Source organism: Ananas comosus, linkage group 1 (genome assembly GCF_001540865.1).
Source record: "Ananas comosus cultivar F153 linkage group 1, ASM154086v1, whole genome shotgun sequence".
NCBI lineage: Eukaryota > Viridiplantae > Streptophyta > Magnoliopsida > Poales > Bromeliaceae > Ananas > Ananas comosus.
The window spans coordinates 9,069,968-9,142,056 of record NC_033621.1 but is presented as its reverse complement, the minus strand read 5'-3'; the positions used below and the strand labels follow the sequence as shown (position 1 = coordinate 9,142,056).

Genomic DNA, 72,089 nt, shown 5'->3' with positions numbered 1-72,089 from the left:
AAATGGGGTTTTTGTAAATAGATGAGTTTGATCTCATTTGACCCTTCGTAAACCTAATTGGTAGGTAACGAAACACGTTGGCGAAGTCGGTTCGGCAATCCGACAAGCCGTTGCGAGGATATTGAAGAAACGGGCGCTCGTAGCTTCGTTTCCGCCTGGAGAGCCGAGGCGACGTCCATAAATCGTGAAGTCGGGTCCCGAGCACCGTAGCGGTAAGGTGAAGATCGCTAGCACTTGAAGCGACAGAGCGGCGCGTTCTTGGAGGGCAACTTTGAGATCGGGCCCAAACGGGTGCCGAGTGCCGCGGGAGGCCGATTGCAAGTGACGACAAGCAATCGAAAAGCTATCTAAGGTGGGTTGTGCTTACCGAAGCGACTAGGTCGCCCTTTATGTCTTGGCAATGTATCTCCATGTTGATGCATGTGCATGTAGACCAGAACAAGAAATGCATGATGAATGATAATGCATAGAGTATAAGGCTAAGTAGAAAGTATGATGAATGAGACTTTAAAATGCTAAGTAGTAAGCATGATAGACATGACGTGTGGATAATGTTAGCTAAAGTAAAGAATGCATAATCGGCATTAGGGAACGTGCTAGGAGTATATGCATATGAACTAGATAATAACTCTAGTGTAAGCTGAGATGATTGGACAATTAGGTTGTCAGATAGATCGAGTGGCATCTAACCTAATGTTAAAGAACATAGTGTTAGTAAACCTAGAGTCGAACAATCTAGGTGTGTGGCATCGAACCTAGTGTTAGTAATCTAGGTCGAACTAGTAAATCTAGAAGTGGACATCTAGGCAAAGATGACAGGAACCTAGCAAGTGTAACTAGGTTAAGTGACTTGGACATAGAACCTAGAGTGTTGGAACCTAGGTTGCTGAGTATAGTGGTATAGCCACTAGGATGAGCTTGGTCGAAAGTATAGGGTTGGCTATGGACCCTCGACCTGCGGTAAGTGGATTCCGGAATCCTATGACTTGTAATGACCTTAGTAGAAGCTAGGGCGTTTGTGCGACGATTTCGCCGCCGAGCTTGGTACCGAGGGAGGATTGGGGGCGATCACATGGAGATCACCGCCCGGGGCTTGAACCATTGCCGTGGCGTTTGTGCGACGATTTCGCCGCCAGGATAGTTAAGCCGATTGAGGATCAGACCGCCAGAGCAGACTGAATCCATGCTGGGTAAGTACGATGCGGGTGCCTCCAGGTGACTGAGTCTGACATGTACCGTTGTTGGGTGTGGTGCGATCCGTTCGCCGCCAGACGGGGTGTCATGTCTCGAGCTCACGCTGGGTAAGTGCAGCGCGATCGCCACCAGATGGTCAAGTCGTGCGACTTGAGCCGAGCTTAGCGTGTGCGACGACTTCACCGCTAGGGGGTTGAGACAGAGAGGGCGGTAGGCTGATGAGCAGCCGGTGCGCGGGCTATCCGCGAATGATTGACTCGAAGCCGAGTCGGGTGGTTAGCTTCGATAGGGTAGAGGAACCTCTATGAGCTAGAGATAGAGACTTGAGCTAAGGTAATAGAGACCTTAGGAGCCAGTGGACCGAGTTGAGATTCCAAGGTAATAGAAACCTTAGTGTAAAGATATGAGCTAAGAATAGCTAAGTAAAAGTAGAATGCAAATGATCTACTAGTTGTTGCATGATTTTCATATCGCATATTGTGAGGCATGGCATGTATTTCAATTGAATATATATATCTGTTGTATATTGTTGAACTAACATGTTGCAGTGCCTCCTCGGACCTATCGGTCGAGCTTTTCTCTTGGGTGGCCGTACCCACTGGGAACCATGGAGTTGGTTCTCACCCCACGTGGCTTTGGGGTGTTTTCAGGTTGTATGTGCAGCGCGGCAGCGCGAGGCGAGGGCGTAGCTCAGTAGATAGCGCCCCACCACAGAGACCGAGGTAGCAGTACCCTGAAGCAGTCTAGCTTGGGGGATCAGAAGGCAAGGAAACAAAATGTATCAAACTTGTAAGATAAATGATGTAAAAATGTAAACTGTAGTTGAGATGTGCTAAATGAATGCTTGTAATAGCAAGTAGTTTATGTATTTGATACTTCCCTTGCAATCTGGATTGATATCCGTTCCTAGTTGGAACCCTCGTTGATTGTTTGGATTGCGATGCCTAGAACGTACAGGGGAGACTCTGTCCGCGTACAGGGGAAACCCCGGTCCGTTCGGCGGTCTGTCGTCGGCGCCGCGACCCGGTCCAAATTGGCGGTTGGTCGCGGGGCTTGACATAGTGGGTAAGTCGGCGATGTCGGATGCCGACCCACTGGGGACTTTGTTGTAGTTCTCACACCACTAACCCTACAGGTCCTAGCACGAGTGGGGCGGCGGAGGACCGTGGCAAGGGTTTAGCGCCGTAGATAGCGGCCACCGGGATCTTATACATTTTGTAGTCATTCCTTTTTTGGTATGCATGTATCAACTTCTTTTGTTGATTTAGAGATGTAAAGTGGTAAACAATCATGTACTCGGTGGATGACTAAATGTAAAAAGATATGATGGATGAATGGAATGTAATCGTTTTAATCACTTGTATTTGGTTTAAATCTAATCAAATATCATGTATGTTGTATATTTAGCTTAGAGCTCTCGCTTCCGTTGTTGCTTGCCCTCGTGCAAGCCTTGTATTATATATGCAAATCTCTTGTTGATTGCTTATTTATACAGGTTGTTAGAGCCTTGGGCGGACAGGGGAGGCTCTGTCCGTTCGGCGTCTGTTGACGTGACCCGAACCCGACCAAATTGGCGGGGATTGGGGCGTGACACCTTGTCACGCCCGGGTACCAGCGGAAGCATATCCGGCACGTGCACAGACCCGCCATACACCTGCAGTATATAAGGCGTCTACGAGAAGCAAGTCGATAGGAAGTAAAACAAGAGAGTCCTATCCTGATATCAGAGCAAAGTACAAGTCGATATACAACGAGTATCCAATCCAAGTCAAAATACAAAGTGTATACAAACCATGATCTCAGCAAAAAGGAGAAGTAACACTACTATAATCTCAACCCCGAAAGTAAATATACATCACGGGTGTACAAAAAGAATAGATACAAAGGTGGTCTCTCTATATATATATATGGACATCACCCTCGGCCGTAGCCCGAGTAGCAAGGTGATCGACTAGCACGCTCCTAGTAGTCCCTAGCTAGGCGCGACTCCCTTGCCACGATCCCTAGCCTCTCCTGTAACAGGCTCTGTAAAAACAACCACCAAAAGGGCGTGAGAACTATTAACAATAGTTCCCAGTGGGTAAGCCGCCAGCCTCGGCGAATTACACCACTAGGCTCAAGATGTACNCGGTTTCATGTTGTACGCGTCCAACATGAACACCCTCGGTTGAGAATAAACCACACCTTGGATCTACCTCAAATCTCCTTTTTAGAAGTTTACAACATAACCCAATCAACTCGTCTTTCGCCAAGTCACATGTTCTCATCTCTCACGAGTCTTAATCTCCTATAGTTCACTATCCTAGGGTCTCCTAGGTTTATCTAAACCACTTTCCCATTCTCTACTTTATGCTCTGATACCATCTTATCTGTCACGCCCCGAGCCCGCATCTTTGGTCGGTTTCGGGCACACCAACAGACCGCCGAACGGACAGGGTTTTTCTTGTATAGCGGACAGAGTCTCCCCTGTACGTTCAAGGCGTCGCAATCAATACAATATACGAAGTTCCAACCAGGAACACATTTCAACCAAAGATTGCATAAGGAAGTATCAAAAACATAAATCTACTTGCTATTACAAGCATTCATCTCACATATTACATTTTACATTATATTATACATTCTTTGATTCATACATCCAAATACAATCAAGTTCTTACAATTATTACATTTTTGGTTCTTTTCATTTTTATAACCCTAAGTAGCCGACTCGGGATACTGCTATCTGGTCTCGGTGGTAGGGCGCTAACTAGGGAGCTACGCCCTTGCCTCGCGCCGCCGCGCCGCTCACATGCGAACCTGTAACACCCCAAAACAACGTGGGATGAGAACCAACTACATGGTTCCCAGTGGGTACGGCCACCTAAGGAAAAAGCTCGACCAATAGGTCCAAGGAGGCACTGCAATCATGTTAGTCCAAAAACATCTACAGACATATATATCATCATGTAATTATGCAACTAACAGATAACATGCCTCACGAATATGCAATATGTAAATCATACAACTCATGAAAGTAGATTTATCGATTCTACTCTTTATTCTTAACCATTCTTTACTCTTAGCCAATCTTTATTGCTAATCATTCGTCACTTATTAGCTATTCTTAGTTCTTAGCCATGCTTTATTGATTGCTATTCCCTAGCATAATCATTCTTTACTCATTAGCTGATCTTTACTCTTTACTAAGGGTACTCACACCTTACCCATATTAAGCTCATTTTTCATCCTTTCCTAAGGTTACTTTACCTTAGCCTACTTATACCACTCGACTCGGTCTTGAGTCAATCAATCGCGGATAGTCCGCGCTCAATCAGGCTCGAGGTGAAGGAACTATCACATGCACCTCAGCCTTAAATCCTCTCGACTGTAGGTCTGCCATGGGGTGAGGAATGCCATTGAACCCTGGACCACAAGTCTCTCGAGCTCTAGCTCATGGCATACCTCGCGAGGAGAACCAACATACCCATTGAATCACTGTCGGGCGAGGAGAACCAACATACCCACAGTTAAAATTCTCATTAGCCATCTCTTTTACCGGGCGAGGAGAACCAACATACCCGTTGAATCACTATCGGGTGAGGAGAGCCAACATACCCACAGTCTCGATTCACTTGCGCTCGGTCACAAGCCTTATCCGCTGCACTAGCAGCCTTCATTCTTAGAGATTCTGGAATCCATTTCTCATTACTCAAGGATTGGTCTTAACCCTATGGAATTGACCTATTTAGGTCCAAGCCTTTACTCAACCTAAGTTAATACTTTAGGTTTGTTGCTTTCATACTCATAGTCTAGGTTGTTAACACTAGGTCCATTATTCTTTTCTACCTAGGTTGACTTGACTCTAGGTTCTTTACTTTTATTTCACAACCTATGTTCTCTAACATTAGGTTTAATGCCTTTCTCGTTAACCTATGTTCATTAACACTAGGTTCATTATCACTCTTGTTCAACCTATGTCCTTGACGCTAGGTTCAATTCTTAACCTATGTTCAATGACACTAGGTTTCATTGCCACTCATCATCCTAGTTATTTATACTTAGGATTCTCAATTGGCATGCCACTCGATGTTCTTACTTTACAATGTCAAGTTCTTTACTCTACTTAGAGTTCATTAATCTTAATTCACATTCATATCTAAGCATATGTCTTATGCATTCATCATTAGCATCTCAATCATGCACTTAGTTCATGTGTTTACTTAACATACATCTTATACATGCATTTAACTCATGCTTCATTTAGCATTTGTATAACATGCCAACATGCATTTTCTTAACATTCTTACATTATGTCAATACGCATTTTTCTAGTATTTAACTTATGCATTCTTGACTAGCATATACTCTATGCATTCATTTGACATCTAGCTCATGTAAATTAACATCAACTCATGCATTTACTTAGCATTCTTTCATTAGGTCAACATGCATTCCATTTAGTATTTCTATATCAAATCATATGCGTTCACTTAGCATTTCTATAACATGTAACATGCATTCTCATTAGCATTTCTACTTTATGTCATTAGCATGCATCAATATGAAACCACACTATTCTTAGACATAGAGGCGACCTAGTCGTTTCGGTAAACACTACCCACCTCTTAACGCGTTCCGATTGCTTGTCGACACTTGCAAACGGCCTCCCGCGGCACTCGTTGTCTGGTTTGGCCCGAACTCTTGCGCGACCACCCGAACGGCCACCAATCTGAAATCTAGGAATTGCTCTATACTTATCTTGATGCCAAGATGCTCCGGACCCGTTTTCGTGATTTTTAGACGTTTATTCCGCGTGCTGCGGCTATCTGTACGAAAAATAACGTTTTCGTTAATAACTTCGCGTAGACTCTTCGTATCAACGAACCGAGTGCACCAACGCGTTCGTTATACCCCCAATTAGGTTTGTATAGGGTCAATTTAGATCAAACCTCATTACTAAGCAAAGTCCCAATTTGGAGCCCTAGGTGTTAACCGTAGCCAAACCCACCAAATCGATCTATGAAATGGGGGAAATCCACCTAGATAGCATGCTAGGGTTCCTCTAAATCCAATTCTAGGGATCAAAAACCCATCTATAAGGTTCTATCATTAGAGAGCATAAGTGTCACGACCCGCGACCACCCGCCTATTTGGCCGAGGTCGCGGCGCCGACAGCGCCGAACGGACCGGGTTTCCCCCGTACTGCGGACGGAGTCTCCCCTGTACGTTCAAGGCATCGCAATCAATACAATACAAAGGTTCCAACCAGGAACAGTACTTAACAAACAGATTGCATAAGGAAGGTATCAACAACATAACACATCCTATGTTATTACAAACATTCACATTCATACATTTTTACATCACAGTTCTCATTTGATTCCTTCAAATACAATCTAAGTTATTACATCATTTACTTATTACAGTTTGATACATAGTGTTCTTTTCATTTCCCTCTAGTCCCCTAAGCTATGTCGACGGGGTATTGCTAGCTCTGGTCTCTGGGTAGGGCGCTATCTATGGATCTACGCCCTTTCCTTGCGCCGCAGCGCCGCTCACGTGCGAACCTGTAAAACCCCAAAATAACGTGGGGTGAGAACCAACTCCATGGTTCCCAGTGGGTACGGCCACCCAAGGGAAAAGCTCGACCAAAAGGTCCAAGGAGGCACTGCAATCATGTTAGTCCAAAAACATCCATAGATATATATATCATCAGTTATTAAGCAACTAACAAATAACATGCCTCGCAACGTGCGATATGAATATTATGCAGTTCTATACAATATGCAACCATTCAGTAGATCAATTGATTCTACATTCAGCGCTACTAACTTTAGCTCATGTCATTTAGCCTCTAAGGTTCTACTACCTTAGTTCACAACTCAAGTTCACATTGCCTCTAAGGTCTCTATTACCTTAGCTCTTACCATTATCACTAGCTTATAAGGTTTCTATTAACCTAATCAAGCTAACCACCCGACTCGGCCTCGAGTCAATCATCCGCGGATAGTCCGCGCACTGGCCGCACTCTGTGACTTAACCAGCTGGCGGCGAAGTCGTCGCACACGCCGAACACTGGTTCAAGTCCCTTGACTTGGCCATCTGGCGGCGAACGAATCGCACCTCACCCAACAATGGCTCAAGTCGATCTGGCGGCATAATCCACAAACTGGCTTAACCATCCGGCGGCGAAATCGTCGCACACGCCACGTCAATGGTTCAAGCCCCGGGCGGTGATCTCTGCGCGCTCACCTCCCAATCCATCCTTGGTATCAACCTCGGCGGCGAAATCGTCGCACACGCCCTAGCCTTGATACCAAGGTTAGCATAGCACAAGTCCTGGGATTCCGGAATCCACTTCCACAGGTCGAGGGTCCATAGCCAACCCTATGCTGTCGACCTAAAACATCCTAGTGGTTGCTACCACTATACTCAACAACCTAGGTTCAATGCCACTCTAGGTTTACTATTCCACAGCCTAGGTTATAAAACTCTAGGTTCCACATCACTATGTCCGACCTATGTTTATTAACACTAGGTTGGATGCCACTCGATCTATTTGATTCTAGGTCTACTCATGACCTATGTTCTTTAACACTAAGTTAGATGCCACTCGATCTATTCACAAGCTAGTTGTCCAACTAAGCATTCTACTCATTCTAGAGTTATCAACATGCATTTCATTCTTATTCACATACATATATAATCTGTTATATGCATCTACTTAGCATTTACATCATATCATTATTATCATGCATTGTTTAGCTACTTGCATCTTATCATTATGCATTTCTACTCGGCATTTACATTTACATTAACATGCATCATTTTCATGCTCCATTTACATCTATATGCATCAACATGGATTCTTAGTCTTTCTTAGACATAAAGGCGACCTAGTTGCTTCGGTAAGCACAACCCACCTTTTAACGCTTTCCGATTGCTTGTCGACACTTGCAATCGGCCTCCCGCGGCACTCGGCACCCGTTTGGGCCCGATCTCACAGTTGTTCTCCAAGAGCGTTCCGCTTCGTTGTTTCAAGAGTTAAAGGTCTTCGCCTTGCTGCTACGGTGCTCCAAATCCAATCCCATGATTTTACGACGTCGCCTCGGCCCTCCCGGCGAACCCAAAGCCTAAACGGCCGTTTCTTTAATAACTTTGTAACGGCTCGCCGGATTGCCGAACCGTCTTCGCCAACGCGTTCGTAGACCTAGCAATTAGGTTTACAGAGGGTTAAAAGAGATCAAACCCTCATATATATCAAGACGCCATTTTGGAACCCTAGATTCCAATTAGGTAAAAACCTACCTTTAAATCTCTAGATTCTAGCATTAAACATCTATTAAGCTTGCTAGGAATCCAATTAAACCATTTCTAGAGATCAAAACCCTACATCTAGGGATTTACCATGAGAGGGCTAAGGGCTTACCTCTCAAGATGCTCCAATAGCAAGGAGGGAGAGAAGAAGGTGGAGTTGATCTCCTTCTTGATCTTCTTCTCCTTCTTCTCCTTCCTCTTCTTCTTCTTTTTCTTCTTCTTCTCTTCTTTCTCCCCTTCTTCTTTTTCTTTCGTTTAGAGAGAGAGAGAGAGAGAAACATGAGGGAGAGTGAGGGAATGAGAGAAAGAGAGAGAGAGAGTCCTCTCTTAACCCCCTCTCACATTGTAACATTTCCAAATAAGCCCCCCAACTCTTCTAACCTCGCATCAGCTCAAACTGGGCGTTTTTCGCGTTCGGGGACCGGTCCTTGCGGTGAGGGACCGGTCCCTGAGAGACCGGTCCTTGGCTGAGAGACCGGTCCCCGAAGGTCCAGAACTCAGCCTCAAGGACTTAGCCAAATTTTCAGCATTTTCGCCCGTTTTCGTCCGTTTTCGCTCGTTTGACCTCCGATTCGTCTCAAATCGAACCGAGACTCTCCAAACATGTTCTCAAGCGTATTTTCCTCATCTTTTCATCCGCACTAACGCCGGATTTAGCTCACGGCCCAACATAGCCTTTCGGGTCCCGTTTCCGCACCTATGCGCACCGAAACGCCCGAATGCCTCCGAACTTCACCGAACTTCACCGGAACCATTCGAATGGCTTTCTAACCTCACATAAACCATAACTTCATGATTTTAGAAGTCCGGTACCTTACAATAAGGCTTACCTCTCTAAGCTTGCTCCAATGGCTCAAGGAAGAAAATGAAGATGAAGCTCCATATTCTTGGCCTCTTCTCCTTCATCTTCTTCGTCCCTTTCTTTCTCCTCTTCTTCTCCTTCCTTTCTTTCTAGAGAGAGAGAGGGAGAGGTTTTAGTGTGGGAGAGTGAGAGAAATGAGAGAAAGAGAGAAAGGATCCTCTCTATACACTCTCATAAGTGTCATTTTGCACTTAAGCCCCTCCACAATGCTTTTCTCGCAGCAGCCCGAACTGGGCATTTTCGAGTCTCTGGGACCGGTCCCAGGCAGTGAGAGACCGGTCCCCGAAGGACCAAAGTTCCAGACTTAGCCAATTTTTCAGCATTTTCAGCCTTCGTCGGTTTTCACTCCGTTTTCGCTCGTTTGACCTCCGATTTATTTCAAATCGAACCGAGACTCTTCAAACATGTTTTCGAATATGTTTTCATCATCTTTTCATCCACGCTAATGCTAGATTTAGTCCACGGTCCAACATAGCCTTTCGGGTTCCGTTTTCATGCCCTATACGCACCGAAGCACCCGAATGCTCCCAAACTTCGCCGGAATGATTCCAATGGCTTTCTAAGCTAACATACATCGTAACTTCATAAATTAGAAATTCGGTATATTACAATATACTTGTGTAGTCAAGTAGAAATATTTGCATAATACTTGTTTACTTCCTAAACTGGAGGTTTAGAAATATAGAACATATGCCATGAGTTGGTATGAACATCATAATGAATCAGTGACTATGCCTTTAGTAAATCACTGTCACGCCCCGCAAACGCCAATTTGGTTGGTTTGGGCACGTCGAACAAACACCGAACGGACAGCACCTCCCTTGTCCGCCCAAGGCTCAACAACCAGATCATGTGCAAGAATTTGTCCAGGAACAATTCAAATGCATACATGATCCATACAAACGACGATAAAAGCACCACAAGTGCTATACAAGTAAGAGCAAGAATCACAAGTACATACAAAGTGAATAAAAGAGAGAACATTCTATCTATTACATCACATTCAACATGAACCTCAGCTGATTTACATTTACAACTTCCAAAATATGGATACAAGTTCATCTCATCATAGTATAAGGGCGTGTTTGGTTCGCTCCTTTTTTACCCTAGAATCGGAATCGGAATGGGTGAATCCGTTTGTGGGTATTTGGTACGCGGGAGTTTCATTCCGATTCCGATTCCCGAGTGGAATGGGAATCCCCCAATCGCCTCTTTTTTCAATCCGGCCTAGAAGGCCGGATTGGAAGTTGAATCCGGACGGAATGGATATTTATTCAAATTAAATTTATTTTTTTAATTTTTTAATTAAAATATGAGTTAAAATTTAAAAATTAAATATATAATTTTAAATTTTAATTTGAACTTAAATTAAAAATTAAAATTTAATCAAGTATTTTGAATCTAACTTATAAATTTGAATTTAAATTAAATTTTAATTTATATGAAGTTTTATTCAACTTTTATTTCAAACTTAAATTAAATTTATGGATTCAAATTAAAATTTAAATTCTAATTTTAAGTTTGAATTTGAATAAATCAAAATTTAGTTTCATATTTTGAATTATCCACTCAACTTAAAAGTTTAAATTTTTTTAAAAAAATAGATTTAAAATTTTATCATTATTTCAAAATTTTGATGTAAATTTTTAATATTTAATATTTAATTTGAATTTAAATTAATATATTATAAATATAATGTTAGTATATTAATTTGATTACGTTTTTTATATCCACCTGAACCAAACACCGACAATGGGAATTATTTATTTTGATTCCGATTCAGGTGATAAACCAAACAGAATTAAGTAATGATTCATTCTTGAGATGTGCCGAAGTAGGCCATCTCGCGTTAAAGTTAAGGGTCAGTGCGAATTAGAGCACTCGCGACGGAGCGATGCACCGGTGATATTGCTCCTAAGCAATGTCGGTGATCGAATCAGAATGTATTCCCTGAAGGGAAGGTAAGTGCAAAGAAGAGTTCTTTGTGTATCGAATGGTGAGTGGTGTTGGAGCGCGTAGAGTCGTCGAGTACCGACTTGCGCTGCCACTATGACTTGTAAGACCCGTGATGCACGTTTGTATCACACTTTGCAAATGAGTTTAGGATTAAACCCACGTCCTTCGGTATGAGCCGCTTCTGGAACAACGATAGTGTGAAGCCGCTCTGGAGTGGGAGAAAGAGTTGGTACCCTCAATTGCTCGCGGAGCTGAATTGAGGCGTGGTTTGAATTTCGCGGACGAAATTCTTTTTAAGGGGTGGAGAATGTAACATACCAGATTTTAGTATAAAAATAAAAATAAATAAAAATAGTGTGAGAAACTATTTTTATTGAATTTGTAGAAGTAAAACATAAGTCAGAAGTGACTTGTGCTGAAATCGGAATGAAAACAGAAGATTTAGAATTTTCTGTTGGAAACGGGACAGATAAATTAGCAGAAAATGCACAGTCTCAGAAAATTATGAAAATTGGAGGATATGTCAGAAATATTTTATGAGGCTAGATTTAAAGTTTCATATTTTTCTGACACCCGTAGAGTGAGAAATAGAATACGACAGCTATCTGATAAAGATTACAGTTCGGTACAATTTTCGGTGACCAAATGGGGTTGAAACTGAAAACTTAAAATATATTCTTACTCGGTACGTTAAACTGAGCCTGCCTGTCAAATTTGAGATCAAACGGACATTCAGAAGGGCTCCAATTGTTCCGAACTGCAAAAACTGCCTGGAGTGAATAGTGTTTTGGGGTGTAATATATAAAAAGCAATGTGCTTCTTCCCCTCCTTCAGCCCGAGCACACACACGACACACACACACACACACACACACACACACACACACGCATACTCATGGAGATAGAGAGAGAAACACATCTACCTCTCTCTAGATATCTCTCTCATCTCTCTAAATCTCTCTCTAAAAATTGGAGGGTTGGTGGAGAAGATGCTTGTAAACGCGTTGGAGGCGACGGATCGAGCTTTCGTGCGTCCGTTGGAGCGGCGTGTTTTCGTCGCGGCATTCACGTTTTGGTAAGCGTTTGGGATTTTGTTTAAATCCTTCATGAATGATATTCTAGTAGTATCTAGAGTGTTCTAAACATACTCTCTCTATTTAATTTGCATTATTTAGAGGTTAATTGCATGTTAAGGCTCCGAATGGAGTTTTGTAAAATATATGGGTTTGATCTATTTTGACCCTATGTAAACCTAATTGCTAGGTATACGAACACGTTGGCGAAGTCGGTTCGGCGATTCGTCGAGCCATTGTAAAGTTATTAAAGAAACAGATGTTTAGGCTTCGTTTTCGCCTGGAGGGCCGAGGAGATATCGTAAATTCATGAAAATGGATTTGAAGCATCGTGGCACATAACCGAAGACCTTTAATTTCCGCATCGTGGATTGGAGGCCGTTCGAGTGGTCGCGCGAGAGATCGGGCCAAACCGGGTGCCGGGTGCCGCGTGCCGCGGGAGGCCGATTGCAAGTGTCGACAAGCAATCGGAAAGCGATTTGAGGTGGGTTCTGTTTACCGAAGGGACTTGGTCGCCCCGCATGTCAAAACGAAATATGGAACCTTGTTGATGCATACGTGTATGTGCATACGGGCATATTAGCATTGTATAAATGCATGCTAGTTTGTAATTTGCATATTAGTATGTATGCTTAGTGAAATACATGCTAGGGGCATTTAGCATTATGAAATTCATGTTGACATGTATTAGAGAACATGAGCATATAAATGAATGTTAACATATTGTTAATTATATGAGTTTGAGAAATTGCTAAATATGGACACATGTTAGATGGCAATAAGCATATTGACATTATGAAAATGCATACTACAGGATAATTGCATAATAATGCATTGGGAAAGTACATGCTAGTTGTAATGTATGTCGGCATTGAGATGATGCATGTAGTTAACACTAAAAGAATGCATGTAAATTACATGATGTAAAAGCTAGGCAAATACTTTGTATGGTTGCTATATAATAATTATCGTAGAATGCATGATAAATATGCTATGTAAATGCTAGATAATTGCATGAATTGGATCGATAACTCTATAATAGAGAGCTTGACATTGGACATATATTAGATTGAGTGGCACTTAACCTAGAGTCAGGAACCTAGGTTGAACATGGACAATATGAACCTAGTGTGAATAAACATAGGTTAGACATTAACCTAGTGTCAAAGAAGTTAGGTTGGAATCATGTGTGGCATTAAACCTATTGTTAAAGAACATAAGTCGGACTTAGACAATAGTAAACAAGGGTGACAATGAAAATAGAGACATGATTGGCATCAAGAAAGTGGTTGTTAAACATAGTTTAACCATATTGACATTGGTCCAAGTTGACATAGAGAGTGGCATGATTAAATAGGTAGAAAACCTATTATGACAATGGCATTGTGACGAGTGGCTATGAATTCTCAAGTTGAGGATTGGATCGATACTCACGTTACGTCTTGGCTTGAAGGAGGTAGCTCCCCTCGGGCGGTGCGCTCCGGAGTTGGTCACCACTGGGCGTGGTAAAGTACCCCTAGATGACGGTCCCTAGGGAGGTTCGAATCCCCCGCTATTAAGGGATTTTGGATGGTGAGTTATTGGGGTTAACATGGTTAACCGGTAAGATTGGGTCATAGCCAAATGAATGTACAACAAGTATGCATTATGAGTTATGGATTTGGTATCCCAGTCGAGAGGATTTAGGGCTGAGGTGTATGTGAGACGTCCATCGCCTCGAGCCTGGTTCTAGTGCGGTACTCCGCAGACGATTGACTCAAAACCGAGTCGGGTGGTTAGCCTTGTAAAGGTAGATGAAACTTTATGATTAAAACGGTGATTGACAAGAATCTAAGATAGAGGAAACCTTAGATATCAAACGGATGAGCTATGGTTAGCAGAATTGAAAGTAGTATCGAATGAACTGCTAGTTGGTTGTATAGTTGCATCATTGCATGATTTGCATATAACATTGCATTATTACGTTTGTGAGGCAATGCATGGTTTTATTCGTTGTATAATCAAGATATATATATCTATCTGTTTATTAAACTAACCTGCAGTTGCCTCCTTTGAACCTGTTGGTCGAGCATTTCCCTTGGGTGGCCGTACCCACTGGGAACCATGGAGTTGGTTCTCACCCCACGTTGTTTTAGGGTGTTACAGGTTCACGCGTGAGGGACACGGCGGCGCGAGGCGAGGGCGTAGCTCCATAGTTAGCGCCCTACCACCGAGACCAGAGATAGCGGTACCCTGAGTCGGCTTTACTTAGGGATGTAAGAAAATGAAAGGAATAAGATTGTAATAATTTGTAATAAAAGCATGATTGTATTTGGAAGTTAAATGTACAATGAAATTGTGATGTAAAATGTATCTAAATAATGTGAATGCTTGTAATAGCAAGTAGATTATGTTTTTGATACTTCCTTATGCAATCTTTGATTGAAATGTGTTCCTGGTTGGAACTTCGTACATTATATTGATTGCGACGCCTTGAATGTACAGGGGAGACTCTGTCTGCGATACAGGGGAAACCCTGTCCATTCGGCGGTTTGTTGCGGCGCCGCGACCCGGCCAAATGGGCGGGCGGTCGCGGGGTGTGACAATTCGACCGCCTGGAACCACATTAGGGCATCCTATGGCTCATTGATTTGATGGTTTTGAGGCGTCCACTATTGCACTCAAATGCCCAAAACTAGCTCAGCCTTTCAAACACCCTAACCGCCCCCTTGGGCATCCAAAATCTACATAATGACTCACCTGCTCCTCGCTTTCCGCCTTTCACAGCCTTATCCTTAAACTTTTAGGCTGTTACAATACTTTCAAGCATTTGCAATCTTGCGTAAGGAGTGACTTCAACCTTTCTATTTAACTCTCGCCACATCAGGGCGTCCGAAACTCCACCCAAACTTTTTCGAGTGTCCGATCCACCAGATCATTCGAATTGGCAACTCTCCTCAACTCTAAACTTTCGAGCGTCCACAACAACTTCTGAGCATCCAGAACCACTCTAAAACTCAAATTTTAGCTGAGTTAACTTTTAAGTTCCGTTTTCGCATATCTTTCGCATAGAATAGCTCCAACTCAACACAAAACTCTCTAAAAGCACTGACATCATCTCATACCATGACTTTGCCTTTGTGATAGTTCAGTATATTACAATGAAGGTTGGGCGCTACGTGAAGATTTTTCAAAACAAAAGATTTTTCTTTAACTCTAATTTCAAAATAAAAGATTTTTCAAAAATACTTTCAAAAGGGGCATCGGGTGTGACAATGGTGCTCACCCATGGTGTGCTTCCGGTCCTTCATGTGCAACTGGAATTTCAAATTTAACACATGTAGCCTTGTAGTTGAAGTTTTGCCCAAAAATTACTTTTAGCTGGTTCCATGTCTGTAACACACTGGACCTTTGCAAATTGCGAGGTTCGAGTGTTCGAGCTGTGTGCTGAGCAATTCCAGATTTTCTGGTGGGTCGTTGACAGTGTTCCGACCTATGGCTCGCATCCCGAGAAGTGAGGTTTAAAGGCGAGCACGAAAACCCGAAAAATCGGATTTTTGGTTAGCTCTCGGGTTGCCTTCAGAGGGCTGTGTACCAGTACGGGAGTGATGGCTGTACCGGTACAGCCATCGACTTTGGCCGCTTCTCAGCCAACCCGAGGCTCGGGCTGGGCGTTTTCGNATATATTGAATAAAAATTAGAAGAATTGAAATATTGCCTACACATTAGTCCATGCAATAAAATTTTACACTTGGTGTAGGCAAAAACAAAAAAAAAAAGGTTTGGGTTCCCAATTCAAATTATAGATTATATATGAGCATGTCTTATACACTCAGTGTATAACTTTTTTTACACTGTATGAAGTTTTAATTTTGTTATATGGACTATTAAAAAATAGGGTTGGTCCATGCGATAAAATTTTACACTTGGTGTAGGAAAAAAATAAAAAAGAATTCAAATTATAGATTGTATATGAGCATGTCTTATACACTCGGTGTACAATTTTTTTTTACACCATATGAAATTTTAATTTTATTATATCGACTATTTTTAATAGGGTTGTTCATGCAAAAAATTTTACACTTATTATAAAGAAAAACAAAAAGGAAAAGGTGTTGAGAGAAGGAAAACAAAAAAAAAAGGGTGTAGAGTGTGTGGGAGAGATAGCGGGTTGTAAACGAGCGAACACGAGCGAGCTGGGTCGGCTCGTGTTCGGCTCGTTTATTAAACGAGCCGAACACGAGCTGGCTCACTAAAGTATCGAGCCGAAAAATCCAGCTCGTGTTCGGCTCGTTTATTAACGAGCCGAACACGAGCTGGCTCACGAGTGGCCATCAACGAACAATAAATTAAAAAATATTATATTAATATATTATAAAAAATAAATTTAAAATCTTATCCATTAAACTTTGATGTAATAGTTGAAACTTTACATATAAATGAGTTTTTTTATAATTAAGCTCGATTTATATTTTTATTTTGCTAAAAATTAAATAATAAAATATATATTTATATATAATTATTTATTTATATATAAAAATATAAATTAAATAAATTATATAATATAAAATATATGTATTCGAGCTGTTGTCGAGCGAACAGGAGCGAGCTGACCCAGCTCTTGTTCGGCTGTTTATTAAACGAGCTGAAAAATTCAGCTCGTGTTCGGGTCGTTTACTAAACGACGAGCCGATCTCGAGTTCATTTCGAGCCGAACACGAGCTGGCTCGCGAACAGCGAGCTGGATTGCCACCCCTAGAGAGAGATAGAGAGTGAGAGAGTGAAAAAAAAAAGGGACCCCACTGGAGTGAGGAGGAGGCTGCCGAACAATTTTTGGGTTCCCAATTTCATACATGGATATAGATCGGTAGTCTGCCTTTTCTTTTTTTCTTTTTTGATAAATAAAACAAAATTCGGGCCAGCTTTATAGCCTGTGCACAGTGCGAGGAGTAGGTCTCAGGCAAGGCCGGGTCCAACAGCTAGCACGGCTACGTGCAGGCGGGCTCAAGATGGGCAGGGCGGGTTGTGCACAAAGTGCGCGGGAGCTCAAGCAGGGCTGGGCCCGATGTCCTTTATAGCCGCACGTGGGCGGGCTAGGACCGGGCCTAGCAGCACATGCAGCTGCATTGGCTGCACGGCCCCACACAAGAAATAGTAACACTTTTTTTTAAAAAAAAAATTAAACGGTAATTAGTTTGTTTTAAAAAAAACAGAGTGAGCTACAAATCTGATTTTCACAAAAAAAAAAAAAAAATGTTGGTAATTATAAGAAAAACTCTACAAAACCTCACAAAATTCGTAATTGGATATCTAAAAGTATTGCAAATAAGCCAAAACTAATCAATCACCAAAAGTAATCTATACACAAAAGATAGATCTGCACAAATAAATGGATTGATATTCAAGACAAACAAAAGACTGAGTAAAAACGCTTTGATACCAATTGTAAAAAGGCAACCATCGAAAAAGTATTGGATACCAATTGTAGAAAAGCAACCATCGGCAAAATATCATACTTACAGTAGTTTCAGTAAAAGAACTTTTCAAATCGTCGCACTCATCTTACAGCCTCTTCGATTTTTGATAGAATATTATGCGGAGATCTCTGTGCTGGATAAATCGTTGTTGAAGGCTGCTAGAGTCTCCCACTATCATCCACCCTCCAAAATTCCGAAAATGTAAATGAAAATTCCAAAGAAAATGTAGAGAGAGAAGAGAAGCAAGAGGATTTTTTCTCTCTCACGTCAAACCTGGACTAAAAAAAATTATATATATAGATTATTAGAATTCCTTTAAATATCTAGATTCTCACAAAAATATTAGAATTACAATATCTATTAGATATTCTTAAGAAAATATATAATTTATCTTCCTTATTAGGATAAATGTAAAAATTAAGCAAAATTAAATGAGTCACATTACAAAGTGGTAATATTAGATTTTGTTCAATTCAGAATGATAATTTTTTTTCTCTATAAATAATTTAAAGTAACGTAGTTAGTAAAAAAAAAACCCACTATAATCTTAAGGTTTGACCACGTAGTAATGTTTTTGATATATAAATGTTTAACCATATAAAAAATAATTATATAAAAGTTTTTACTAAATAATATTTGTACCAAAAACCACGTGCACTGACTAGTAGTCTAGCGAAAATGTATTAGATCCTAACGTGAGAAGTAGCTGTCTCACGGTCGAACCGCTGATTAAATGCGATCAAGTCGGGATATTAAAATCGGCACTAAATCTCCACGGACGATTATTTCTAAGGGGCTTAGCTCCGTCAGAATTTTTTGCGACATTAATTGGGTTTTAGCAAGAATTTTCTTAACCACAGCAGCATCCTACCTTTAACTCGGTGGCATCCAATCAATACAGGCATTAGAAGGTTCCTAATAGTTGTTCCTTGCAGAATTATAAAGGCAATTTGAGATCATTACTATAAAGTATATAATCTATAAGATCGATCCAACCTACGAATTCCGCTCAATGGATCAGTTCGGTATATGAAATGAATTCTAAATATTTGTAGCGATTTAATAGATGACTAAGCCCAGAGCATAGCTAACAAGTGCTCCGGCATAAGAAGTGCTCCGATAAAGAACATTTCTAAATGTTCCGAAAGCTAAATATTTGGAAGGACATTTATAAATCAATTCAGGCATAAGAAGTGCTCCGATAAGACGAACAACGAGAAGGGTTTGACTGTTGCCCCATTCCAGTTTTACTTCAAATAAATACAACAGAGAAGAAAAAAAAACAACCAGCATACAAAAGTCTCACAAATGTTCTTTCAATTTCTGTTCATCAAATAGAAATATACAGTCCAATATCTCAGTGATTGCCATCTGACACGCTGCTAGAGAGAATTCCATCATCCACAGCCTTAGGACCACCACACGACCTTGACACTGATTCAAATAACTTCTCAATCTCTGGTGCACACCGAGTAAATGACCGGTTCCAGAAGTTGTAGCGTGGATTCTACATCGCAATAGGATTCTTGCCTTAGGACAACTTAGCAAGAGATACAAGGTGACAAGCAATAACTACGAAAAAATTAGTGAAATACCTTGATAAGCTCAATGAAGGTTATAAGGAGCCCCCACGGATGAGGGCGGTTTACTATTAAGCGTTCTAAGAGCACTCTTGTTATCTGCTCCTGGATGATTTCCTACAATCAAACAAAAAACAAGCCTCTCAACATATGTATAAACGAAGTCCACACAGTATTAGTTTATTCACCAATTCAACATCAGTTCTCCAAAATAACTCAAGAGTTATTTGTTATTACTTTTATCCTACTAAATTTCCATTCTGATACGTCAGCCCAGTTGTCTTTTCCCACACCTCAAAAAGTACTTTTGACATATAATACTCTCTTTAAATCAAAGTTGCAGCAGCTCATTCGTGTTGATTCGAGTACATTAGTGAAAACAAAGAAAAGAAGAACACGAGGCTCAAGTCTGTATTTGCCTCATTTAAAACCATGCAAATAGAAAGATGCAAATAGAAAGAAAATATCAGAAACTCAACACGATGGAAAACGAAGAGCACGGAGAAAACTACGATCAAACTTGCAGACACAAAGTTGTCATAGAATGGCAGCAAAACTAGAAAGTGACATGCTAAAAGCTCACCTGGCTCGCCTCTGCAAATAAGTACAGAAGGACGAACGAAAAGTAATGCGTATGGTTATTCGGGTATCGCAGTTGGTTCGCAACTGCATTAAGGAAAAGATAGCGGCCTTCGGTGTCCAGGTTCTTTATGAGGCTCTGGAAGATATCCATAGCCGCACCGACTAGAAATATATCCATAGGAGGATTATGACTCATCTGTTGAGCAGGTACATGTTGAGGAGTTGACTTGCTCTGTAATTGCTGTATCGCCTGAGATGACTATGTAGTATGCAGTCAAAATGCATTTTATATTTACCCAAAGAGTTAATTAATGAAAATAAAATTGCAGTGTTTACCTGCATGCCTACATAAAGCACAAGAGAATTGATCAGAGGAATGTTGTACCGAGTTCCTGCTACGTTTGCCTCACTCTGCGGAAGCAGTACTCTCTGTTTTAGCTCAGTTAAAAAGGGAGATCCTTCTGGCCGTGTCTGCAGTAGTTACATTACGACAAGGACAAGGAGTAAATATGACACTCAATGTGCACTTAAAGAGAACTAGAACTTAATACATATGATTACATTATGCAGGCTTGGAAAACTGTGATGCGCCGCTTCCCGGGAGATCATCCATCCTAAAACTATTCTAACCCTAGCACGCTTAACTTTCTTTAACCTTTGGGCCTAACCGCCTCCCAAAATGCTATCAGTCAGGTTAAGCAATTTAGCCCTATTATATCTCATATATAAGATTTCCAAATCCCAAGGTGTCACATTCCTCTCCCCTTTAAGCCCTGACATCCTCGTCAGGCTCAAGCGCACTAACAAGCACCGAGTGATGCACCAGGTAATGTGAGACTCGTCTCGCTATTCTTAGCCGACCTTATGGAGGAGTCGCGCTCCGCCCACAACGGTCGTCAGCCGAGGAGCCACGCTTTACCCACTGTATGACCCTGACTCAACTAAGACTTATCTCATACTTCCAGCTGGTGATTAGCTCTAATACCAACTGTGATGCACCGCTTCCCCGGAGTTCACCCATCCTGGAACTATTCTAGCCCTAGTACGCTCACTTAACTCTCTTTAACCTTTGGGCCTAGACACCCAACAAAATGCTATAAGCCAGGTTAAGAGATTTTTAGCCCTATTATATCTCATTTATAGGACTATTCTAAATCCTAGGGTGCCACATTCTACTCTCCTTTAAGCCTTGGCATTCTCGCCAGGCTCAAGCACACTCACAAGCACCAGGCGATGTGAGACTCATCTCGCTATCCTTAACCGACCTTAACGGTCGTTAGCCGAGGAGCCGTACTCTACCCGTTGTATGACCCTGGCTCAACTGAGAATCTGGTAATTGACTCTAATACCGATTGTGATACCCCACTTCCCAAAGGTCACCCATTCTAGAACTGCTCTAGTTGTAGCACGCCCTAGCCGGGTTAAGAGGTTTAGCCCTATTATATCTCATATATTCTATTCTAAATCCTAGGGATGTCACAAAAAAGGGGTTAATTCTTAGCAAAGAGAGTGAATATAATGTTTTACTTAATAATCCTAAGACAAAATGCCACAAAGCATAGTAATCAAACCCTACTTACCTTGAGATAATCATCGATCTCAGTCTTGATCTGTTTAGCCTTAAGAGCGCCATCAACATCAGATAGAATCCTCGGGGATTGGGTGATTTCAGCCAGCAAATCAATCTGATTTAATAGAAGACAAGATATTTAATTGCTTATATCAATATTCTAGTATTTTTGATGCAACAAAGTGCAACAATAATGTCATGCCACAATCACCTTCAAATTAGGAGTAGATGGATCAGGGAGCCTCATATTTCGGGGAAACGCACTAAGAATTACATTGCGCATCTGGATGCAAGTGGAGGGGATCACATCGCAAAAACTGAAATGATAGTCGCAAAGAAATTCGGGAAAGTCATGTAGTAGCACAAGCAGAACCCTCAAAGTGCCTTTGTACAAAACGTGAACCTGGGAGCAAATAGGGCACAGAATAGAAAGCAACCATAAAAAAAGGAGGGAAACACAGAATGTTACCAAAAAGATAAGAAAGAAAAAAAAAAAAAAAAAAGTAAGAAAGCAAACCGGCTCTCCGAGCTCAGCATTCCTCAAATAAGGTTCCAGGAATTTGAACAAATCAACTAGCAAGCGTTGGAAAAACGGCCAGCCCTTCGGAGAATTGCACATCAGCAGTTTAGGCATAAAGCTTCTGTGGCTCACCAACTCGAGCCATGCAAAGCTGAAAGAGTTTTAATCAGATACAAAAGCATGAGATGTGGACAAAAAACAGAAAAACTTAACATAGAGTAGGGCAGTTGTTGCAAGTAATAGCTATTGTTCAGCAATCACGCTTTATAATAGCATGATGAAATCTTTCGTCTTTCCCAAGACAAGCAATTCCTCCTAATACGTTGTAAAAATAATAAGTAGGATATTTAAAGTAATATACAATGAAATCTAAGATTCGAGTAGGTCAACTATTGCATCTGGTAACACAAAATTTTGTTCTGATCAAATACCAAAGAAGAAAAGGCAGCTCGCACAAACTTTATTATCTGTAAGAAACACAGTAGGAACTAAAATATCCTAATATATGGCAGGATACCACAAAAGCACTGAACACAAAAATCATATTAATTGGCACAGATGCCCGAACTAGAGTCAAGACCTTAATAGAAAGCCTATATATATATATATATATATAGAGAGAGAGAGAGAGAGAGAGAGAGAGAGAGAGAGCCGGCACTGTTGAACATGATCTAGACCATTTAAACTATCTAGAAATCAAAATGCATGCTTTTCCAATATTATTTTCTTGTCCATCAAGTGAAAAAAAAAAATTAAATGGCTGAAAATGAATATCCTTCAAAAAGTGATAATACAATTTTTGTATTTAAGATGTACAGTCTAAATATTATTTTCAATAGTTAAAAAAAATTTCTAACAAAAATTTAGTTGACTTGTACTTTTCTACGCCGTTAAATAAGCAAACATACCATATCGGCCATTAAAATTATAAATTTTGTGACCCTTTGATCATGGTTAGTGATGTCAAAAAAGCATGAAATTTGATTTCTAAATAGTTAAATGGTATAGATCATGTTCTACGGTGCCGATCGTCGATTTGGAAGCTCTATCATCAAAAACAAATCAATAGTAAACCAAGTCGTTTACTACCGATAGAAGCCTAGTCGCTCTCTCTCTCTCCTCTCTCTCTCTCTCTCTCTCTCTATTTATATATATTAAAAAAAGCCCCAAAACAAAACTTACTATATCAACAATTAATAGCACTTAGAATTCATTCAAACTAACACCTAAATATCTTAGCGTTTCTATGAAAGAAAGAAACAAGTTAGGATGTGAAAGAGTCATGATAAGGGCAAGTGACCAAACCTCCAAGCAGGAACTTTCAAGGGTTGCAAAGCATGGAAAGCATTTGCAAAAGAAGTCAACACCTGAAATAATTGATCAATGTCAGAAACATTAGAACACACAAGAATAGTTGAAGGCTCTAGTTATAGCATACAACCTGAAAGTTAGAACCATCAAGGAGAGGGTCTGGAGAAGCAAGGTCCAATAGCCAATTAATAAACAATCGAAAGTATGGTTTTGGGTTGAAAGACAGTTTCTTTTCTTCTGCATCTTTTTGGATGACTCTCACCGTTACCGACAAAATCTGCACATGAAGCAGAAGAATAAAAATATAATGCAGCCATGCACAAAAATGAGATAAGAAACAAACTAAACCATCAGTGAACCTTTGGAAGAAGAATAGCTTTCACTGATCCTTGATCCACTGAAGAGTACTGAAGGAAAAAAACATTAAATTAGATAAATAAAAACTTTTATACAAAATAAACACAGTACTTGAGTTCCATAACAGCTACAGTGCAATGATCAAAACATCATATAACAAGCATTTCTCCACAATTATGGGATAAGCAAAGGACTAAATCATGAATCAAATATGCATAAATCAAATATGAAAAAGCACAAGAACTAACAGATTCTAAGAGCTACTACAACCAGACATCAATCCTCTAGAAACTGTTAACAAGTTTCTGGCGAAACAGATTTTATGAGCTGATTTTTTTTATTATTCCATTTTTAACATATGAAAGTTTTAATTAGCCAGGAGGATCTTTTCTGTAAGTCCCTTCACATATTCTACTACACTTGCATAAATGGTTCTATCGAGTCTACAAACACAAATTTTCTACAGTTTTCTCACTTGATAAACATGTGAAGCTTCTCAAACGAATATTATTTAGGTTAAATCTTTCCTTTTAGATGTTGTTGATTATGCTTAACAGAATGTATCTTCAGTTCTTTACTATAATTTGTCTTCAAGATACCTTCAAAATTAAGACAACAAGCTTTGCATATGAATCAATGGAAAAATAAGAGACTTGTTGGAGCTGTTGAGCCGAATGAAGTGATATCACACTTGGAGTCATGACTTGCTCAGCCACTAGGGAATGCGAAACAGCAAGCTCCTGAAATAAGTCGAATATTAGCGAGCAAGCCATCATTAACAGACAGTGAAAAATGAAAACAATGAAAAAGAACTAACCATGAAAATACGGAAAAAACGGTCCGTGATATCATCACCCTTAAGTAAACTGCTTTGATTCAATTGCGAGATGTAATGACTATATGTTGCATCATTTGTTGTAGGATGATCACAAATCTGACACCATTCAGAAAAAAGAATAGCAACCTACCATGCAAACCAGTAAAATCTTAGGTTTGGCAGCTCAAAATATTACTAAATGTTGCATAAGATGATTAAAAAGAAAAAGTAACAAAATGGACACCAAAAGAACCAATAGGAGATTTATCTTTCATCATCTTTGTTAAAGACCTTTTATGAAAAACTGCACACTAATATAATTCTGAAACTTGGTCATGAGCCTGATTCAGCAAAGGCTCTTCCCAAATCTTTGTTAAAGACCTTTTATGAAAAAACTGCACACAAATATAATTCTGAAACTTGGGCATGAGCCTGATTCAGCAAAGGCTCTTCCCAATGCAACCTGAAATATGACCACATCAAACTATATATTCCCTTGGAGTTGTGGTTTCCATAATAAACATGATCAAGACTGTATTAGTCTTCCAAAACCATCTCCATACAACTGAATTATCATTTTTCAATCATTAAAGAGCACTCTGGATGGTCAATAATAGTAGCTGAGCCCAAAAACGGCCCTTTCATGTGCCATGGTCTCTAGATTTTACTTCGGTCAAGAAAGATTTGAAGGTAGCATCTAATCTACTGTCCTATGGACCCGTCTCATCTATGAATTATGATGCTGCCAAGACATTGTTGTTTCAGAATCTTCGGACAGGCTTGAATTACAATATTTAACTATTAAAATGATTTTAGACACATTAACTGAACTAGAGTAGGCCCTCTTCCAAAAGAAAAAAAAAAGAAAAGAAAAGAAAAGAAAAGAAAAGAAAAGGAAATGCTGGCAAGTCAACGCATGTTCAGCTTGTCAACAGCATCATAATCCTTGCTCCATCCCATCATGAAAGAGAAGATTTCACTGGATGCGTTTGATCAAGCCTACATTATACATTAGAAGGATAGATGCCAAAGCATATAGAGTAAAGGTATAAGAAACAAAAATAACGAATCCATATGCAGTTGCCAACGGTTAGTCATTTACTTTCTTTGTTCGCTGGCATCGGAGTGACTTCAATACAGAGTTCAAATACAGTTTGCTTCCTATTATAATGATTGATGCATGTTTCTTTCAGAAAATGCATGTGTAGATTATCCAGTAAAAACCATAGTCCCATACAACAAATTCAAGCATTAAGAAAAAAAAAATCTCAAAACCTGATCTTGGAAACCAGCAGAATCAGCAGTTGCACTATCATTATACTCCTCTTTGCTCGTCAAAGAACGACCAGATAGAGCCTGTTTCAAAGAAGGTATGTTCAGAAAACAAGACCATCAGTTGAATAAAAGGTTTTAAGTACCTCCCGGTGCCAATACGTACTGCCCCCAATTAAGCGGCACGGTAACCCTTCGTGCCATGATATCCTTTTGGTATCGCACAAGACAATACGATACCCAAAGGGTATCAAGGCACAGTGCCGCTGCGTGCCCTTGAGATTTAGCCCCCCCCCGGGGGCCTACTTTTGGATTTTTTTTTTCTTTTTGCCCCACACACCCCTCTCATTCTCTTCTACCTTTTCTTCTCCTCAACTTGCTCTTTCAATCTCTCCTTTTTCTTCTCACTATCTCGTCCTCTCTTTTTTTTTCTTTCTATTTTTTCCTCCTCTTATTATAATTTTTTCTCTAATTTCTTCTTTCAATCCCTTCTATTTCTACTTTTTTTCTACTTTGATCACTTCGATCTTAAAAGAAAAGGCGAAGAAATAACAAATCGAAGATACTTATTAGGTAAGTAAAAAAAATTTACAAATTTAAATTTTTTTCCATACATTTTGAATATTTCTAACTTGTAAAGTTCCTATTTTGAAGAAATGTGAAATTATGCAAATTTTAATTTATAGTTTACAAAAACTTAAAAATAGATCTACTTGATTAAGTCATTATGTAGTCCGATTTGTAATTATTTCAGATAAATCTAGCATTAGGTATGAGATTTACGACAAAAATTTTTACTTTGAAAATTCTATTTTTGATTTAAAAGATGGAAAATACTAATAAAATAAAAACTATATTGAATCAATTGATACTTAAATTTGCTTAATTATTCCTAATACGATTTATTGTTAAATTTTTATGGATAGATCTCACAATTTTTCTTAAAAATTTTAATAAAAAATAATTTTTTCTTCAAATATTTAATAAATATTTTTAAAAGATTCAAAATTAAAAGAAACAAAGAGCAACTGTAGCGTTATTCTAGTTAATCTAGTCATTATACAGTCTCTCGTTTAGGGGTGGCAATCCAGCTCGCTGTTCGCGAGCCAGCTCGTGTTCGGCTCGAAATGAAGCTGCGAGATCGAATCGCTCGTTTAGTAAACAAGCCGAACACAAGCTGGGTCAGCTCGCTCGTGTTCGGTTCGATAACAGCTCGAATACATATATTTTATATTTATATAATTTATTTAATTTATATTTTTATATATAAATATATTTTTATTATTTAATTTTTAGCAAAATAAAAATATAAAGGCGAGCTTAATTATAAAAAGACTCATTTATATGTAAAGTTTCAACTATAAAATCAAAATCTAATGAATGAAATTTTATAAATTTATTTTTTATATATATTCAATCTAATCCATTTTAACTTATTGTTCAATGGCCAGCTCGTGAGCCAGCTCGTGTTCGGCTCGTTTATTAACGAGCCGAACACGAGCTGAAGTTTTCGGCTCGATACTTTAACGAGCCAGCTCGTGTTCAGCTCGTTTATTAAACGAGCCGGCCCTAGCTCGTTCGTGTTTGGCTCGTTTACACCCCTACTCCCGTTGAATCAACATGGATGAATCTTGCAAATTCCATAAAAATTTTAAGAAAAAATAATTTTCTCTAATTTTGTATTTTATAATTTTTAAAGTTCTAAAAAAAAAGATAAAATCAAAAGAATTTTCAAAATAATTGATTTTTAATTTTCATTTTCTACAAGCTATAGCTATATTTTACTTTACACAAAAAAAACCTACCACTATATTAATTGTTGCGTAGCAAGGATTTAAGTGCCGTGACACGAGGTCGTGCCGGAAACTTGCCGGCACGGTACGCCACAGTGCGGGCCAGGCCATGCCAATGCGTGTCGATCACAAAAAATATGTGTGCCAACACGTAATGGCATAAAATATTTATTTCTTTAGCAACCAAATATGCCAATTATTTATTATATATTTTTATTAGATCTTTTGAACTTTCTTAAGAAAATTACTTACTAATTTCAAGAATAGAGGATTTTGAGTTGTGACATTGGCACGGGGATTGTATCGTGCTGATATCTTGCTGACACGATACGGCACGGTGGATACGGCCCGTGCCAATGGACACTTTAATCCTTGCTATGTAGTAGGCTATACATAACCAGCATTTATAATTATTTTTCTAAATGTTTCAAAATAGCATGATAAGAGTTTATTGGAAAAAAATTTTAAAACAAATCGTGTCAAAGCGTGCTACTAAGAGGTCATGCGTATCAGCATGGAGGCATGCCTATGTCGTACCATGCCAGGCGACAACCAGCACGCACCCATGCCATGGCACTTTAATCCTTCGTTGAATGCTAGGAATGACTACATAATATATTGGGCATAAAATTCTAACTACCTTCTTATCCCTCGACTGTCGAGCTTTCTCATCTTTATTAGCATTGGAATTAGGTGCAGCCTTCCTAGCAATCTCGATCAACTGTTGTAATGACTCCGGCGACCCCGGCCTCATTGCCAACTGCAAGTTTATGATACAATTGGTCTGCTATCTTTAGCAAAATAAGAGTAGCCGACTTACACAAATGACCAGATGTAATACCTTTGCTAGGGCATCAATCAGATTATACAATTCTGACATGCTAACTCCAGGTTCCTGCGCAACCAATGTTTGGACAAGGGATATGGCAAACTCTGTTGCAGCTTCTGCAAAGGAATACAATCTGTTAATATTTCAATTAACCAACTATAACTTTCACGAACAGCCAATTAAAACCCCAAAAAGGAGAGGAACACCAAATAGCTCTAACATTTACTAAGAATTAGCATATATTCGTCCCAGAATTTTCACAAAAAGTGAATCCAAAAGAGTTAACCAATAACCAAATTAGTTAGGCATGTTTTGTTTAAAGAATCAAAAGACAAATGCTATCCACATACTATTCCTTCCACCATCAATAAGTTTTGCGAGATGGACATTGTACTCCGCAAGGTTTAGCAACTCTGAACGAATAAGGCCCACAGTTATTTCCTTGTTAAATTTTCGTTCTTCATCTGAATAAATTACCTGCACAATCAAGAACAAGCACCAAGTTTACCAAGTAGACATGAAAAAGTATTTTCTTTTTTTTCTCTTTTCAGGTTTTAGAGTCTAGGGTTTAGGGTCCATAATCTCTTATGTCTTAAAGAAAGAACCAGGTGTTGCCAAAATGTACACCCTTCATCGAAGGAGAAAAAAGGGTAGTTGATAGACTAAAAACACAGTAGTTCACAAGAACATGATGCATTACGGGAGACATTTTCCTACGTAGCTACTAAAACCATTTTCAAGTATAGACAAACAGTGTTATATTTCACTGAAGTGGCCCAAGATCAATGAAACTCATACCCAGCTAGTTAATTCTTTAACTACAAGCTTGCAAACATCCCGTATCGAGGCTAAAACAGCAAGATGGGAGGATATGTGGAGAGCATTGGATGCATTCTCGTATAAACTTTTAAACACCTGCAGCAAAAATATTCATCCACATATCACTGAAAAGTCAAGAAACAAAAAAAAAAAAGTGTGATTACAACAAGAAACATGGAACTAGACAATGAACCTTTTGTGCCACAGCCAATGCAGCCTCATCTCGGCTTACAGATTTGCGTATGATATCAGGCACCTCAGCAACAACTACCTAAAAAGAATTACATAGCTTGGTACATCAAACAATTAAAATTCTTTAGGAGCAAACATGCACATTAATACACAAACACTGTTTTGGATGGTGGAGGGACCATAGAAAGGATCAAGCAACTGCTATCTCACCTGAATTTCTGTCTCTCTAGCATCATTAGCAATCAAAGTTTCCATCTGAAAAAACGAGTTCCGGTGACAATGTTGAAATTGGTCAAACAAATTTAAGCAGAGAAGTTTGAGAAGGCACAGCTTTAAGCAAAAGAGATTATCATAAACATATATTTAGTAGCAAGGATTAGCCAAAAACTTGCCCAAGTCAAGAGCCCTTAGGCTCTATCCAAATGAAAAGTGAATAGTAAAATCTAGCAAGAAAACATGAGTGGCATGATATCTAACACCCCAGGGATTTATTTCCAATGCAGCCTCTACCACCTCCAAGGCACTCTAGACACACTCATAAGAAAAGGGAAAGTACTTCAACCAACCATGATTGAAAAGCCAGTTCAACAACAAAAATTTTGCTAAGACATCAAATATTATCAGAGAATAAAGGAAAAAAAAAAAAACTTGTTCTATATGCTTTAGAATGCCCAACAAAACAAAATTCACATTTATTTGTTAAGTAATTAGAGCACAATACAATAGCTCTAATTGATGGGTACAAATACAGTCAAAAGCTTTCTTGTTAGAAAAACCAGAATGTACCTTTCAACTCAGGTCTACATGCTCTACTTTGATAACGAACTAAGGTACATGAAGCAAAATGCATAAAAACGTTAAGAATAACATATGGTTATTTTACAAAGCTACTGAAGAATTCATACCTTTTGTGAAACTTGTTGGTATTTCTCCAATGCTTCTCCTGTAGTCAACATTGCTTCAGGTAAAACAGTTGTTCCCAGGCGGTCTGCAGTAGTTGTAGGTGAAGATGGTACAACGGTCCCAAACTCCTGACACCAGATAAATCAGATGTCAGAGAAATGACAACATTTATTTTCCAATTTTTCATAAAAATAATGGAAAAGATAACTAACTTTAGTCAAAGTTGTAGTGTCTGCTGCTGGCAGATCGCTGGAAATAACAGCAGAAGGAATTGGAGAAACAATAGAACTGATTCCACCACCCTGTTGAAAAGGCGTATCATTTGTTCCAGTTTGAGAGGTGGTGCTACAAATTAGAAGTCAACTGTCAATTCTAAAACAATGAATTCCCCTACTAATTTGCAAGCAATGAAGAAAAGGTTTCAAGAAACCATACCTAAGAAGCTGCATAGAACCACGATCTGACACATCCGTGATCAAATCTAATGGCTGAGAAACTGAGCTAAATGGAGCAACTTGAGAAGTAGATATGCTGGAGGTGCTCGACGGAGCTGCAGTTGAATAAACTCGAGGTAGACCGGAGTTAACTGAACCTCCACCCATAACAGGTGGGCCAGTAGACCCAGTACTTGCATTCTGACTAGACTGGTTTTGCCAAATATTCTTGAAGTCCTGCAAAACACAAAGATATATAACACATGAAGAGATTATTAATAAGTGCAACAGCTCCATCAAAAAAAAACATGGCAGGATACGGTGTTTGTTTTAGTTTTACATCATAGACGCGCTGTTGGGCAGGAGTCAGGCGACCAGGTTTAGGGCGAAGTGCCTCTGGGACACGTGTAAATGCACCTTGAGTATAAGTAATAGCATCATAATATGCAGCGCCAGCTGCCTCCCTTTGTTTCCTTAGGGCAGAAAAAGCCTGGCCGATAATACCATCGATCAACTCCACAGCCTGCAAAACTTGCAGTTGATGTTACACAGTAATCCCGACTAATCCATGAGAGTTATGAGCTATGGATGAAGATGCACAAACACAACATGATTTGGATTACATTGATACAGAAGCAAATCAAACCAAAGATATGATATGTTAGGTATAAGACAAATCAAACCTTCTTTGAGAGACAAGTTCAATATACTTTTTTAAGTTTTTCTTTTCTTTTTTTATCAAATCCAAGCTATTAATAAGATCCCCAATAGAGAATGGTGTCAGAATTAGCACTCAATTTTGAAGTTGTCAACTTTGTGCCAAATAAGAACCATCAAGAAAGATGAAATATCCATTCACAATTGTCGTTAAACAGTTCTTTTCTATACTGAACTACTAATATAGTGGTTGTTTGCCCTGAATTCTGAAAAGTGATTTTAGGACCAAAAGTGATTTTTCCTTCAATAGAGAGGTTGGTAACTTCTTTTCAAAATCTAATTCTAATTTTTAAAATCAGATTTCTGATTTAAAACGCCCAAAGTCAGAAGCAGCTAAAACAAGCTTCTTGATATCTAATTTTAATTTTGGACTCAAACTTCAAATTTTAATTTTAATTTGAATTCAAATTCTAAATTTAAATTCATATTTAGAATTGAAAATATAAAATTTAAAATTTCAAGTTTTAAAGTTAAATTCCAAATTTCAACTTCACACTTAAAAATTCAAAATATAAAATAAAATTAAAAGTTTGAAATTAAAATTTTAAAATCTTAAATTTTAAAATTTAGCTTTTAATTTTTCAAATTTCAAATTTCAAATTTCAAATTTCAAATTTCAAATTTCAAATTTTAAAATTTAAGATTCAAATTTAGATTTTAAATTTTAAATTTCTAATTTAGATTTTAAATTTAAATTTTCAAATTTTTTAAAAATCAAAGATAAAATTTTTAAATTTTCATTTTTAAATTTAATTTTAAATTTTAAATTTTAAATTTTAAATTTAGAATTAGATTTTTAATTTTTTATTTTAAATTCTAAATTCTAAATATCAAATTTTAAATTTTCAAACCTAAAGTTTAGATTTTAAATTTAAATATCAAATTTTAAATTCTGGTTCAAATTTTAGATTTAAATTTTAAATTTGAATCCAAATTCAAAATTTGAATTATTTTAAAATAAATTTCAGTGAAAAAAATTGTTATTCGAGCAATGGTTTATAGTTTTCATAGGCATTTCAACATTTAATTGTCTACTAACAACTGACTTTTTGCAGGAAGCGTATGCTCACTTTGTTAAAGATTACTACATTGATAGTTTTGGTACTTCGGTTTTATCATACGATCAGCACTATCTGAAGAATACAACTCCTAATGAGACAGGTGATATGCTACACTGGTTTGATCTTCTTTTCTTTTACTATNTTCAGTAAAATAATTATTATTTATAAATAGTAAAAAAAAATTTGCCAAATAGCTTTAAAAAAATTATTTCAAAAAAATCATTTTACATCTAGACCCAGCCAAATGCTCTACAGCTTTTAACCAAAATCACTTCTTCAAACCAGAATCAATTTTGTAGAAAACACTTCTCCCACAGCTAGGCGAAACAAGCCCATAAAAAGAAAAAAAAATAAGTAAGAAAGGTTGCAATGATTGAAATAGATTGCAAGTGTAAAAAAAACACAAGCAGCACTGAGATTCTCAGTTGAGTGAAACTTACAACTGCGTGACATAAGTAAAACGACTGACTTCAGAAATAAACTTTATGTCTAATGTATGTAATCAACTTATCTGACTTCAAAAATACTATGTATAGCGTATGTAATCAACTCATAGTTCCAATTAAACCTCCTGCCTTAGAGAAGAAATGTTAATCTTTTATTTTGGTTTCATCCTGTGGAAATAACCAGAGATTGTAATATTATAGCAGTGACACTAACGTAAGAAAATTAGTCAGAACTTCCCAAAACCTACATTCATATTGTTAATCCAAATAAACCTGTCTCCTAAATGTGAGTTGAGACCTATAAAATAGATTATGAAAAAGACTGATTTATGATAAACTATAGTCCTCTATTGAGCAACTCTCAAGAAAAATAGGAGAAATAAAAGCTACCTTCTCTGATGCTGCATTTTCAATCATTGCACACCCAAGATCTAGATGATCATTGGTGATGATCTGAACAATCTGCTCGATATTTTCATTGTTACTGTTTAAGGCCTGAAGTAGACTTCGAAGGTGATTTGACAGAGAGACACGAAGAGGTTCCTGGCAAAACAAGAGCAAACCAATGACATGGAGAACTGCTTAAAGATTTTTTTTTTATAGCATTAAAGTAAAGAGGTAATTTACACAATGCTTGGAAACAACAGAAAAGGTCCCAAGTCATATATATACACATGCGAATTGAAGATGATATAAAGCTATTCGGACCTTGCAAGTGACATGGGCTAAACTTCCAGCTAAAGTGCCAACCATTACATGCGCAGAATGAGCTATAGTACTATCATCCAATTCCATAGCAAAGTCCTACAGTAACAACATGTTTGAACAGAAAGGCACAGTTAGAAGCTGAATAGTTCACAAATACAAGGATTCCTGCAATTACTAATACTAACATAGTAACGTATTAAAATAGAATAACAAAAGAGAACCTTTAAGATAAGTTCCTTTGTCGTTCTGCTAGCTATAGTTACACTTCTCTGAATAACAGGAGCTACAATCTCTCGGATGGCCCTATCCATAGCCAGTTGAATAATCCTGCACAAATTAAACAGCAGAGCAAAATTTAATGATACAGTGTATAAAAACTATTTAATACTCAAATCAATTTAGAATATCAAACCTGTGAAATTGCGACTGCGAACCCATAGAACTAAGCTTTGGATTAACATTGATATAAGAATCAGAGTCAGGAATTATTGTCAGAAGCTGCAAAAAATTGGTCATATAGAAAAATAAAACAAATATACAACAGAACATTTTAAGTTTGAAATATAAGACAAAAGAACAACAGGACAAGAATAACTAACCTGACTAAGAGAGAATGGAGATGGGGATGGGGATGGGGATGCGGATGGTGATGGAGATGGGGATGGGGTAACTTGGGTTAAGCCCTGAGCAGATGGAACATGTTCAGGAATTATCAAAGGCCCGACTTTGTCTTCCTCACCCATGGTATTTGAAGCAAGATGAATAGTAGTATACTGAACATACCAACAAGCAATGGAAATCAGCATAATGCAAATCTATAGAGATCTTTACATTTATATAAAAGCAGTTCGCCAATAACCTGATTCAATATATTTGGAAGGCTCGTTCGAGAAGTACTATTGACCTCAGACTGCAGCTCAACATGATTTGATGGAGGCATGATCCCTGGTGTGACTTCTGCAATGACTGGTTGTTGAGATGCACCAATATCCTTGTTTGAAAAATCTGGATTCCCCTCCACTTCACGACTCCTATCTTTAAGAAGTGAAGTCGGTTTTACTTCTTTCATGTCAACACCAAGATTTTTAAATAGAACCTACAGTGCAAATACCACCAGCACCGACTGTAAATTCCCGTTCTCACGCATTTAAACACACAAGAATTCTGAAGGAATGACTAGTGAAAACTTAATACCTCAATGTCAAATTTCAGGTTCATTTTGAGGTTTGGTAGATTATAGATCTCAGTGAGTAAACTAAGGATGCCCATAGTCCAGGGATTTGGAGGCTGGTAGGCTATACTCGATTGGCAAGGTTCCAGAATCTACAGTAGATGCACACATATAGCATTATAATTAATATATAAATTTGGTTACAGCTCAAAGTACAAAGTGGTCCTACCTTTGAGGTGAATGGAATCACTGCAATCATCAATCCTTTCTCATATGCCTAGCAAGGTAAATTTACAAAGTATAAAAGGGGTAAAGCATAGTATATAAAAATTGCACATGTACAGATTTCAAGTAAAGACAAATATGATCGAAATTCTGTCACAAAAGTAGGATGAACACAAGCATTCCTGTCCATGCGCACAAAACACATATTTGATATCAAGAAAGCATTTCAAATAATACTGTGCATCTTTGCTTAAGACTTCCAGCAGAAAACATTATGAAAGAAAAGAGGTAAACAAAATATACCAAAAATTATGGAAGTAAGGAAGCACAAATTATTAAGTGACTGTAACATTACAGATGATACCTCTATTATCAGCACTTTTAGATCTATTTCTTTTGCTCGTAATGCCTGATTCCTACCAATTGTGAACTTCCCAAGCCAGCTACCAAGATTCTTAAGCAGGGAACGCTCTTCTGAACTTGTTTTTATAAGATCCGATCTTAATAGCACCTATATAATAACAAGCATATAAATAATCAGATCCCCCCAGATAGGGGAAAAAAAAAAGAAGTGACAGAGAAAAACCTTGCAATTCTCATAAGTCGCTTTTACAATTTCCTTATTCAATGCTTTTGAATTTACTTTGTCTAAGAACTTCAAATATAAATCATGAAAATTTGGCTCAATGCTGGCCCTGCAAGAACAAAGCGATACTGTCCATAACTTCCAACCGGAGAAACTACTCAAAGAAAACGGAAGAAGATTGAACAAAATTATATACTTCATACCTTTTCATGACCATATACTGCGCGAACCAAGGATAATACTGTTCCTTCAATACCTCAGTAAATTCTTTTGCCTTCGCTTCCATGTTGGCAGTCGAAATATTATTAATCATAAACAAAATCTTGTCTTGGATGTCTGAAGAAGGAGCCTAAATCAAAAGAGATCAAATTGTCATTATTCTGGTCAATGGAGTGGAATAAATGGCAATTGACAACCTAAACCCTCAATAGGAGCATATATAGAAAAACAAGAAAGGTGTCGGGGAAAAACAAAATTAACCTCAAGTGGAGTATCTCTTTGTTCAGCTGCTGCAACAAGTGTTTCAATGTTTAAAGCAGCTCCAAAGCCCGTGCCATAAGAAGTTTGCCTAGGCATACCTACAAAAAGGGTCACAATAATATCCAATACAACGAAATGAATATTGAAAGTTGAATGGTGAACAAAGATGTATATTTTGAATTGCACCATCAGAAAACAATAGGCGATTAATGCACAGATTAAGTTAAGGAACAGAAGAGAATACAGCTATAGGTATAATTAACATAAGCACTGATTTATTTTACCTGTGGTTGCAAAACTTCGACTGCGAGGAAAAACAGGAGAGGAAGATACAGCAGTGGGCACAGTGACTGAATGATGGGAAGGGGCTTGAGGAGATTGAGAAGCAGTTGCCTACACAAGCAAAAAAATGTCCAGAGGTATGAAAATAATACGAAAAATTTTATAGAGGTAAAAGAAGCAGCAGAAAAATGAAACATAACTAGTCCCTGCATAGTGAAATTCACACGTAACCACGAGCAATGTTTGAAAAGGCGTAAGGCGCAAAAAGGCGCAAAGGCCTTATGAAGCCTAGGCGCAAGGCACGCGCCTGAAGAAGGTGAGGCGCATATCTAATAAAAATAAAACACTCTTAACAAGCCTATTTTAAATGGACGTTTTATATTAAAAAATTATAAAATAGCTATACAAAAATAAAATAACCATAAAAAAATAAAGAAATCGCAAGCATAAATGTTCTCAGCTTAAAAATTAAAAAAATTATGTTTCAACTTTCAGCTTAAGTGTTTGCTGCTGCTTCTTTCTTCTTGCCGCTGCTATTTATTGCCCTTGGGGGGTGGAAGATAGAAGGACCCAGAGAAAAGGAAAAGAAAGCATTCAATTAGAAATTTTTTTAAAAAAATTTCTTAACATTTTAGACTATATTGAAGAAACTCAAAACCCAAAAACCCACACCTTAGACACATTAAACGTAAATATCACGAGGCGCGTCTGAGGCCCGCGCCTCACTCCTTGAGGAGCAGAGACTCGCGCCTAGGCGCTAAGGTGCGCATTTTCAAACACTGACCACGAGATATCTTTTATGACAAAAGAGACAAAGTTATCTATACCTTCTGATTAGTAGCAGAATCAACAGCTGTGGAAACAAGCGAAGATTGCCCAGAATAAGCTAACAGCGGTTTGCTATAACTTGTAGATGTTGCAGAGGCTTTAAGTCGGTCACCAAGAAATCCTTGATGTCTCTGTTGCGGCTGGAAAGAAGAAAGTTGTTGCCCTAAATGGGGGGCACTTGAACCCAACAGCTGCCATGATGCCTCAGATGCCTGAAGAAACCACAATATTTTAAACATGTCATCTAATATTTAATTGCAATTATAAGAAAGTAACAAACCTAAGCTTTTATCATAGAAAATGACACAAAGTTCTAAGAGATTTTCTGAAAACTTGAATATTACACAAATAGTTAGCATGCAAACACAAACCTAATTGCTAGTCTCTCACACATATAGCTTCTTTAAAAAGATACATAACTGTTTATTCAACAACAAGAAATCTATCCTATTATCTTCTGTCAAACCAGCAGCAGAAGAGAATGTAATGGATGAAAAGGTAAGTAGCAGCAGCTGTTAAAGAGAACAGCAGATAATAGAGAAGGAAGAAGATGGTTAGCACTTGGCAGTGAAATAAAAAATAGAAAAAAAGATGTTGTGCCCAAGTTGGTCTCAACAAAGGAAGCCCTTTCTCTTGGAAGCAGTAGACTAGCCTAATCATGTAGGGTGTGTAACCTAAATTCAATTGAATTGAACAAATATTAATAAAATTGCGCTAAATGCATAATGCTGAAATAGTGAAATTGTTGCCACAAAACTCACAATTAGGCAATTAGGTTTAGATGAACTACAAACCGTACATCAATGCTTTCAATGGATGCCGGCCCAGAACTTTGTTGCTCAGCTGGTAGGGGATTACCGCCATTGGCCTCCGCCTGACTGGATGAAACCCTAGCAAGCGCCCGTTCAATGGCAGAAACCAAGTCAGCATGTGTTCCGCGCAAATGTGAAATCTGCAATATATGATTACAGTACTGCGGCCACTCCACCAAACGATCTAAGAATTGTTCCAAGGCTTTGGTACCAAACATAAACATCTGTAACCAAGCAGCTAGTCAGACAAAGATTTTCAAGCACTCAATCCAGTAAAACTGTGCAATTTATACTAACCTTAGAATCAACAGATTTACGCAAGGCATCAAGAACTCCACGTAGAGCAATACCAAGTGCAAGATGAGTCACAAGCTGATGTTTTATAAGGGAACCTGTTAAATCACAAAATCCAGACAAGTCAGAAAATACAGACCATATGCCCTGCAGTAACAGGGACCATATGCCCTGCAGTAACAGTGCATATTCTTATAGAAGCTCCTTGTTGTCTCATTTGCCCTAATACCAAAATTATGTTGCCGACATCCAACTTAGATATTAACACGACCAAACCATACATAACACGATGACATTTGATTAGATGTTGTATATGAATTCAGGCTATAATATTTGGCTCTTGCTTCAATTTGCTAACTTCATAGTTAACAGAGTAACTAGCAATATGCCAATATCTAAGGGAGACAAAATTGCTGATCTCCTTCCCATTAAGATCTTAGAGAATGTTCTGAGAACAGTCTATATCATCATCTTAACTATTAGAATTCATACATTTTTTTATCACCTAATCTGCATGTAACACGCATTTTCAATCTCTTGCTATTTCTGCCAGTAGCTGTAACTATAATAGCCAGCAAGAACATTATAAAGCAACAAAGCAAAATAAACATTAGATAGTTTAGAAATCACATGGGCAAGAGCTAATATGATAAACACTTACCAAAGAGTACAGCAGCTAACTTCAGCTGTTTATCAGGATACTTGGGAAAGAACTTGTACTCTTCAAACAGATTTGCAATCATGCAGTTGAAGATTTTCACCTCCCTAGATATCATTCCAAAATGCGAAATAAATTTAAACAAGTTGGTTGTGCATCTAATCAAAGAGCAACATGGACAGTATAATTGATGACGACAATAATAAGGAATGAAAGATATATCAAAGGTTTGATGATATTGCTTCAAAATGTGCACCCAGTTGACGTCCATCAAAAGTTCCTGCTTATCGGACATGTGTGAATACTGATGTGTATCTACTAGCACACAGAAAGTTGAAATTCAAACTCCCCAAACCCCAAAAAAAAGACAGCCTTGGGAAAAAAAAAAAAAAAAAAAAAAAAAAAAAAAAGAGTGCTCCCTGCAGCAGTGGTTTGCAGGGTAGTTGCCAGCATCTGCAATAATCCATGATGCAAGTGGTAATAATACAAAGGTGAATTGGCGATTTTGGTCGCTATGTTGGGCGGCGGTGGTATAAACAATGATGGGGATGATTTATAGGTGATTAGTGAAGCCTACAAAGGTAATGTTTGACAGAGACAATCATGCATGTGAAAAAGTTGAAGAACTTGAAAGATATATACAGTTTCAATTAAGTCACAAGTTTGGATAACAAGGGGTACTATGGGGTTGAGGAAATTTAGTCACTCAGAAAATGTTACCGCAAAAGAAAGAAAAGAAAGAAAACCTGAAAACCACCACAATTTGTGCTTATAAAATATCGTTCAAATGCCAGAGAAACTTTTCAATTCAATGCAAAAGAAAAGTATAAAAAAGGGGATTTAGAAAAATATGAGCCAAAAAACCAGTAAAAGCAATGATTTGAGGTCCTAATTATAGCGCAAGTAAACGAAGTTCAAGCCAGTTTTAGACATCATTATCATGATGTGCTATATTCTCCAAACAGGTAATGTAGCCAAATACAAAGATTTACCATGTCCCTATAATGCACATATAATCTGCTATCTCTAATAACAGATAATGATTAAAAATTAGAATCTTAGATTACATGAGATAATACAGATCACAGAAGAACAACGAACAAGTAATAGACGCCTAAAATGCCCAAAGAACTGAGAATTTGTGATAAAGCTAACAATGAGAAGCATGCAAATTAAATAAAAAACAAATTTCAAGAAGTAAAGCAGTGCACCTCTTGTCAGAAGATTCTTTAAAGCGTGCAAGCATTTGAACAATTGCCTCAATACTCAACTGTCCAGAGAACATTTGATGGAAATAATTATTTGCCTCAACCTCTATATCATCTGAGCTCCCATCTGGAGTTGCTACATCTGTTGCCATAGCACCTACGTTTGTGGGACTAGATACAAGATGAAGCCTCTTTAATTCTTCTAGATGCGGGTTGGCAATAAACTGTCCTGAATGAGCTTGAAGAACCTACCAAATTGCATGAACCGACCGAACTTTCATCAACATTTATGTAAAGATAGATGAGGGTATAACATATTAGCTAAATGATTAGTCAAGTGAAACCTTGAAAAATATAGAGCATGTCTCTTGGTAATAATTCAGAAGAGATCGTGATTGTTGACTACTCTCTGTAACGTCATTTGTCACATCACTTAGAACTTCTTTCAAGAAATTAACACACTCCTGAAGACAAATGAATTCATTCCTTAGAGCATCAATACATCTCATAATGCAAATAATAATAATAATAATAATAATTAAAATAAGTGAAGAGAGAAAAGTGGGTAAGGCCAAGTTTTCAATACCACCACGACAACAAGAAAGAAATGCCTTACCTCGAAAAAAACATTTTTATGTGCACTTAATTTTTCACTCAACCATTTCTCAAGATTGATATGCTCCTTTCGAGAAGCAATGGAAGCCAATTTGATGCTAAACGGAAATGGAGTTGCATCCAATACAGTTGATAAGATCTGTAGCACATAAAACACAAAATTGAGAAGCAGAAAAACGCAGAAATAAACAAATGAAGAAGTATCCCATGTTGACCCCCTCCTACTTGTTAACAGTCTGCATATATACTTCTCCAACCAGACAAAGAAAGCAGCTGAGAAACATAAAATCTATGAAAAAAAATTAAATGGATAAGCTGCAGGGTAGGTAGGTATGCAATAAAATGCATCTCCAACATCCTTAACAACTCATCTAAACATTTCCATATTATATATAAAAATAACGAAATAACAAGGCACAGCCCTACAATAGATGATTAGGAAGCAAACTGATGCAAGACTGCATAAACACAAAGTAAATCAATAGCTAACGAATATGCAAAGAAAGAACTGAAAAGCACATTAACATAGTTTGTCAAATTGAAATTCAATAGTAAATACCTTTAGCTCTTGACAAGCGTCAAGAATTCTGGGAAGGCAGTCAGGATCAGTATGAGCATCAAGAAATCCTCGCAAGACTAAACTAGGGTTAACTCCCCATAGATCGTCTATTATGCTGTTTTTTGTAGAATCCTTTAGTAGCATGGGGAATACACGAGAAGACACTTCATATTGGAGGAGATTATAGGCAGTCTGTGAAGAAACAGAGAGAACTTGATCATGCTCGTCATTTAGATTGTACAAGAAAAAATAAACTAGCAACCACAATGCAAGGATCCCTACATTGATATGGCCAATTCCAACCATTAAAACCTCGGGACAATGAGTAAGAGGATACTCAAGAATTGCCCTAACAGAACTGGCATGGCCTCGTTCGGCTAGGTGGCATAAGACCTCCAGAAGATCCAGACAGAACCAAGCCTGATTACCTTGCTTATTTCTAAGATATGCAAAATCACCATATGCCTTGAAACACATGACAAATAGTACATGTTAGAAGAATAAACAAATATGACTCAAAAATAAACATGTATATGTAATGTAAAAACGCATACCAGCTGTCTTGAGCAGTGCCCAAATGTGAATAAATTAGGTGGGGCAGACACTGCATATCTCAAAAAAGATAATTGGCCTTCTGCATTTTTCCAAACAGACCCACAAACAGCATGAAGCGGAAATGGATCCTGGATAGTTATACAAATTGTTAAGAGTATAGGAAATGTTGGTATTCAAGATCCAGTTAAATCTTCAAATACCTGGCATGCACGAGTATATATAGACATCAGGTTAGAGAATGCTGCTTCATCCGGAATGTTGAAGCCTTCATGATCCAGGTTTTGCATCACATGTGTCCAATTTATTTTAGGTGCCTGTATTTAAATGCCGATACAAGGGAAAAAAGAAAAGCAATCTATTATTTATACTACTCCGCTGCAGTAATAAGACAAAGCATGGCATCATAATGCACAAGAATACTACAGTGCAATTCTCCAGAAGGAAATCAAATTTTAGCCCCTATTATTAATAGGGTACTTCTGTGACTCAAACCTGCTACTTGGAATGCAGAGAACAAGATTCAACCATCACACTAAGTCATGCCCTTCTTAATAGAATAATATTAAGAGGAAAAAAAAATTTACTCACAAGTTGGTTAATCGAGTCAATTAGAACGTCAACATTCCATGCGTTCAGCAAAGATGAATCACTAACTGAGCTGCTGCAAACAGCAGAGCAGAAAGTTGCATACGTATTATGAGCATCTTCCAGACCAGAATGAGTGCGAGCAATTGCACCAAGTAGCTTAGAAATTGTTGTCTCATTAAGTGGCTGAAAAAGAGATAACATATCTTTACAATGAGAGGCATTAACAGTACATCCATAACCCAATTCAGCCATTATGTCCGCCATGCTGATTTCCTCCTCTATTTCAGCCAGAAGAGACTCAAAATCATTGTCTTGGCACCCAAAAAACAGATCCAAATGCCTACAAAATGGACGGAAAAAGGGGCTTGAGTAGTCAAATTACTTTTCTGTTTCAGAAGAATAACACCTTATATTGTGGGCTCTCGTAAAGTTACCTCAGCGGATTGACAGGTTGAGTATCATTTTTCATCCATGGAGCTGGTAGAAAGAGAGAGCTCTCTTTAAGTTCCAACAGAGACAAAATGTTTGTAAAAGAATCCATGTGCTTTGAAAGGCCCTCACTCCGGTAAAGAAACATAACAATGTCCTGAATTTTCTCATTAGACAAGGTAGAAGTGGGATTTGCACAGAGTTGCTCAATTTGAGCAATGCAGAAATTTTGCCCTGAGAATCAAAATTTTGTCATGCAATTTGTTAAGCAATGGTTGCAATTTGAATTTACTGGAAGAAGTAAGATATCTCCAAACTGAAAGTCATTGGTGAAATATTTTACCTCTCATCCGCGAAGATGAATTTTCAGAATCGAACAAAGCAAGCCCAATACCAATTCTCTCAGGCATTGAAAGTTTAAACGCTTTCGAAAGGCCTTCCAGGAAGCCATCAGTCATTGATTCTGCATTTAGCGCTTCGCAAAAACCTGTAGTAAAATTTGGTCTTTCCAACAAATTTCTAAAAATGGCAGATAGCAGGTCCCATTTAATCTGCGAATTATGAATCTCCCCACCATTCAGTTCTAGTTGATCTAAGCAGATTTGGAGCAATAAAATGTTTCCATCATTTCCATAATCAGCGAACTGTCAGATTATGAGGGAAAAAGGACTAGATATTAGCAAAGAAAAATCTCTCAAAGCCACGTGAAAAGATACCATAGGTAATGCTTCTGATAGGAAAATAAAATATAGATACCCAAAATTAATTCGAAGATGAAGGAAAGAAAAGAAAAAAAAAACACTTTGTCAATTCAGAGTGAAATCATGCAAAGACGAACAGGCGTAGGAGAGATATACAAGATTAAATTTCTTTGTCTCCAGATGTGAAGGAATACAGAAAGAAAGAAAAATCTGCTTCTCTCACTTTTCCCTTCACAAATAAATCACGCGTTTTTATATAATGCAAAATTAAGCACAGCCAATAATTATCTACAGCCAACTGACTGTTGGAGTCAATGTGTATCTTTCTGTTTCACCCCCCTTACCCTCCCCCCATCCTCCCCCCGCCTCCTCTTAGTATTTGTTATTATTTTTTGTGCACTGTCATTGTACCATTGCATAATTCTTGCAAGGAGAAATATGTTTTGCTTTCATGTCCATCATTTTCTCCCCAAGGTTTCTTTAGAAACTAACAGATCATAAACTAACACAATATGCTTACATAGTCTATATTTTGTATATTTCGTGTTTAGTTAAATGATAAGTGTTATACAAATGAAACAATCACTAATAGATTTATGCCCACTTCTTTTCTCTTCTTTATCAAAAAGTTTCCTCTTTTTAGTGTTCGAATTAGAGAAGAGAATATTAATCTGTTTCTTCTATTTTATCTCTGTAGTTTTATATTATTCTCCTTGCCGCCTTGCTATCCAAACAGAGAATAAGTATTAAGGTATCTCCTCCGAGAGAGTGGCTCGAAGATTCATTTGTTAAAGCTGCTTAATAACTGGCAGATTTCATCTACTTCAACACAATTTACATTAGGAACCATCAGAGTAATTATTCAAACATATGAAGTCACCCCTGAAATTACATTATAGGCTGGAAACAAGGAAGAAAGATGGCATATATCAAAAAGCCACTGAGAGGTCGCCACACTCAATGAGCACTGGCATTACTCCAAGATTATATCTAACGGAACAGTGGGAAAAAAAAAAAGAAAAAAGACAACCATGCAACAAAAATTGACAGTAAGGTCACAAACCCATAAATAAGGTCACATGAGCAGTATACGCAGGACGGAGCTAAATCTTGGCATCAAGATCACATTAATAATTTAAAAAAAAAAAAAAAAAAAAAAAAAAAAACCAACAGAGGGTGAATGCTTTTCTGCCTCTTTATTCGAAAATGGACAAGGAAGCAAAAAAAAAAAAAGCCATGGTAGAGTATTGAAAATTAAAGAAGAAATCTTGGCATAAAGAATTCATCAATAATTAAAGAAGCAGCGCAGCGGCTAATAACAGAGTGCGTGCAGACAACAAGGTCAGTATCGAGCATAACCCGCAGCTAGATTGCGAAAGACATTCGTAATAAAAATAGTTAGAACATACACCGACTATTGGAAAGGGAACCCTACACTCGAAATTTTATCCTTGATCAATGCAACATGTGAAGAGATGTAAGTACGAAGGTCATCACAGTCTAGGGTTCTCAACCAAAACAAGGGATAACCACATAAATCGCATACAAAAACCAAGAACACGCAAGAAGGCACAGAGAACAACGCACCTGAAGCAACTCGTTGTAGATCGAATTGAAGTTGGAGTCGTTCACGCTCTGCAACAGGAAGCGGATCTGGGCAGAGACCGTTGGGGAGAAGGGGATCATGGCGACGGCGGGAGGGTGCTAGGGTTTGGGAGAGGGGAGAGGGGAGAGGGGGGGGAGAGGAGACGGGAGGACGAGGAAGAGGCGGAGAAAGAGGATGAGGATTAGGGTTTGAGGTGTGTAGAAGACGAGGTGGGGGAGGGGATGGTCCGAGAGACGCGAGAGGGCGAAAAAAGGCGTGGAGCTTGGGATGGGTTTGCAATATGGATTCGTGCTGACGATGTAAAATAAGTTTTTTTTTTTTAATATTGTGACCAGTAGATTTGGCCCTTTTATATTTATCTAAGCTCGTTTATATTTTAATTCGATTAGGGACTGTTTGTTTAAATAAACGAGTTGGCACTCGTATTTAGCTCGTTAATAGTTTTAGCTATAATATATGAATTAAGCAACCGTCAAGATCACCCTATTGTGTACATTATAAAACTGGGAGCATTTATATTTATATAAATTTATAATTTAGGAACCGGAAAAACTTCTGCACATTTCACACTAAAGTGGGGTTCATCATTTGTGGGGACCCATTTCTCTCTCTCTCTCTCCCTTTTTTATTTAGATTGAAGGGCCTGCCCATTTTATCTATGTATGCTCTCCGTCCATATTGGGGCCCACACTAGGGTGAACACACGCCTTCCACTTCCATCTAGTCAAAATTGTGGGCTCCACACTAGCATGAAAGCATGCCTCCCTATCCTCTCAACCCATCCCGTCCCCTATCCCTCTGCTTATTGTGTCATACGCCTCCCTTCTTCGCCTCTTCTCAGGCCCTTCCCGTCTCGCCCTCTCCGCTGTTTGCAATCGCCTCTACCCCTCCTTTATTTTTCCTGCCATCGGCTCCGCCGCCTCACGGCTCCTCTGCGACATGGCCTCCTGTAACTTGCCGAAGCACTGCGGAATGTGGCCTTTGGTGCATATTGCTCAGAGGTCGCATTTCATTCTGGCGGGATGTGCGGCCTGTTCGTATGCTTAACCTTCTCCCTTCTTTTCCTTGTAAACTTCTCCTCCTTTTCAAAGATTGGAAGTTTTTTTTTTTGGCCTTTTTCTGGGTTTGGTGTTTTTGCACTCAAAGGTTAAAAAATTTGATTTTGGAAGTACACGGGTGAGTTTTGAATTGGGCAAAAAGAGAAAAGAGATTTTTTTAAAATTTTATCTTTTAAGGTTTAGATCAGTATTTTGATATTTTACACCTTCCTGATTTAATTTTTTGGATTAAAAAAGAAAAGACCTGATTTTGGAACTTTCCATGAATTTGGCATGAAGATACTTGAAAGATTCTTATTTTTCGCTTTATTTTTGGATATTTTTATTTGTTTCTTTCGATATGTGGATTACCTTTTGTAATTTGGGATTAAGGCTTTTTCTTCTCTTTAGATTTTTTTTTTCCTTTTTCATTTCTTTGGAGGAAAAATTTTCTGTCTCACTGTATTTTGAATCTCTGTTGAAACACTTGGGATCTCTTTGATTTTTATGGCTTGGAAATTTTTTGAAAATTTTTTGGGTTTTGCTTCTCTTGTGGAATTAAGTACTCAATTTGTTGACTTATTTTTTTGACTTATTTTGGTATAATTTTCTTCTCATAAAAAAGAGAGAAATTTTGATTTGATAAATACTCATATAAATTTTCCTTATCTTTTGTATATCAATACAAAATTTGAATTTTCATGTATAAGCTTCGTATGTTTTTTTCCTGCAAATTTCAAATACCAAACTAACTTGGCCACATAAATTGAATTAGACTTCATTTTAATATAAGAGTATTTTTTTTTCAAAAATCTGCAGTCCGAGATGTTAATAAAAATTTACACTTGCAGTGGTTTATGTATGTAATACATGATTTTTTCGGGATACAATGTAAAAGTCTGTAAATTCTAATTATTGCAACATATAAATGAGGAGAGAATTGTGAGCGCGATAAATCTAAAAAAAGATGTCGATAGCTTTCACCCCTTAATGTTGGAAATCTTGCAATGAGAGGAAGAGAACATCTATTCATTCCTTGTGTTGCGAGAGCTTGCATTGAATTGCTTCTTCGCACAAGCATTGAATGTATGGGAAAGCATGTCGCCGTGATTGGGCGAAGCAACATCGTGGGTCTACCAACAACTTTATTATTGCAGGTTTGTTGATCCTAGTCTAAACTAAGTACGTAGCAAGCATTTTTCGCATATATAACCCTGTTTTATGTGAAATAGCATAAATGTCCCTTTGGTATTTGTGTGTGACCATGAAAACTTTATTGTCATGCATGCCCCTGGCAGGTGCATCTGTGCAAAAACCACCTTTTCAAATATATATATAAGCTAGGTTGGAATACTATTGATAGCAAAAGGTCATTTTTGCTATCAAGTTTTTAACTCTTAGATGAAAAATTGTAGGATTAGAATGATATTAGTCCCCTTAGGGTTGAGTGGTCCCCCTAGGGTTGAGTGGTCCCCACTGGGTTATAATATCTAATCCAATGGTTAGATATGATGAAAGAAATTGATGAAAGGCAAAAAACTTGATAGCAAAAAAGACATTTTGCTATCAATAGTATTCTAGCACAACTCTTATCTATATTTCTTATATGAATCCCCAACGTAAAATGATGACGTGGCAAGCTCACATTTTTTTGAATTTACGTTTCTTCTCCATTCTAAATGCTCAACCCTTTACATCTCCACATTTAATTAAATGCATCATATTCAACCAATACGTTTCTTCTCCATTCTAAATGCTCGACCCTTCACCTCTCCATATTTAATTAAATGCATCATATCCCACCAATTAGTGAGCTTTGTAACTCCAATCCACTCCCCTCCACCATTAATCCCCCACCCCCTTTTTTTTGCATGACATGTTATTTTTCATGCAAAAAAGAACATTATCATCTAATCTCTCACCCCACACTCATCTCCTTCTCTCTATCTCATTGTGTTAACAAAGATTATCAGGATGATGAAGAAGAAGAGCATGCGAAGAACGTTGTTTCCTTCAAAAAGTGTAGCACACTGGACCTTTGCAAATTGTGAGATTCGAGTGTTTGATGTGTACTCCGAACTTTTCCACACTTGGTGGAAGGCCGTAGATGGTATTCCGGCCTAAAAGTTCGATCTCTAGAGTTTTGGCTTTGTCCTGAGAGTTTTCACTCTCGAGGACTGGTCCCTGATAGGAGAGACCGGTCTCCTCAGAGCAGTACTGCGGCAGGACTTGAGGCAACCGGTCCCTGGCTGGGAGAGACCAGTTCCCGAGCGCGTGTTTTGCGAGAAGGGTCCGAGAGACCGGTCCCTGGCATAGAGAGACCGGTTCCCGAACGTTGGTTTTGCGGAACGAACTGAGAGACCGGTCCCAGGTGTCGAGGAGACCGGTCCCTCTGCGCGAAAACAGCCCAGACCGGGCAGTGCACAGAGTGGATTTTAGAGGGACCTAAGTGGATTTTGTTACTTTTGAAGGCTTATAGAGCCTCTCCTCTCCCTCTCATCCTCATTTCCTCTCCATCACACTCACTTTAGAGAGAGAAAGAGAATGAGAAGAAGAAGGAGTTGGAGGAGAAGGAAAGGAGCTTGCTTGAAGGCCTTGGAGCATCAACCCTTCCCTCTCATTTCTCACCTTTGAGGGACTTGGAGCTTGCTTTTGAAGCTTGGTGGTGGACCAATCTTCAACCCTCGAGGATCTAGGGCTTGATTTGGAGCTTCCTAGAGGTATGTGACTAGTTCTTCTCCTCTAGATCCTAGTTTTGGAGCTTTTTGCTTGATGAAACCCTAGATTGGGATTCTAGGGTTAGATTTGCGGCTTTTTGGATTTGAGGGCTTTGAAACCTAATTGATGGGTTTAGAACCTTTATTTTAGGTTGGATTTGAAGAACTCTAACTCCCATTTGAAGCTTGGGAGAGGATTTCTTCACCTATGTGAGTTTTTCTCCACCTTAGCCTATGTTGCTTATTGATTGAGCTTAGGGTTGATCGTAAGATTTGTTTGACCCTTATTCCTACATCTTTAGGGTGCTAGGAGACAAGTCGACACCTTCGTCGGAGCTTACGAAGGATTTCGGTATCATCGGTGGGTTTGGCTTCATGAACACCGGGCAAAATGGCCCCTATATTTTCTATACTTGTCGTAAAGTATTTTTGAATGCAAATCCATACTAAATATGAATTATGTGAATTTTAGAACACTTGAAATGCATGCCTTATGTATCATGAAATTGCACTCTATATAGTAGAGCTATATGTGTAGACTACATGCATTGTGAAAGGTGGTTAGCTTGGCAAGTTGAGAACATGTCTCCTATGTTTGAAATGAGTAGAATTATGTATTCATGAACATAAATACCATGCTTGGACTCATTGAACAATAGTGTCATAAAGGGGCACTTGAAACTAGTAAATTATGAAAATGCGACATAGAGACATAGTGATAGGCCATCGGACATCGACTATTTTTCATGTTAGAGACATAACGACATAGTGATAGGCCTTTGTGACATTCGATATATTCCATGTTTTAGACATGAGGACTTGGTACTTGAGACAGATTTATACGTATGCTTGCCATTGTGCTCATTCGCACATGCTTATGAGGGTCGCTTCCTACAAGCCGGCACTCCGGAGTTGGCCATCGCGATAAGCTCGCCATGCGGGATTGGGCGCCGAAGTGGATTGCCGTAGGAAAGGCTCATTCCTAGGGTGGGGATGTTGACTACCACGGGGCCATTAGGCACGGTAAAGCCAGACAGCCTTCGGGTGGGTCTTACGCCAGACAGCCTTCGGGTGGGTCTTATCAGAGTTAAACTTTAAACAGTTAAAGTGACAAGTGGACATTGACTAGAATAGTGAACAATGACATTATTGCTATTCACATTGTGGGCATTGGGATAGTTGCATACTCATGCATTTACATATTGGTTACTCTCATGTACATACCTGTGGTTGTTGCTTTATTACTTATGCAAATCATGCTAAGTAGAGACATTATGGTTGAGCAATTTTCATCTTTACTTACCCGTTGTATTTATCGCTTTTGCTTATGCTTATACACTGACCCCCTTTTTGTAGTTTTGGGCCTAGTGGCGCATTTCACTGAAGTCAGTAATTGCCTACTGGAAACTATTATTTAATAGTTCTCACGCCCCCGTTTCTATGTTTCCTTTTTAGAGCCTTCGGCATCGGCGGAGGCACGGGATCGCGGCAAGGGTGTCGCGTAGCTAGCTCGGAGAGAGTCCGTTTTGCGATAGGTGGTTACTCCTTCTTTTGTTTGTGTTAGAGAGAGGGAAAGTTTTGGCATCATGTATAGAGAGACCACCTTGTATTCAGATTAGTACTTGTTATGGGACTCCTTTTGTATTATCTTATGTTTTACTTGTGGATTATCAGTTCTATGTTCTTCTCCACGATGTAGCACTTCGTAGTATTTTGCTCTGATACACTTAGATGCCTTCTCTTTATTGCTTTATTTACCACTTTATTTTAGACACCTTGTATGTTTTAGACGTACGGCGGGTCTGGACACGCGCCGGGCGGGCTTCCGCTGGGTCCCGGGGCGTGACAAGAAGTATCGTCCTGTAAAGTCCAGTCGCGGCCCATATAAGTGCTCGCCGGGCTGGTCTGCGTCGGAGCCTTCACTCGCCGTGAACCGCCACTGCCTCGGCTGCCTCCTCGTGCGGCTCGCGCGCGCCCACAACTAGGCCGAGGGGAGCGACGTCCTAGCCTCCTCTTTGCGGGGACGTTGCACGGGAGCTCCTTCTCAAGAATCGCAGGAACTTCTTGGTAAATCAAATTGTTTAAGAATTAGGATTTCTGTGGTTGATGTGATGGCAAGGCCGTGTCGGTTTAGATATCGCAGTTTGGTGATGCAGATGAGGTGTTTGTTCATAAGTTACAATGGAAATCCAGAAGTGACTTGGCGCGGGAAGCAACTACCAACTGAAGATTAAGAAGATGTATGAGATTTGGATGAGTAAAAGAAATGCTCCAAAAAAGTATTAGTTTTTTTAAGATTGATGTTTTTTGTTTTATTTTCATCTTATGACCATTTTTTTTTAGTAGACACTGTTGTGGGCAAAATTCCTTTCGTAGATTAAAAAGTATGATATGGAGACTAGAGCCTGAGACCCCACCAAAAATTTTATTAAGCCAGATACGTTAAGTTATTATTTATGTATTTCATATGCTTTTAGCTCTAATTTTATTTTTTTAACAATTGAATNTGGCGTGCTCACTCGTATATAGCGCATCTGGTTGAGGCCTCGCGGCTGAACATATATATATATATATATATATATATATATAGTTCCAAAATTCACGGGCAGTTGTACCCGGCATAGGTGACACGGCATGGCACGGTTGTTCTATGGCCGTGCTATGTCTGGGGCACGGCTACCGTGTCGAGTTTTGGGAGATAAGAAATTTAATCATTCATTAAAGGAGTTATTTCAAGTTTTCTACACTATCTTTCTGCATTATTTATCAATCTTATAAAACAACGATTTCTTTTATTTATAAAGTACGATAATACACAGCCGTGTGTTCTTAAAAAAACTGGCCGTGCGTAGCCGTGCTGAGCCGTGCGTGGCACGGCATGGCACGGCCGTTCAAAGGCTGTGCTGGGTTACGGTGCTGTGAATTTAAGAACTATATATATATATATATATATAGTAACCTAATTTTAATAATTGGTTAACCCTGGTGAGTTGGGATTCCCCTGGCGATAGTAGGGTTGGCATCTTAGAAACTAGGTTCCTGATTTTTTAGCCTTCGTGGTTGATGAAATACGAAGGCTATCGTATCATCGAGATGTGATATATTGGGTAGCCTACTAGGCTGATGGGATAGGCTCATTCTTAGAGTGGGAATGTTGGACTACCACGGGCAATTAGGCGGCACAAGCCGGACTACACTTGTGTGGGTCCTAAGTTGAGATTGTTTAATAGTTCTCACACCCTCTGTGTTTTGTTTGGATATCAGAGTCATCCGTACCGAGAGAGGCTGGGGATCGCGGCAAAGGAGTCGCATCTAGCTAGATAGCGGAAATCTTTGCTACTAGGTGGATTTCTCTCTTTTTTGTATAGCTAGAGAGAGAAATTCTTGTATCCGATGTATAGAGACCATCATTTTGTATCTAGTTGTATCTTGTGGATCTCTTGATGTGCCTACCTTTGAGATTCTGATAGTTATTTAGTTTATTTTTGCTTCTACTCGTTATTAGAAGTTAGATGCTATTATGCTCTGATAACCTACTAGATGTTTTCTTTTTTTGTTTAAATTATCGCATTGTTGTAGACGCCTTATATGTGTAGACATATGGCGGGTTTGGACACTCACCGGCGGGCTTCCGCTGGGCCCCGGGGCATGACAGATTATATTGGTATCAGAGTCTAGAGTTGAGTCTTAGTGGAACTAGCAAGCCTTAGGCCGGTTGGACTATAGGAAATAGGTTCGTGAGAGACGGGGTCTACTTGACTTGTAAGCGAAAATATCATGATTGAATTTTATATTAACTCTAAAATGTTGGAGTTTAATCGAAGTGTATATGTAGTGTACCGGATATTTTTTTTATATAGAAGCAAGTGTAAATAAAAATAGTGTAAGATACTATTTTATTGGACTTAAAGAAGTAAAATATAAGTCAAAAATTACTTATGCTGAAATTGGAGTGAAAACAGAAGATTTAGAATTTTCTGTATGGTACAAGGCTAATAATTTAGCAGAAAATTCGTAGTGTCAGAAAGTTATGAAAATTTGGGAATATGTCGGAATTATTTTTATGAGGCTAGATTTAAAATTTCATGTCATTCTGACACTTGGAAAGTGGAAAATAAAATCCGACTGCTATCTGCTAGAGATTTTTTTTGTCGGTAGAGCTTTCAGTGACCAAAGTGGTCCAAACTGGAAAGTTAAGATATATTTCATTTATTTAAGTTAAACCGAGCCTAACTGTCAAATTTGAGTATAAACGGACATTCAGAAAGGCTCCAGTGAAAGGTATCAGATTCTGAATTGCTAAACTGAAAATAGTAATAGTGTTATGTGAGGGGTTTACTTGGAGGTGAAGTTTCCTATATATATATATATATGAGGGACTTTTTCTCTCATTCTCCACCACTTAAACCAAAAGAGAAACCTTCTCTTTCTCTCTCTAAACCTCTCTCTCTCCTAGAGTTTTGCTCCAATAGTGGAGATTTGGTGGAAGAAGCTTACTTGGAGGTGAAGCTTTCTTCTTCTTCACCATTGGCTTGAAGAGAGCTTGGGTTTGAGGTGAGCTTTATGGGATTTCATGGTTTTAGGTTAGGGGTTTTGTGTAAATTTCTTATAAATGAGTTTAATTAGAATCCTAGTTGATTCTAAACCATGTTATTGCATAATCTACCATGAGATTTGGATTTTATGCAATATAATAGTTTTTAGAGTTTCAAAAGAGGGTTTTTGATCATGAGAGGTTTTGATCTCAATTGATCATATGTTTCCGCAATTGAAGGTAAAACCGACGCGGAGGATCACTCAGATTGAGATTCCGTTGAGCCGGTGGTGGTCAAAGTGAAGAAAATCCTGTTTTTGCTTCGTTTGCCACAGTCGGAAGAAATCGACGGTCATAAATCGCTCTGCTAGGCTACCCGCTTCGTGTCGACGCCACGAGGTGGGGGGGTGCTATCCGAAATAACCGAGTTTCATTTTATGTCTAAGTTCTACTATTATTGACCATATATCATCGTGTATATAATTGTGAGAATCCTATGAGCTGTGGTAATTTCATGGTTAGTGTGAGGGATGATGATGATCCATGATTGCATGATACTTGTAGAAATATCTATTTGCATGATGTTGAGATAGATGTGGATATGTATATTGCATGAGAACCTTTGTTTAGGTTGGATTAGAGGGCCTCTATGTCACGCCCCGGGACCGGCGGAGGCCCTCCCGGTGGCGTGCCCAGACCCGCCATATGTCTACACATATAAGGCGTCTACGATAAAACGGAAAGATAAAACCAACAGATAGAAACTATTAAGAAATAAAATAACTTTCAACTAGAGATATCAGAGCAAGCACAAGCTAGACAATAGAATCATAAGTAGTACTAATATTCTGTCTCAAAAGTCGAAAACGGTGGTCCTAATTACTGTACACTGGGTAGAACTATCACCTCTCCAACAGTAAAACACAACGAGAGGGTAGACAACCAGCGAATCGTCTCTCAGAAGGACTAGCTCGAAGCAACTCCCTTCCCGCAGGTCCCTAGCTCGCCCTAGAGGAAGGCTCTGAAAGATCGAGAAAAGAGGGCGTGAGAACTATACAGCTATAGTTCCCAGTGGGGCAATTACTGACCTCAGCTCACTGCATCCACTAGGCCCAATAACAAAGGTAAGCAACGATAATAATAATAAGCAATTAAGAGGCATGTAAATTAAACTGACCTGAAAGAAGCGTTATGTAAACAAAAATAGTTACATTATTCTATCCTTCTACAAATTACGTCCAATGCAGTAGTTAATGTCAATACTCTTATCAATGCATGATGACATAAGCTTAACTATTCATGGCACCCAAGTATGCTCTACATCAACAAGAGACTATCAAATATACTACATGTCTCAACACTAATGCTAAAAAAAACATATAAATGGTAATCCAACTACTTAAACCTATCTAGTGTGATTACCCAATCTGACCCCCTGTTCGAATTCGCATTTCCAATCAAGGAGTCCTACGCAAAGGTAGTCCGTATTGTGCCGCCATAAAAAGTGGCCTGTGAGCCCCGACATTCCTACCTTGGGAATGCGTCTGTCCCACTCGACCGCCGTAAGGCTTCTCAATACGCACAGCAACATTAGGTCGCATAGCGAACTCCCGGAGTGCCGGTTAGAGGAGCGACCCTCACAAGCATGTGCGAAATGACACAAATGGCAAGCAAGAGCAAAGTCTCAAGTTCCAAAGTATCAATCCTCATGGTCTCTAACATTGGTATAGCACTATGAATCCCAAGATCTAGTTTATGTCCAATGTGAACGGTTCAACCTTTTGACGCCTAGTGCCCCTTGAGACACTTAGGCAATTGACTTTCATATGTATTCTAAATCCCTCAATGGCCTTATCACTAGGTTCTCACAAGTCCGAGCTCAATGCCGCTTGATGATCATTAGCTCTCCAATTCAACATAGTTCTAAAATGACATGACTTGTCAATATTATCATGTACAAATGTAACTTAGGTTTAAAATGCATGAATCCGAACTCATTTATACTATAGACAGCCATGATACACGCTCATGTAAATGTAATGCAACATGGACCCACATGCTAACTCTACTATATAGATGTCACAAATTTCATTCTATATAATATTATGCATTTTAAAGCATTAAAAATTCATATAAATTACATTTATGACATGAAAATGCGATGAGTTATTAGTAAACAAGCACTTATCACCAAATATTGAGATTTCTCATATAAAAGGCTAGTGATCAAAAGCCCACCGACGGACAACTGAAGGCTTTCGTGTTGCTGCCATACGGAGGTTCTACAAGTTTCTGCACCCTAGGAGACATCAAAAGAGTGTACATCAACGAAAGAACGATAACACGAAAAGCAAACATTGGACATCTAGCAAAAATGGGCAAACTCACTCTAGAGTAGAAATCTCTTCAAAGCTTCCAAAAAGAGAGCCTAGAACCCTTCCATCCACAAGCCTAGGAAGGTTCTAAACAATCATATTTGGTCAAAAGCACTAGATTCGAAAATGCCCAAAATAAGCCCTTAAATCTCATTTACTAGAGGTTTCAACTGACAAAAACCTGCAAAGCAAGGTCTATGAGACGATGGAAATGGGCAACAACCTCCTTAGAAGCTCCCATCCAAGCTCAAGGTAAGATCTTACCCTTTGGCAAGCTCCAAGTCCTAAGCCTTCAGCACCAAGGAAGATGTCGAGGTGTGGGAAGATGCTCCAAGTCCACTAGCGGCTCCTATCTCCTTACTTCCCTCTTCTCTCTCTTCTTTCCTCCTTTCTTCTCTGCATCTAACAAAGGTATGGAGGAGTGTGAGGGTGAGAAATGAAGAAAGAGAGAGGTGGAGGGAGGGGGCTATTTTAGGCCACATCAAGTAACAAAATCCCAGGAGGGGTCCCTCAAAATCCCAAAAATAATCAGCGCCGTCTGGGGTTTCTGCCAGAGGATCCTCCAGCAGGGACCGGTTCTCCCCAGCCAGGCGACGCGATCTCCTCGCTGGGGCGACACCCGAAACACCAAGCGTTCGGAGACGTCTCCCCTGCCGGGACTCGTCTCGTCACCTGCGAAACGCTTCGGGAACCGGTCTCCGCCTGCCAGGGACGGCGTAACCCGCCCCGCCTCAGGCTGCTTCAACACTTGCTCACTGGGGGAGACGCGTCTCGTCCTTCCCGGACCTGTCCCCGAGAGTAAAAACTCTCAGGACTTGTCCAGAATTCCAGTTTTCGAACGTTTTAGGTCGGAATACATTCTACAACCCTCCACCAAGTGTGGAAAAGCTCGAAATACAACCAAACACTCGAACCTCGCAATTTGCAAAGGTCCAGTGTGTTACACTCTAACTCCCTTTCGGAGATCAAGAGAGGATTCTTCGCATTTCGGTGAGTTTTCTTCACCTTAGCTTGAGTTGCTTAATGTTTGAGCAAATGATTGTTCGTAACGTTCGTGTATCCCTCCTTTTGTTACCTTTAGGGTACTAGGAGAGTAGTGGACACCTTCGTCGGTGCAAATGAAGGGTTTCGTGAAGTCACGGTAGGTTTGGCTTCATAGGAATAGGAGAAATCATCTCCTAAGTGGTTAAATATTTTAGTTCCATCGTATCGCATGCATATTCATGCTAGATAGGATTTATATGCTTCTCTGTGCATGGATATCTAAACTATTGGATTAGCGGCCGCCTATCCCGGAATGGACTGGGATGGAATAGAAAGAACGCGAAGCGCTATAGGGTCGGTTTGTTTTTTGGGGGTGGGGGATGTTGGTGTTGGTAGGGATGCATTATGTATCATGAAAATTTCAACTCTATATAGCAGAGCCTATGTGTATTTTGCATGCTTGTGAGTAGTGTTCTTTCTTGCAAGTTGGAAATATGTCTCTTATGATGAAAATAATTTGAATCATGTATTCTTGAACTCCTAAACTCATGTTTGGACAAAGTGAACAAAAGTGCCATAAAGGGGCACCGAACTAGTAAACCGTTAAACTGCAACGTAGAGACATAGTGATAGGCCATTGTGACATCGACTATATTCCATGTTTTAAACATGATGACATAGTGATAGGCCATTGAGATATTCGCTAAATTCCATGTTTTAGACATGATGACTTGAGACTTGAGACGGACTTTTACGCTTGCTTGTCATTGTGCTCATTCGCACATGCTTGTGAGGGTCGCTCCCAACAAGCCGGCACTCCGGAGATAGCCATCGCGACACATGCTCGCCTATGTGAGATTGGACGCCGAAATGGGATGTCGGGGGGGAGGCTCATTCCTAGAGTGGGGATGTTGACTACCACGGGGCCATTAGGCACGGTGCAGGCCGGACTACCCACGGGTAGGTCCTACAGGATTGGAATATTAGTGACTTAGCATATCGAGTGGACATTGCCTAAAATAGTAAACATTGACATTTTACTATTTAGCTTGTGGACATTATGTTGGTCATACTCATGCACATTCATGTTACAGTAGCTTTCTTACTTATGCAAATTCATGCTAAGTAGAGATATCATGGTTTAATAAATATTCATATTTAAATACTTGTCATTTATGTTGCTTAATCATTCTTACTTACTTAGTTTTTGGGCCTAGTGGCGCATTGCACTGAAGTCAGTAATTGCCCACTGGGAACTATTATTTAATAGTTCTCACGCCCCCTGTTTTGTGGTTTTCTTTCAGAGCCCTCTACACCGGTAGAGGCATGGGATCGCGGTAAAGGGATCACTTAGCTAGCTAGCGAGGAGCGTTTCTTTTGCTTATTAGGTGGTTTACTCTCCTTTTTGGTTGTAGTTGAGAGTAAGAGGTTTTGTATCCATGTATAGAGACCACTATTGTTATATTTTAGCACTTGTATTTTGGATGTTCATTGTACTACTTTATAGTTACTCTTAGTGGATTTGTTAACTCTTTTATTTGCCTCTATATCTCTTAGAATCTAGATGTTGTACTATGCTCTGACACTCCTAGATGTCTTTGTATTATCATTTTATTTATCGTGGTTTTGTAGACGCCTTATATGTTTTAGACATATGGCGGGTCTGGACACGTGCCGGGCGGGCTTCCGCTGGGTCTCGGGGCGTGACAAATTATTTTGGTATCAGAGCTTAGGGTTGAGTCTTAGTGGACCTAGCAAACCTTAGGCCTGTTGGACTATAGGAAATAGGCTCGTGAGAGACGAGGTCTATTTGATTTGTAAGTGAAAGTATCATCATTGGGTATCTTTGATAACACTAGAAAGTGGAGTTAAATCGAAGTGTATAACTTCTAACTTCGCGGGGGGTTACGTTGGCGGCCGACAACATAACATCGGGAGTTAGTAGTGTAGAACACTTCCTTACTTTCGCATGATTTGGGTATTATCTTCTTGAGCGGGGATTCGATAGCGTGGATTTTATTAACTTGCGCTTTTATAATATTGTAGTGTGATGGCAATCACTCGCTCTCAATCTGCTGGAGCGGATAATGCGGCACACTTGGAGGAGGTCGAGACCTTCGCCACCTCCGGATCCGGCGAGGTCCGTGAGTTAAGGAGCCAGCTTGCGGCCCTCACTGACATGGTGACACAGCAGACGGAAGCAGCGCGCTGACAGGAGGCCCGGATGAAGCGCCTGGAGGATCTCCTACTGCAGCAAGCGGAGGCTCGGGAGGCTCAGGTTCCTACACCACCCGCTCCTGTGGAGGTGGTTACACCCAGGGGGTCGTCCCCCGTCCTCGACACATCGCGGACGACACCTGCGGTTGCACCGCGGGGAGAGGAGTTGGGGGCACCATCCGTGTAGGTGCCTGTGGCGGGGCCAGTTTTCCCCGTGACACTTGTTGGAGAGGAGAGGGACAGACTGATGGAGCACCTCAATGAGTTCAGGAGGTGCAGTCCCCGGATCTTCGACGGCGAGAAGGTAGACTACTGGATCGTGGAAAAGTGGTTGATGCATATGGAGAAACTCTTCCGCGACACCTTCGTGGAGGAGAGGGACCGAGTTTGGCTCGCCACACACCACTTGGACGGCGAGGCCTACCGCTGGTGGTTGGATATTCAGGAGAACCCCAGCACAGATTTGGCGGCTATTTCTTGGAAGAAGTTCAAGGAGCTTCTATTAGCGCACTACTTTCCGGACAGTGTCAAGAGGAAAATGGAGCAGGACTTGCGCAACTTGCGCTAGGGAGATCGGACAGTAGTCGAGTTCGAGAGGGAGTTTTCTCGACTTCTACATTGCGTGCCTTTCATTGTGCGGGACGACGAGGATAAGGCCCGCATCTTTGAGTGAAGATTGCGACCGTCTATCTTCTGGTTTGTGCAATCTTTTAACCTCCAAACCTACCGGGAGGTGGTGAATCGTGTGCTCATTGTGGAGAGCGGTGTGGCGGATGTGTAAGAGCGGCGAGAAGGCTTGGACAAGGGTAAGGGCAAAAGGCCCGCGGCTGAGGGTGCGAGTTAGACGCACTTTAGGAGGCAGCCGAAGCACCCTAGGAGCCAGCAGCGTGGGCGCGGCTCGGCAGCGCAGCGAGGAGGTTCTGATCGACGCCGACCTCCCTAGTGTGTGATCTGCGGTGATCCTCACATTCCACCGCAGTGCCCGCAGCGGGGAGGCAGGTGCTTCCAGTGTGGCCAGGAGGGCCACTTCCGGACCGAGTGCCAGAGGGGTTCGTCACCGGCACCGTCGACTGTATCGGCACCGGCTCTACCAGCCGCCAGCCAGGGGACTCCATCGGCACAGTACCAGCCTGGACGGTCCTCCGTCCAGCGTCAAAGCGAGGGATCTCGACAAGCCCCGAGTGGGCGCATGTACGCCGCTCAGACCGAGGGGCGGCAGCAGTCGAGGATGTAGTTGCAAGTATCATTTTATTAAATGGCATTTGAGTTTGTGCATTATTTGATACCGGTGCATCACATTCATTCATAGATCGGCTATTTGCCAAGTTGCATTGCATCCCTTTGGTTTTTTTGTTGCATCCGGGACAGGTTGTAGTACCCGACCACACTTTGGATATTCGAGAGTTTTGCCCTAGTTGCCATGTTCGGGTAGGGGATTGGATTATGCCAGTGGATCTCCTAACTTTGCGCAAGCTGGGGAAGTTCGATGTGGTTTTGGGTATGGACTGGTTGACCAAGTACTATGCCACGATCGATTGCAAAAATCGCACGGTTACTTTTAGAGAACCGGGCAGACTGAGGTGGTATTTAGAGGATGACAAAATTCGCTGTTTGCGTTGACGATCAGCTCGTCTCGAGTTAGGCAGCTGATCAGCAGAGGTTGCATAGCCTATTTGGCTAGTATTGTTGTGAGAGGCGATGATGATATCCTTAGGATTGATGATATCCCGGTGGTGCGGGAGTTTCAGGATGTGTTTCCAGCTGAGCTACCGGGTATGCTCCCTGATAGGAAGATTGAGTTTGTGGTAGATCTCGTCCCTGGGACTATCCCAATCTCAAAGGTGCCCTATAGGATGGCACCGGCGGAGCTGAAGGAGCTGAGAGCACAGCTGCAGGATTTGTTGAACAAGGGCATCATTCGACCGAGCGTCTCGCCTTGGGGAGCGCCAGTTTTGTTCGTCAAGAAGAAGGACTGTAACACACTGGACCTTTGTAAATTGCAAGGTTTGGGTGTTTGATCTGTGTATCGAGTTTTTCAAATATTCTGGAGGGTCATTGACAGTGTTCTGACCTATGGCTCGTATCCTAAGAATTGTAGTATTTTAAGTAGCGCTAAGGTAACCAAAATGATGGACTTAGGCTGCTCTCGGGTTGCTGTTTGCATGGCTGTGTACCGGTACAACATTGATGTTGTACCGGAACAAATGGTGTACCGGTACAGCATCAAAAGTGTACCAGTACACATGGGGATTTTCTGCGAACCCGAGGTTCAGGTTTGCTGTCGCGCAGGACTTGTACCGGTACACTTTCCCGTATACCGGTACACTTTGCTCTGCAGGTTGATGTTGTGGGGGGTGTATTTGCAATTATTGCAAACCCTATAAATATCACCCTAGCCCCTTTAGAAGCTCTTTTGAGCCCTAACCTGTGGAGAAGCAAGGTGAGACTCTTCCCCTTTGATTTTTTCTCCATTTTTGATGATTTTAGTTAGTTTTGATCTCTTTTTTCTTCTCCTCCTTACTCTATGTTGGTCCTACACTATTGGAGAAGCTTTGAAGCTTTTGTTGGAGCTTGTTTGGAGGGAGAACTTCAACCCTAGCTGGTTTGGGAGCTTGGTTTGGAACTCTTGTGAGGTTAGTAAGCTTAATCTCCTCTTTGATCCATATTTTAGTAGATTTTACTTGTTGGAACCCTAGAATTGGAACTTAGGGTTTATTTTGGGGATTTTGGATTTGTAGTTTCTAGAACCTAATTGATTGGTTTAGAATCTTGGTTTAGGTTCGTTTGAAAGGCTCTAACTCCCAATTGGAGATCGAGAGAGTTTCCTTCGCATTCGGTGAGTTTTTACCCTTTTGCTTGAGTTGTTTAATGTTCGAACCTAAGATTGTTCGTAACGTTCGTGTATCTCTCTTTTCTATACCTTTAGGGTACTAGGAGAGTGGTGGACACCTTCGTAGGAGCAAACGAAGGATTTCGATTAGTTTCGGTAGGTTTGGCTTCATTGGAATAGGAGAAAACTTCTCCTAAGTGGTTAAATGTCTTGTCTTCGTTTCATCTCATCGTATGTATATTCATACTAGATAGAATTTATGTGAATTTTAGAATGCTTAAAATGTATGTATTATGTATTATGAAAATTCATCTCTATATAGTAGAGCCTTATGTGGACTTAACATGCATGTGAGTAGCATTCTTCTTGTGGATTGGAAACATGTCTCATATGACGAAAATGACTCGAATTATATATTCTTGAACACTAAACTCATGCTTGGACTTAGTGGATAAAAGTGCCATAAAAGGGCACCGATTTAGTAAACTGTGAAACTGCAACAAAAAGACAAAGTGATAGGCCATTGCGACATCTATTATATTTCATGTTTTAAACATGATGACATGGTGATAGGCCATTGAGACATATGCTATATTCCTATTTTAGACGTGAGGACTTAGTACTTAAGACAGACTTTTATGCTTGCTTGCCTTTGTGCTCATTCGCACATGCTTATAAGGGTCGCTCCCTACAAGCCGGCGTTCCGGAGATAGGCATTGCGACATATGCTCGCCCGTGCGGGATTGTGCGCCGAAGTGGATTGCCGTAGGCAAGGCTCATTCCTAGAGTGGGGATGTTGACTACCACGGGGCCATTAGGCACGGCACCGGCCAGACAGCCTACGGGTGGGTCTTCAAGCCAGACAGCCTACGGGCGGATCTTACAAGATTGAAGCTTTAAGTAGTTAACATGCCATGTGGACATTCACTAGAATAGTAAACGTTGACATTTTACTATTTTGTTGTAGACATCATGTTGGTTGTATATTCCCGCCTATTCATTTATAGGATAGCTTTCTTACTCACGCAATTTCATGCTAAGTAGAGATATCATGTTGTAATAAGTTTACATGTTTATTTACATGTCGTTTATATCGCTTTTACTTTTTACTTACCTGTTTAGTTTGGGCCTAGTGGAGCACTTAACTGAAGTCAGTAATTGCCCACTAGGAACTATTATTTAATAGTTCTCATGTCCTCTGTTCTATGGTTTCTTTTCAAAGCCTTCAGCACCGGTGGAGGCACGGGATCGCGGCAAAGGGGTCGCGTAGATAGATAGCGAGGATTTTCATTTTGCTTAGGTGGTTTTCTCTCTTTGTTTGTTGTTGTGAGAGAGAGGTTTTTGTATCCATGTGTAGAGACCACCTATGTACTACTATTGGCACTTGCATTTGGAATCTTAGTTGTTCTATTTCATGGTTTTATCTTAGTGGATTTTAGCTTCTTGTTTACTCTCATATTGTAGAATCTAGTTGTACTTTTGTAGCACACTGGACCTTTGCAAATTGCAAGGTTCGAGTGTTTGATTTGTGATATGAGTTTTTCCAGATATTCTGGAGGGTCGTTGACAGTGTTCCGACCTATGGCTCGTCTCCCGAAAATTGTGGTATTTATAGTAGCGCTAAGGTCACCGAAGTGGAGGACTTAGACTGCTCTCGGGTTGCCTCAGCAGGGCTGTGTACCGGTACAACATTGAAGTTGTACCGGAACAAGTGGTTGTACCGGTACAACATCGGAAGTGTACCGGTACACTTGGCTATTTTCTGCGAACCCGAGCCTCGGGTTTGCGCGTATAGGGTTTTATATCGGTACACTTTCCCGTGTACCGGTACACAATGCAGTCCGCAGACTGCTTGTTCTGGGAGGTCGTTTTTGCAATTGTTGCTTATATATAAAGCACCCCACGCCCCTTTGGAGTTCCCTGAGCTTGAGACCAGAGGAGAAGAAGGAAGGGAGGCCATCTAAACCTCTCTTTGATTTTCCTTCTTTTGTTGGGATTTTTGATGATTTATTCCCTCTTTTTGCTTCTTGGTGTGAATTCCACCATGGAAGGAGCTTGGAGCTTGGTTTTGGAGCTAGTTGGAGGAGAGGTCTTCAACCCTAGCTCATCCCAAGCCTTGTTTGGAGCTTCTCTCGAGGTTAGTTGCTTGTTTCCCCTCTTTAGATCATGATTTTCATGATTTTTGTATAGAAACTCTAGAAATGGAAAACTTACGGTTTATTTGGGGGTTTTGGATTTAGAGCTTTTGAAGCTTGATTTCTTGGATTAGAGCCTTTGAAGCTTGATTTCTTGGATTAGAGCCTTCCTCTAGGTGGGATTGGAAGGGTTCTAGCTTCCATTTGGAGCTTGTGAGGGGATTTCTACTCTATAGGTGAGTTTTGGCCCTTTCGTTGAGTTGGTTAATGTTTAACCTATTCGTTGTTCGTAACGTTCGTGTAACACTCCTAGTTTAACCTTTAGGGAGCTAGAAGGCTTGTGGGCACATTCGTCGGTGCAAACGAAGGGTTGCGAAGAGACTTGGTGGGTTTGGCCTCACCAAAACGGGATAAATCATCCCTATAATAATTTTTACTTATCGTAAAATGAAGATACATGCATATTCATGCAAGATAGATTATTTGTGAATTTTAGAATGCTTAAAATGCACATGTTATGTATAATGTATTTTTGGACCTCTATGTAGTAGTGAGTTTGCATGTGGGCTTGGGCCTATGGATAGCACTCCTATGTGTGAATTTGGATCATGTTTCAAATAGTGAAAATGACAAGTGCATTGCATTCTTGGACTTAGACTCATGCTTGGTATAGTAAGCTAATGTCATAACGGGGCATTAGGCTTGGACTAGATATGGACTTAGCAAGCTAATGTCATAAAGGGGCATTAGGCTTGGAATATGTGTGGACTTAGTAAACCTAATGTCATAAAATGGCATTAGCATTGGAACAAGATTTTCGCATAGAGGGGCATTGGACATAATGCCCCTTTATGTCCAATGCCATAAAGGGGCATTGGACATAATGAATGGTTAAACCTTCACTTGGGACATTGGACTAGACCTATGAGTTGCTAGCGATCATTTCCATGGTAGAGCCATGATGACCGGATCGTTGAGACGATGACTTTGCTTGCTTGCCATTTGTGCTCATTCACACATGCTTGTGAGGGTCGCTCCCTACAAGCTTGCACTCCGGAGTTGGCCTTTTTGCGACGCAGTTTGCGCTTCCGGGATTGAGATGCCTGTAGGGTCGCGTGGGACAGCATTATTCCAGCTTGGGATGATGTGCTACCACGGGCAGCTAGGCGGCGAGGCGCCTGTAGAGTCATGTGGGACAGTCCAATTCGTCGAGGGGGAATGTTGGTACTACCACCGTCAGCTAGGCGGCACAAGCTGAACTACCTTGTGTAGGTCCTTAATTGGAAATGAAAATCGACACAGAGTCGTTTATGTAATAATCACTACTTGATAGTAAATCGTAGTTGGATTCAATGGACATTGGGACATATAGTATACTTGGGTGCCGTTTAAGAGCATACTAGACACGTTTTGGCATATTGTATCATGATAGAGTAGATATACTCCATGTTCATATCATGTATATTTGTGGCATAGTAGTATAGCATTTATTATATGTTTTTTTTTCCGCAGTTATTATTATCCATATCTGCTTATGTTTTGGGCCTAGTGGTGCATTTTGATCAGGTCAGTAATTGTCCACTGGGAACTATAAATTATAGTTCTCACGCCCCCTGTTTTATGATTTCTTTCAGAGCCTTCCACTCCGGGAGAGGCTCGGGATCGCGGGAAAGGTATCGCCTCGAGTTAGCTTGCGAGGGGTTCGGCGATAGATGATCCACCTCTCGTTTGAGTTTTGTTTTGGAGAGGTTGAGAGAGACTTATACCATTTTGTAGAGACCACCCGATACTTGTATCTTGAGATTTATGTTGTATTAAGTTTACTTCTTACTGTAGTGGTTTTGTTTCTTTGACTCTATTTGTTGGTAGAACCTAGCTGTATACTGCTCTGATATCTCTAGATACTCTCGGTTTCTTTTTCATTTATTTACTATTGTTGTAGACGCCTTATATGTGCAGACATATGGCGGGTCTGGGCACGCACCGGGCGGGCTTATGCCGGGTCCCAGGGCGTGACGGATTAATTTGGTATCAGAGCGTAGGGTTGAGTCTTAGTGGACCTAGTAAACCTTAGGCCGGTTAGACTATAGGAATTAGACTCGTGAGAGACGAGGTGTAACACACTAGACTTTCGCAAATGGCAAGGTTCGAGTGTTTGATCTCTGTTTCGAGTTTTTTTAGATATTCTGGAGGGTCGTCGACAGTGTTCCGACCTATGACTTGTATCCCGAGATTTGCGGTTTAAAAGTTTGCACCAAAACCCAAAAAGTTAAATTTTTGGTGTGCTCTCGGGTAGCCTTCAACAGGCTGTGTACCGGTACAGGGTTGATGGCTGTACCGGTACGGGGTGATGGTTGTACCAGTACGCGGGGCCGTGTACCGGTACACAGGCAGCTTCTAAGCCAACCCGACCCTCGGATTTGGCATTTTCGTGGGGTGTGTACCAGTACGCGACCTCGTGTACCGGTACGCAGTGCAGTCCGCAGACTGCTTGAACTGCAGGGGTATTTTTGCGATTGTAGCTTCTCTATATTAGTACCCCACGCCCCCTGGTGTTCCTTGAGCTTGGAACCAGTGGAGAGGAAGGTAAGGGAGCTCTCTATTCTTCTCTATATTAGTACCCCACGCCCCCTGCTTTTATTGTTTAGTTATGTTCTACCTACTATAGATTCTAGATGTATACTTGCTCTGATATCTCTAGATGTAGTTCATCTCTTATCTTATTCTTCCACTTTTGTTGTAGACGCCTTATATGTGTAGGCATATGGCGGGTCTGGGCGCGCTACCGGGAAGACCTCCGCGGTTCCGGGGCGTGACAGATTAATTTGGTATCAGAGCCTAGGGTTGAGTCTTAGTGGACCTAGCAAACCTTAGGCCGGTTGGACTATAGGAAATAGGCTCGCGAGAGACGAGGTTTATTTGACTTGTAAGCGAAAGTATTATGATTGAGTTTTATGATAACTCTAAGAAGTTTGAGTTGATCGGAGTGTATGACTCCTAACTTCGCGGAGGGTTACGTTGGCGGCCGACAACGTAACATCGAGAGTTAGTTGTGGATAACACTTCCTTACTTTCGCATGATTTGGGTTTGGTCTATTTGAGCGGGGATTCGATAGCGTGGGTTTTATTAACTTGCGCTTTTATGATGTTGTAGTGTCGATGCTGACTACACGCTCTAAATCTGTTGGAGCGGACAATGCGGCAACCTTTGAGGAGGCGGAGACATCCGCTACCTCCGAATCCGGCGAGGTCCGTGAGTTGAGAGGCCAGCTGGCAGCCCTCACTGATTTGGTGACGCGACAGGCGGACACGGCACTTCGACAGGAGGTGCGAATGAAGCGCCTGGAGGATCTTTTGTTGTAGCAGGCGGCTGCCGGGGAGACTCGGGTCCCTACACCACCCGCACTGGTAGAGGCGGTCGCGCCCAGGGTGTCGTTCCCTACACTCGACACCTCTCGGACGGCACCAGCGGCGGCGCCTCGGGAGAAGGACGTTGTGGCACCATCGGCTCGAGTGTCTGTAGCGGGGGCAGTTTTCCCCGTGATGGTCGAGGGAGCGGAGCGCGATCAACTTATGGAGCGTCTCAGTGAGTTCAGGAGATGCGGTCCACGGACCTTCGACGGGGAGAACGTGGACCATTGGATCGTGGAGAAATGGCTTATGCATATGGAGAAGCTGTTTCGGAATACCTTTGTTGAGGAGCGGGACAGAGTGTGGCTCGCCATACATCACCTTGACGGCGAGGCCTACCGATGGTGGATGGACATTCAGGACGACCCCCGCACGGATCTGACGGCGATCACATGGAGGAGGTTCAAGGAACTCCTACTGGAGCATTACTTCCCTGACAGCATCAAGAGGAAGATGGAGCAGGATCTGCGCAACGTGCGCCAGGGGGACAGGACAGTGGCCAAGTATGAGAGGGAGTTCTCCTGGCTTCTACATTGTGTGCCCTTCATTGTTCGGGACGACGAGGATAAGGCCCGCATTTTTGAGCGAGGATTGCGGCCTTCGATCTTCCGGTTTGTTCAGTTTTCCAACCTCCAAACCTACCCGGAGGTGGTGAATCGCACGCTCATCGTGGAGAGCGGTGCGGCAGACTTGCAGGAGCGCCAAGAAGGCTTGGAAAAAGGAAAGGGCAAAAGGCCCGCGGCTGAGGGTGCGAGTCAGACGCACTCTGGGAAGCCGCCAAGACATCCCAGGAATAGGAGCCGGTCGCGAGGACAGGGCACATCTGCATAGTAGGGAGGATCTGAGCGTCGTCAGACTTTGAGCTGCGTGATCTGCGGTGGTCGTCATTACCAACGGCAGTGCTCGCAGAGGCAGGACAGGTGTTACTCATGTGGCCAGGAGGGTCACTTTTAGTTGGACTGTCCGAGCAGTTCAGTACCAGTGCCATCTTCAGCATCGGCACCAGTTTTACTGGGTCTCAGCCAGGGGTCGCCTTTCGCTCGCTACCAGGCCAGGCAGCCACCTATTCAGAGGCAGACGGAGGGTTCCCGACAGGCCCCGAGCGGGCGCATGTATGCAGCCCAGACCGCGGAGGTGGCAGCAGCCGAGTTGGTGGCTACAGGTATCAGTTGTTTTGTGACATCCGAATTGTGCATTGTTGGATATCGTTGCATTATTTGCATCCCTCGATCGGCTGTTTGCCGAGTTGCATGGCATCCTATTAGACTTGTTGCATCCGAGACGCGTGTTTCTCCGACTACTCCTTGGACATTAGAGAGTCTGCCCCTATTGCCCTATTTGGGACAGGAGCAGGTTGTGTACCGAGGATGCCAGAGTTCGCTGTTTGCGAGGATGCCAGAGTTCGCTGTTTGCGATGACTTTCAGCTCTATTGAGCTAGGCGGTTGATTTGCGGATTGTAGGTGGCATGTTTTTCTATGCTTTGTGAATTTCACGATGATTGCATTAGTTGCATCTCTTGATCGGACGTTCGCCGGATAGTGCTTCGAGACAACCGTGCCTGGATCGTTTGTAAGCTGTGGAGTCTGGGCCCTTTGGGCAGGCGCAGTCAGCTGTGTGTGACAGTGGCCCGGTACCTACGGGTAGGGCAGAGTTTTGGTCAGGACGGTAGTCCGAGCTTAGACCCTTCAGCGTAGAATGCCATATGATGGATCGTGAGATCGAGGATACATCGAGTGTGTAGTGACCGAACCCGAGGATTTGCTAGTGTTGTTCCTTCCGATGCATGTGAGATGAACGGCTGATCGGGTGTGTCGTTTCGAACACCCTACCTTGTGAGGAGGTTGTGTGCGCCAACAAATGGATTGGCATTACTTGGTGTGGAGTTATTGTGGGTACTTGGTACCCTTGAATTGCGAGCTAACTTGACTCGCTTTGAGGATTTTGAGCACGAAATAGTACGATTTGAAGATTTATTTTCACTAGTTGCGTTGACTGTCTCTCTTACTTAAAATTGGATAAGTGTTGGAGAGGATTTGGGGCCTAATTGGCCATTAGTTTCTAGTGATCGAGAATCCTCGGAATGAAGGATGTCTTTGATCTGTAGTCGTGCCCCCGACCGAGCCACAAATAGTAAGCTCGATTGGCGGAGAGATTCTGGTATCTAGTGTTTTGCTTCGTGGAGAAGCACCCTCACTTGTTTTGGGACCGGATAGGTCATTCCGACTGTATGTCGACTATCGTGGTCTAAAGTGAATCACGATTAACGTTCGGATAGCTGTTGAGGCTCGTTGATCTTTCAATTGGCCTAGTGTTGTCGGTGTGCTCGATAGGATTGTTATGCAATCTGAGTACTCCTGTTTGCGTTGGAGTTTGAGGCTGTACCTCAAACAGATTTTGATGCTGGGTTAGAACATCACGAGAATTATTGTGATGTTGCCTGAGCCTGTGGTACTCCACCAGTGTTAGGGACTTGTGGAATGATAATTCCAAGCCCTTTGGATGGATTTGTGGAACCGGTCGCGGATAGTCATGAGTATTTCGATGAAGATTGCGAGAATCGACTGCAGAGGCAGATTGTCGTGATCGAGTTGTAGAACTCTCACTGATGGATGAAAAACTCATGAGAGGGAAGGTACCAAGTTACTAATTCCCCTTGTCAGGAGCGTGTGCAAGGAATTGAGTTCTTCGGGATAAAACTGCATATGAGGGCTTATAGGATTGACTTTGGCTGGACAGTCGCATCAGGATGACCTTGATAGAGAGCTATTATTGAATTGCGGATTGATCCCTCTCTATCACTTGAGATGGGCCCGGTGGCTATGAACACCTGGAGCATCCGATGGTAAGAAAAGTATTGAGGATGAGAATTTTGAATGATTCTTATGGAGCAACTGAATGATTAATATATGAGACATTCTGTCAAAGTTAAACCTTTGGCTTAGGCTTGCGAAGAGTTTACTTGGACTTGAGTTAAGACTAAGATAATGATCTTAGTAAATGATGAAGCTTCTGAGTTTTGGTCCCTGACCATGTATTGCAGAGGTTTGAGGGTACTCCCGGGTGGTGAGTTTGAGATTGATGTGGAGGCATCATAGTGCCGTGCCGATTGAGGAATCAAGTGATCACCTTTGGTGAGCGAGTTAGACGATTCGTCGGTTCCTATTACTATTGGAAGGTTGGCTACCTTGGATGTTGGTTTAGAACTGTTCGTGCCAAGCAAGATTGGACGGATGGATGGACGTTGCAAATAGCAACGAAATGGAAGGGGTGCACCATACTTAACCTTGGATTGAATTGCACTGAGTTGTGCCATCTCGAGAAGAGACTTGATCTTGGATTTAAAGGATCATCGTTGGAATATGAGCTGATAAGCGGATGTTGCATCACCTCTCCTTGGTGAGTGTTGATCAGATGAGCACTCCGATGGTGTTTTGATAGATGAGTAATGGATTTAACCCCCTGACGCTTGCTTTGGATAGTACCATTGAATCCACCTTGAGGGGTATTTGGATGGAATCCTATATACTAGAGTAATTGAAGCAGAGCAAGGCTCTACTCTCGGCTTGGACAAGAAAGGTGAGAATTAGAATTCAGCTTTTGGAAACACTTGAGTTCGTGAGGACCAACTGATGGACTTGTTGAACAAGTGTGGATTGGAGATGGAACTTCCAGTGAAGGCTTGAGTTCAAAGAGCTTTTGCGGAAGTTTGGGTTGTGTTATGCCAAGCCTTGGCGTCGCGAGATCTTGTTGTGTTTGTGCCTTGGAGTTTTCCGGCACACTTGAGACCTCCATGGTTTGTTTGGGGCGCTGCTGGAGCGCTTCATCCATCCTCTTCAGATGGGTTTGTTGTGTGGTTGACCCGTAGTTTCGCGGACGAAACTCCTTTTTAGGAGGGGAGAATGTAGCACACTCGACTTTCGCAAATGGCAAGGTTCGAGTGTTTGATCTGTGTTCCGAGTTTTTTTCAGATATTCTGGAGGGTCGTCGACAATGTTTCGACCTATGACTCGTATCCCGAGATTTGCGGTTTAAAACTTTGCACCAAAACCCAAAAAGTTGGATGATTGGTGTGCTCTCGGGTAGCCTTCAGCAGGCTGTGTACCGGTACAGGGTTGATGGCTGTACCGGTACGGGGTGATGGTTGTACCGATACGCGGGGCCGTGTACCGGTACACAAGTAGCTTCTCAGCCAACCCGAGGCTCAGGTTTGGCATTTTCGTGGGGTGTGTACCGGTACACGACCCCGTGTACCGGTACGCAGTGCAGTCTGCAGACTGCTTGAACTGCAGGGGTGTTTTTGCGATTGTAGCTTCTTTATATTAGTATCCCACGCCCCCTGGTGTTCCTTGAGCTTGGAACCAGTGGAGAGGAAGGTAAAGGAGCTCTCTATTCTCCCTCTTTGATTTTCTTTGTTTTTGTTGGGATTTTTCGAGATTTAATCCTCTCTTTTTGCTCCTTTTTACTACTTGGTGCTATTTCCACCATGGGAGAAAGCTTGAGG

At 40.5% G+C, this 72,089-nt stretch overlaps 1 protein-coding gene and 1 long non-coding RNA gene across 3 annotated transcripts; one reads left to right on the top strand and one right to left on the bottom strand.

Moving 5' to 3' along the window:
* LOC109715219 (CCR4-NOT transcription complex subunit 1) lies at positions 18,979-45,614 on the bottom strand. Of its 2 annotated transcripts, none has more exons than XM_020240128.1 (51): positions 45,329-45,614; positions 43,384-43,684; positions 43,046-43,274; positions 42,612-42,951; positions 42,224-42,337; positions 42,023-42,151; positions 41,751-41,933; positions 41,469-41,660; positions 40,911-41,048; positions 40,639-40,758; positions 40,298-40,542; positions 39,090-39,193; positions 38,432-38,526; positions 38,122-38,358; positions 37,322-37,534; positions 36,497-36,605; positions 36,213-36,310; positions 35,936-36,081; positions 35,733-35,841; positions 35,511-35,657; positions 35,151-35,198; positions 34,945-35,073; positions 34,610-34,846; positions 34,350-34,523; positions 34,163-34,248; positions 33,972-34,077; positions 33,751-33,846; positions 33,433-33,585; positions 31,159-31,341; positions 30,820-31,055; positions 30,597-30,729; positions 30,387-30,512; positions 29,692-29,736; positions 29,483-29,560; positions 29,269-29,385; positions 28,821-28,947; positions 28,483-28,586; positions 28,282-28,401; positions 25,852-25,932; positions 24,577-24,723; positions 24,359-24,499; positions 23,762-23,809; positions 23,533-23,679; positions 23,397-23,458; positions 22,089-22,242; positions 21,783-21,974; positions 21,582-21,686; positions 20,338-20,472; positions 20,003-20,260; positions 19,435-19,536; positions 18,979-19,346 (listed from the first exon to the last, which is right to left on the bottom strand). In XM_020240128.1, exons 1-51 carry the CDS (start codon positions 45,425-45,427, stop codon positions 19,197-19,199), a joined length of 7,368 nt encoding a protein of 2,455 aa, XP_020095717.1. In that variant the 5' UTR covers positions 45,428-45,614; the 3' UTR covers positions 18,979-19,196. The 2 variants fall into 2 exon arrangements, with proteins under 2 accessions (XP_020095717.1, XP_020095725.1); XM_020240136.1 differs by having other exon boundaries at positions 20,003-20,251.
* LOC109709881 lies at positions 46,143-50,790 on the top strand. The gene is made up of 2 exons (XR_002216226.1): positions 46,143-47,541; positions 50,557-50,790. It is a non-coding gene; the product is annotated as an uncharacterized LOC109709881 (long non-coding RNA).

What these genes read in the sequence shown, in the direction of transcription:
- LOC109715219 (XM_020240128.1), bottom strand. Translation starts at nt 45,427, where the DNA reads ATGATCCCCTTCTCCCCAACGGTCTCTGCCCAGATCCGCTTCCTGTTG. An exon ending in CCCAACAGCGCGTCTATGAT is followed by an intron (nt 31,056 to 31,158) that starts GTAAAACTAAAA and finishes TGTGTTTTGCAG; the next exon opens with GACTTCAAGAATATTTGGCA. An exon ending in ACCAACAAGTTTCACAAAAG is followed by an intron (nt 29,737 to 30,386) that starts GTATGAATTCTT and finishes TCGTTTTTTCAG; the next exon opens with ATGGAAACTTTGATTGCTAA.